The 70,521-nt window shown below is 53.4% G+C and overlaps 7 protein-coding genes across 7 annotated transcripts; 4 read left to right on the forward strand and 3 right to left on the reverse strand.

The window, feature by feature from the left end:
* Positions 1-10,722: 10,722 nt before the first annotated feature.
* MIND_00408600 (Aldo-ket-red domain-containing protein) lies at positions 10,723-11,672 on the forward strand (the record flags this gene model as incomplete). Its single annotated transcript, XM_037360910.1, has 7 exons — positions 10,723-10,819; positions 10,866-10,992; positions 11,047-11,163; positions 11,223-11,308; positions 11,358-11,410; positions 11,465-11,519; positions 11,569-11,672. The coding sequence occupies 7 exons, from the start codon at positions 10,723-10,725 to the stop codon at positions 11,670-11,672; spliced, it is 639 nt and encodes a 212-aa protein (XP_037221202.1).
* Positions 11,673-12,049: 377 nt separating this feature from the next.
* On the forward strand, positions 12,050-12,689 carry MIND_00408700 (Aldo-ket-red domain-containing protein; the record flags this gene model as incomplete). Its single annotated transcript, XM_037360911.1, has 4 exons — positions 12,050-12,172; positions 12,217-12,340; positions 12,399-12,592; positions 12,648-12,689. 4 exons carry the CDS (start codon positions 12,050-12,052, stop codon positions 12,687-12,689), a joined length of 483 nt encoding a protein of 160 aa, XP_037221203.1.
* Positions 12,690-14,940: 2,251 nt separating this feature from the next.
* On the reverse strand, positions 14,941-16,643 carry MIND_00408800 (MYND-type domain-containing protein; the record flags this gene model as incomplete). The annotated part of the gene is made up of 3 exons (XM_037360912.1): positions 14,941-15,270; positions 15,327-16,538; positions 16,590-16,643. 3 exons carry the CDS (start codon positions 16,641-16,643, stop codon positions 14,941-14,943), a joined length of 1,596 nt encoding a protein of 531 aa, XP_037221204.1.
* A 1,522-nt stretch (positions 16,644-18,165) lies between these two features.
* On the reverse strand, positions 18,166-19,004 carry MIND_00408900 (uncharacterized protein; the record flags this gene model as incomplete). Its single annotated transcript, XM_037360913.1, has 2 exons — positions 18,970-19,004; positions 18,166-18,910 (listed from the first exon to the last, which is right to left on the reverse strand). Exons 1-2 carry the CDS (start codon positions 18,990-18,992, stop codon positions 18,166-18,168), a joined length of 768 nt encoding a protein of 255 aa, XP_037221205.1. The 5' UTR covers positions 18,993-19,004.
* Positions 19,005-19,526: 522 nt separating this feature from the next.
* MIND_00409000 (uncharacterized protein) lies at positions 19,527-21,740 on the forward strand (the record flags this gene model as incomplete). The annotated part of the gene is made up of 10 exons (XM_037360914.1): positions 19,527-19,541; positions 19,594-19,665; positions 19,718-19,801; positions 19,854-19,985; positions 20,036-20,161; positions 20,209-20,370; positions 20,415-20,606; positions 20,657-21,004; positions 21,064-21,603; positions 21,657-21,740. The coding sequence occupies 10 exons, from the start codon at positions 19,527-19,529 to the stop codon at positions 21,738-21,740; spliced, it is 1,755 nt and encodes a 584-aa protein (XP_037221206.1).
* Positions 21,741-32,583: 10,843 nt separating this feature from the next.
* Positions 32,584-33,744, reverse strand: MIND_00409100 (Reverse transcriptase domain-containing protein; the record flags this gene model as incomplete). The annotated part of the gene is made up of 1 exon (XM_037360915.1): positions 32,584-33,744. The coding sequence occupies one exon, from the start codon at positions 33,742-33,744 to the stop codon at positions 32,584-32,586; it is 1,161 nt and encodes a 386-aa protein (XP_037221207.1).
* Positions 33,745-59,247: 25,503 nt separating this feature from the next.
* Positions 59,248-59,775, forward strand: MIND_00409200 (uncharacterized protein; the record flags this gene model as incomplete). The annotated part of the gene is made up of 2 exons (XM_037360916.1): positions 59,248-59,385; positions 59,437-59,775. The coding sequence occupies 2 exons, from the start codon at positions 59,248-59,250 to the stop codon at positions 59,773-59,775; spliced, it is 477 nt and encodes a 158-aa protein (XP_037221208.1).
* Positions 59,776-70,521: the final 10,746 nt, after the last annotated feature.

A 70,521-nucleotide genomic window follows, 5' to 3' on the forward strand; every position in this document is an offset into this window, starting at 1 on the left:
CCTCTGCTCAGGTGCACTACTATATACTAGTGACCGGAGTAATGATAGAGTGACTGCATAGCGACGAACGACGCATGGGAGAAGTCAGGTGTCGCTAATGGACCCTAGGTGAGTGTCGAGTAGCCCTCGAAGCTCCGGAGAGGCAGGTTTGGGACCGTGATGCCAAGGGAGGAGCCCAGGCATCCTTAGAAGGCCTAAGAAGGGCTTCGGGAGGTCCAGGCTGCCTCTGAGCGTCTCCGCTTGTGACCGTGACCGTGACAACCGGAATCGGAACCGGAATCGGAATCGACTCCGGGTGTGTGACCGTGACGTGACGGCCGGAAACGGAGAGGGAAGACGTGGAGCGGAAAGGGAAGGAGTCTGGTCTAGCCCAAGGGCCGGGAGTGTCGAAGAGGACCAATGGGAATGGCGGCCAGCCATGACCACTGGAGGGCAGCGACAGGGGTCACTCGGAGACGTCCCCGGACGTCTCCAGAGAGGTGGAGGTGTGAGGGCGTGCAGCCTGGGGGCGCTGCAGTAGGCACGAGCCTTAACGGCAGTAGGCCTCACCCAGGGGAAGGCCCGATGACGGGGGCCGTGGTGGCGGAGTGGAGAGCGGAGCCATGGCAAGGCTCAGCCATCCGAACATAAGCCCGAACGCTGACATGGGTTGGGGACACCCAAGAGGTCCAGCAGGTAGAGATCGTAGGGAGACCTTGATAAGTGACAGCCCAGAGAGGCTAGAAGGCCATAGGCTCAAGGTCTCGGAGGGAAGTGGTGCGTCCACATCCGGAGAGGTCTCCGATGGCATTAGTGATCCCTGATGGTGACTCCGCCGGCGGAGAGACTCCCGGAAAGGGGTGGCCAGGGAAGTCGAAGACTGGGGATCACTGGGTGTGGGATGTGGTGCGGGCAGTGGAGGGAGAGCGTCAGGGTGTGGAGACGCGGAGACACGAGCGGAGACGCGGAGACGCGAGCGGAGACGCGGCGCTTGATGGGATCAAGTGACGGCATCAGGGTTTCCCCTGACATCATCCCCCTTCAGGCTGCGTCGCCCGACGCAGAAAAAAATCGGGGGTCACTAAGCTCGTCCTCCGGAGTCCCTTGTCCTCCGGTGGCCAAGCTCCTGTCTCTGTCGATGTCCAGAGACTGTCCGTCTCCAAGAGCCAGTGTGACGGTACCTTGGCGTTGCTCCAGTGATTGCTGTTGCCAAGGTCAACCCATGGAGTACTTGCGTTCTCCACTGGTTGCGCCCATATTCGGAGACGCCCGGAGACCTGCGGTCCCGGTGCCTCTCCGAGAGATGGTGCAACTACACCTTTGCGTAGCTTCGGTGTGCGCCCGCTTGCGCTCTGGTCGCATGTTGCTCCAGGAGGGTCCTCTGCGAGTCCCCTCCTATACCTCCTCCATCCCCCCTTCAAGAGTGCGGCGCCCCCGACGCACCACAGAAAAAAAAAAAGGGGGGGTCTGCGCTTAGCCAAAGCACCAAGTACACCTCCGGAAACGTCTCCGTTTGTGCCCGGAAACGTCTCCGAGCGTGACCGGAAACGCCTGTGACGTCACAGGGCGATTCCGACCATCTCTACTGGTTGTTGGAGATCGTTGGGCGGCAAATGACTTGCCATGGGGTGATAGCATAGCGAGTGGCGAGCTCACTTTTACTGCACCCAGATGTCAGGTTGGGGGGGGGAAAGGAATTGCAGTGTGACTCCGGACACTGCGCTGTCAGCCGGGGCACTAAGCCTAGTGTTGCGGACTGGGTGGCAACAGCTCGACCCATCCTAGTTGTGCGGCAGAGGCGGGTTGACGTAGGCATTCCAGAAGCGATTCCATTGTTCGGGGTCCGGCTGTACAATGGGACCCTTTGAGCATCTCCGCTTGTGACGTGACCGTGACGTGACTACCGGAAACGGAAACACGATTCCGAGCGCGTGACCGTGACGTGACGGGCGGAAAGCGGAGAGGGGTCCCATGAACGGAAGGGGCACCTGCAGAGCCCTGAACTGCAGTGACTGCCTAGGTGATGAGGGGTTATTGATGACATCAAAACAGTCGAAAAAACTTGTAGGATTTCGGTATCGAGGACACAAGCTACACAGGACGAATATTCTCTTTCTCTAGACCCCCTACCCGAGCACCCGGCGCACGAAGCACCTTCCGAAGATGCTTGTACTTGGCATAAAGGCGGTCACGTCTTTTCCGAAGGATATCCAGCTGTTTCTTCAGTGCACGCTTCTCTGCTGAAGCGCGAATACGGAGATGGTGAGGCATCTATGTGAGAGTTAATGGAGCATCAAGGTTGAGCAATATATGTACCTCGGAAACACGGTAGATGAGGTACCGATGACGCCGACGGTGTGTCTGAGTGCGTGATTCACTTGAGGTTTGTGTTCTTTGCTCAGGTGGGACTCGGCAACGCCAGCTGACGACCACCGCGAGTCGAAAGGTACCCGCGAATTGAAAATGGTGGCTGTGAGATGCCCAAACGCTAGCAAATGGCTAGTGAGCAAGGCTTAAATTGGCGGCTTTATACACTGACATGGAGTTCTTCTTCGTCTGGTTGCGAGCTGGCAACCACATCCCAGCCCCAGATCTCGGCGAGGTCAGCAGTGGTGTCGAATGTTGGCATAGATGTGTCTTTGTCACCAGAGGTGGCCATTGGCAGTAATCGCAAGGAAGAAAGCTGATACTAGACTGGCTGTTAGTATTCGAACACGGAAGTTATAGGTAGCAGACGTACCTTGACGTGAATAAGGTTGACAAAGTGCTGAATCGCAAGTCCGAGGGGCAATATATTGTCTTGCTGAGTGATTTGCGTTGCAGAACAAGACAGCCTGGCGAGTAATTGCCAGGGTCTTGTAATACCACTTGATGTGCCGGATACGATCGTTGCATAACAAGAGAGCGATCTCGTGAGGCCTGTTGACACGGTCAACACAGGCAGAAGTATAAAAAGGGAACATACTTTGAGCCAGGCTCGCAACTCCACTGTCATTATCCCCTCGTCTAACCATGGCCACCCCGCTTTCCAACGCCACCAACCGCGCCGTCAACCCGGATGCTCTTGCCCAGCGTCTCGAATTCGAGGTTTCACGCTCCAACGATGGGAAGTCCGTGGTTTCGTGTTGAGCTTGAAGTCGCGCTGAATAAAGTGAAGGCTGAGTGACAGTGACGATGTTACTCGTACTGCCACTCTTCGCGAAAACGGTCGCCGTCTCATATTCTTTCTCAACCCATTCGTGGATCTCGCGCCACTCGTCGAAGCATACGTCGCAGCTGACCTTCTCGGGGCAGAGGGAGACCAAAGTCCACCAGCTATCGAGAGGTAAGTAGTTGCTTTCAGATTTTGACCCACGTAACATATTTTTGGCAGTCGTAAACTCGCTCAAGACACCGTGAAGGCTGTCGGAACATATGTGCACAACTTCGCGCTCGACATGGTCAACCTAGGAGGAAAGGTCCCACTCCGCAAGAAGGTCTGCAGACAGGTGCGTCGCCTTCAATTTTTCTTTTCAAGTCTCTCTCAAAATCACTCTAGATTATGAAGGGCTTTCGCGCTGCCCGTTCGGACGATTCGGAAACAATCAACAAGGCATTCGTCAAGCTCGTGAACTTTTTTTGTGGCGAACAGCCTCTTCCCGGCACTACCCATTCCACGTCGACCATTGCAAGCAACATCCTTGCCCTCTCCGTCAAATCCAATCGCGGCTTCGGAAATCCAGTCACCGCCCGTCTTCTGATGCCTATGGCCTACCCCAAGGACGATCAGTAAGTCACTGACATCAACATTACCGATACTGAACGAGTATCAGCACGATCCAAGCCATTCGAGATGGCGTGCTCCCTGTGGACGCCGAGCAGCTTCCAGCATTCTTGTACCGCCCTGGCACTCCATACGACGAGGCAAACTTGGAGGAAGGACTATTGGACAACCCGTTCTTGTTTGCTGTAAGCATTTTTTTCAGCTGCGCTCAACCTAATCTCTTCCAGGTCACGAAACACCTCATACAAGGCCCTTCTACTGCCACCAAGGACGCTGGTGCTACTTATAACCGCACAGGCAAGGGTGGGCTAGCCGGTATCACAATGCTAGGCCCAGCGCAAATCGCCTACGTGGCTGTCCAGGTAAGTGACCCTGTTACTCAATACCTTTGCTCATTAATTGTGTCCTAGGTTCGCTACGCACTTGCTGACCACAAGTGGACCCAAACCGACCGCAAGTTCGACTATTCGGTGTTCTATCTGAACATCAAGGCCCTCGTCGCGGATTCTGCCAGCGCGCCTATTCTCGCGGCGTTCAATCAGTATGTGGTCATTTTGTTTTAGTTCTGGCTAACATTTATTCCAGCCACGTCTTTGGCTCTGGTCCCGGCTGCAACATCCGCAAACGCACCGCCTCTGCGATGGAATCTCCTACCGGCCCCTCCGACTTCGAACGCCTTCGCGATTCACGCGCTGCCAAGCGCGCTGCCACCGAGTCGATGGAGCGTGGCCACGAAAGTACCGGCGGTGTCCTTCCAACTGGTGCAGGGAATGGTGGCGGCGATGTCGTAGGTCATGACGGAGGGCTTGGTGTCTGTGGCGGCGATGTCGTGGGTCAGGACGGAGGATTCGGTGTCCCTTTTGGCTTTCAGTCGTACAATATTAACCACTATGGGTGATTGCAGCACGTTTATTCTTCCAAAACCAACCAAATAAACTATATTTTTGATCAATTATTACATTTTGTGAACTGCCCGGTCCCTCTTGACCACAGCCTGAAATCCTTGGGAACTCCAACAAGTCTTGTCGGTCATCGCAATTTGATGGTCGTTTGGAAGGCCCCGCGAGCGATTGCAAGGCCAGATCGGGCCGGCCAGTCCTCGCCACGCTGGCCATCGCGTTGCCGTTTTCCCGCGCCTACAATTTGAAGGTCGTTTTTAAGGCCCGTTGGACGCTCCGACAGCCCGGCGGGATCTTGCGGTCGATTTTGTCGATTTTGCCGTTTTCAAGACCAGGTAAGCCCTTGACTGGTTCTCCGTTTTTTGCTGATGTGGACGGGGGGTCGACTTTGTACAGTGCGTCTCCCGTTCAACTTCGTTGCGACCTCGTTCTTCGTCTACTCAGTCGTGCTGACGAACGTCAGCGTGCTGCCAGCGTGCCATCCAAAACAGGCCCGCTGCGCCATGCCGCCCGCGTCTTATAATGCGGGGGGGCACGTTATAAGACGCGTGGCCACCTGACCAACGGTGGCCGCCCCTTCTCTCGCCTGGCACCCGCATCAATTGCGCCAGCCAGTAGCATACTTCTTTTGGAGAAATCAATCGGGTCGTCGCACGGGCAGAGTATCGACAAGCAGGTGCGAGAAAGTTTATCGCTCACTGCAAGCTTGACTTAGCTGAAAGACTGTTGCAGGCTTGCCCATAACATCCGCCATCCGCACACGCAAACAAACCAAGCGGCTGAAATGTTACCTTCCAACTCTACGTAGGACGATCCTCGACGAAGTGCTCGCCCTCAGCAACCCTCCCTCCTCCGCCTCCCGTCCTCAACCAAACTATGCCTTGGTCGCCACCAAGCCAGGGGGCGGCACATAGGGAAACTGCGCGGGCCGGGGGCGCCAGTGCTTACGCTCGAAGACACCGCACTCGATGCAGACGATCTTGCCGACGGAGAGCCTGCTGCGTCGCCACATGTTGCTCTCCGTCGTCCAGCAGTTGAAGCAGCACGGGCGGAGCGTGACCCAGACGGAGGGCAGCGGTGGCGAGTCGTTGGTCAGTGTCCGTTCGGGCGCCGGGTGGACCCGGGCCGATGCCGGGTGGACGCGGGCTGGCGCCGGTGGAGATGCTTTGTGGTGAGTGTTGCTCCAGGAGCGGCGCCAAATGCGCGGCATCGGGCGATGTCTCGGGTGCGCTGGGGTGCTGTGTAACACGTTAACGGGTCTTGAGTCATCCAGGCGAGGGATACCGTGACATACATGCTCCCGGGTCTGTGGTGCAGAACATGGCCCGGATGGCGAGTAGCGGAGGTTAGGGCCCGGGGACGAAGAGCAGAGGTAAGAAGCAAGTGTTCGCAGGTATATGTGCTCAATAGTCGCGACCGCGGCCCGCGGGTAATTTGATCGGAAGCTGGGAGGTGGGTGAGCCGTGATAGCATTGCTATGAACTCCGCCTATAATCACGCAGCTCTGCCTTCCCGTGTCCATTAACAGCCGTGTACTAGTCGCTAGCCTCAAGGTCGTCTCCACCCTGTTGTTTTTCTCACAGTGAGCCGTCTCCGGCATCGTGAAGTAGCCATCTGACACTTATGTACATTGTATGGCTCTGCATTCTGAATACATGCTTGCTGGCACTGCCCTCATTTCATTTCCTGAACCTGAGACACACATGATTTACTTTTCAACTCCTTCTCACATCTCATCGCTCGTCCTTCCTTTTCCCACTCGTCCTTCCTTTTCCCCTCGCCAGTAAATTCGCCCGCAACGGTGCCCTCCAACGCTGGAGCCCGATCCAAGACCAGCAGCGAGCGACGCGATTTCGTCGCAGTCGTCCTCCCGCCCATACTCGCTCTGCTTTGAGGTATCGCTTGCGCGGCTCCCCCAACCATCATATCCAAGCGCGCCATCTGCACCGTCCCCGCTCGCGCCTCATCCTCTCTCGGCGCCAACATTGACAGAACATCCTCAGCGGCACTCGGCAGGGGCCAATCCAACTCCTTGCGCCGATACCCACCAACTTTCCCTGGCCCATATCCAGATTCAGCGTTGCGACGACGAGCCAGTGAGCGCTGTGTATGCGCACCGTTGGGCGGCCCTGACGCGCGCGGGCTCATCTCATCACTGGTGCGTTGTCCCCCGCACATATCCGCGTCAAGGATCCTGACTCGTGCCAATGAGTGCGACGCCAGCTTCCACTCGGTAGCCTCACCAGGAGCCAGTGCCGCAACCGCAGCGCCTCGAACTTGGAGGAGTGTCGAGATTGTGCCTCTTTTCGTCTTCCTACCACTCGCGCTGAAGGTCGACGGTTGTGCTGGGCGGCTGCGTGCGTGCGGGGAGCGACTGAGCGGTCGTTGCATGTTGGGCTTATGACAGAAGCAGTTTGAGAGGCGTCTTTGGGGCTGGCCCGGCTGGGACATGGTGCGCTCCAGAGATCTCGTTCAAGCAGATGCCCCTGCTGACGTGTTTCTCTTTGACAGACATCGCCAGCTCATGCAAAACTTCCGCCCGCCTCACATACATCTGCTCTGGCACACTCATGCTACCCCGTCCTCGTCAACAGGCCCTGTACCGGTGCCGCTGGACATCTGCAACTGGCGCCGCCGCAAGCTTAAGCAGAACGCCACAGGTCGTGCAGTGCAGTACGACCACACCTCCAGCATGGACCTCACCACCGTTGAACGCGAAAGCTTGGGCTTGTGTGATTATGGGGATGGCGCGTTCGCCGCGCGCCCGGGCCGTGGTCATCGAAAAATACATGGACTCGGTTCTTTTTCGTCCGCTGGGGTCCTGGGAATGGAGGTGCGTGACTTGCGGAGCGGACCCGGTTAGTAGTGTGTTGGCCTGGGCCGGGAAGAGGACGGGCCTGCAATGCCATGATGATGGCGACGGTATTCGGCAATAGGCGGAGGACGAGGAGTTGTCGTCGCGAGGTGCATGCGGCCGCAGATCAGGGTGATTAGCTGGCCGATGCGTCCCGACCTCCCCCAACTTTTGCGGCCTCATTTGGACCCGATGCAGTCAGTGATCATGTCGGTCCGGTTCTCATTTTCCGCTATCAACACTCATGAGGGATGGGGTAAAACCCCGCTACACCCGCTACACCACCGCTACACTGCCGCTGCAGCGTGATGACACCCCCGCTGCATGTCACGCCGCCACCGCTGCGTCTGTCAAGGACTCCGCTACAAGATTTACAAGTTAAAATCCACAGGTACTCGACATTTATTTCCCCGCTGTCCGCTTCCGGCCACTGCGCTGTCTGCTTCCCTCAAGCTTTTGCTTCTTGAATAAGCGTTGAACGAGCTCCTCTGGCGTTTCGAGATCTTCGGAGATAGAACTGCGTGTCAACTCGCTGTGCTGCCGCTTTCGAGCCATTCCCTCCACTAGACTTGAAGTGTAGCAGGGTAGACGGCCGAGCTGGTGGTAGTATTCCAGGGGGGAGTGTTTACTGAGGCAGTTGCACACTCTGATGGGTGGTGCCAAGTGTCCCTGTTGATAAGCAGACAAGCACCGCGACAGATGTGTGACACACCGCTGCAAGATTTTGTGACACCGCATCAGGTTTGTACAAGTCCCAGAGGACTGCTACAGGGAAGTCCCCAATGCACATGAACTTGTCTCAACAGTGCTTGACCCCCGCTACACCGCCGCAACATTTAGGGTGGAGCACGGGTCCGGGTCCGGGTCTCAGAAGGCTGACCCTGACCCTGACCCTGACTAACCCTGACCCTTCCGGGTACGGGTCCAACCGGGTCCGGGTTGACCCACGGGTTGCAGATAAGGAAGCAGAAGATGTATTTGGGACAATAATTTTGACATAATATACATTTTGCTACATGATATTGGCTCAGATATAGTATATGTAACCTTTTCCTCAAGATTTTGAGCATATTTAATCTCATTTACTTCTATGTCACATGTCACATGAGTGACCTGAGTGACATATGATTTTTTTTGTCTCACAAAAACTCACAAAAATCATGTTTAGATAGGGAATTGTCCCATCACAACAGCTTATTGGACCCTCCGGGTTGACCCTGAAAGGGTCCGGGTTTGGCCGGGTTCAGAAATTGGTGTACCCTGACCCTGACCCTGACAGACCCTACCCTGAAACCCTGCGGGTTGACCCTGACCCGTGCTCTACCCTAGCAACATTTATTTTTATAAGACATCAATAAATGCATACATGTTGAAAACTCAGAGCTGTTATGCCACTGACTTCAGAAAGCCAGTATGATTTGCATTCAGCAGCTTATCCACCGAGTGGTGCAACAATCAGTGGGCTTGTTGTAGACATTTGCGTTGATTGAAATTTGTGGCAGTGTAGCGGCGCTGCTACACCACCGCTACACCACCGCTACAAGCGTGTAGCGGCGTTTTACCCCAGCTGCACTCATGACAGTTTTCAGCAAGGACTTTATGATCGCTGCTCTGAAATGCAGGCCACATCTAAGAACGACATGTCCCGTCGTCGCCCATCTGTGACTCCTGCCACCCACAAGGTGTGTTCGAGCCCGCGCATCGATGCGCGATGGGTTGTGTCCATGCACGAAGCCTTTTTCCAACTTCGAGTCCGCTGCATGAACAGCCCTTGGTTCAGTTCAGACGCCCACTGACCGCACGCGTCCAAGACGCCGGGCGTCACCGGAGCGCGTGTGATCCGGTGTGCGCCGGAACGAGGCAAGCAATCAGTCGACAGCCAATACGAGTACACGCGGAGATGTCGACTTGGAAGTGCGGCAGAGCGAGATGGGTTCCGGGGGTACGTTTGGAGTGCTTAACGCCCTGTCGTTACCGGTAGATTGTCTATCGGTAGCTTGGGACGTGCGCTTCAAGGAACGTCTGCAAATGACCATTGAAACGAATCAGCAGGTGCTCGCTGGAGCGAGGCCGCGAGAGCGCACCGTGTCCCAACCTCTCGCCTCTTCCCACTGCCCATGTGCCCCCTCCGCCTCCCCTCCTCTCACACTCCTTACGTCCTTGACCATGGCCTTGATAACTTTGAGGCTCCACAGACCCGCCAGCGCACACCCCCAGCAAAGCACAGACGTTGACGAAGTGGTGGGAAGACGAAAGAAGTGACATAATAGAGATGGATGTCACGGCGCCACATGCCCGAAACACGTAAGCAGCGGCGGCTTGTCCTTAACCTCCATGTCGCGAACGCGCGGGCCATCCTGGTCCAACTAGGGCCGTTCCCGATGCTCCACTCGTGATGAGCCCGATATTGCCGGACCGGGCCGCTGGCTGGGCGTCAGCTAATATGGAGTGGGGCACTGAGGTGCGTTACGACTGCCTTCGAGCGCTAGAAAGCAACTCACTAGTAGCTTAGAACTTGATTGACGAGCTACACCATGACGTCGCAATGTCGCCGTCGCCTCATCGAATCTCCCGCCTCAGTGCCGTGTGGCCTTCGGCCCTCCGTTTGACAAGCAATCAGCGCTGTCGCATACGCGCGCAGAGCTTGAATTCTGCTTGCGCTGGAGGGTTTCCATAGTGTCGAAGTGGTGCCTCAGGCAATGCACGAGCCCAGGTATGCCGCCTACTTCCCCTGTTTCCCGAGCCCACCCAATGCTCAAGCCACGGCGCGAGGAATGACAGGGGCTGGTAATGACTGGGATTAAGCCTGCCTTGAGGTGCGCCTTCCTGCATTCGGTTCATATTTCGCTCATCTGCTTCCTAGTAATCCGAGTTATTACAAGTGATGGACTCACGGCGGGGGTCAGACTCCCAACTGGGCGTAAACAGGCAGCGCGACGTTAGCGGCAGATAGCGAGGATGGCAAGCAGCAGAGGACAATCGAATGCGAGGGGACAAGGTGTGTGCCCTATATTGTCCGCGCAACTGGGTTCTGATAGGTATTTAAGCGTGCTCAAGCTTTATACGGTGCATCACCCGTGTCCTAATCATAACGCGTAGCGAACTGCTCATTTCATTAATAGGTCTACTGCCCCCGACGACGGCGCTCCGCCTTCCGCAGACACCACCGGCCCGTTCGCCGACGCTGCCATCGATCTTCTCATCCAGCCACCTCTTCACCTCTCTCCATGTCCTCTCCAGTCCCCGTATTCGATGCAAAAGCGATGCCCTTCCGCCGACTAGGCCCCAGCGGGCTCCGCGTGCCGCTCTTCTCTCTCGGCGGCTGTCCGTCCGTCCGCGTTCTCCCTTGATATAGCTGATCTGCCAGCAGGGCTCACCCTTGGCGGCTCTGTCGTCGGCGAGAGCGTGAAGGACATCATGCAGGCTGCCTTCGAACATGGGATCAACATGTTCGACACCGCGGAGGACTACCAGAAGGGCGCGGCTGAGCGCGAAATGTGCGTATGTGTAGTTGGTGCTTTCTGCCTATGCTGAAGCGCTCTGTTGTGCAGGGGTCGTGCTATCAAAGAACTTGGCTGGCGCCGCACCGACCTCATCATCTCGACCAAGATATTCTGGAGTCACGAGCCAGGCACAGGTCCGAACGACACGGGGCTGTCGCGTAAACAGTGCGCATCTTCCTTCCTTCCTTTCTTTCTTTCCTTCCTTCAGCCCTGACTCGCAACAGCGTTATCGAGGGCACGAAGGCGTGTCTGCGGCGGCTGCAGATGGACTATGTCGACATCATCTTCGCGCATCGGTGCGATACGACCGGTGGGTTCTTTATATTCGGCGCAAGGAGGCGAACTCTGACGCAAGCTAGTTCCGATGGAGGAGATCGTACGCGCGTTTAACTACGTTATCGACCAGGGCTGGGTGCGTCATAGCTTTTGTCTACCCATTGGCATACACACTGAGATTCAGTTTTAGGCCCTCTACTGGGGAACCTCCGAATGGAGCGCGCACCAAATCGAGGAGGCGCATCGTGAGCATGGTCCCCGCCCTAGACCTCCCATTGCTGACCCTGGGAACAGATGTTGCCACGCGGTTGAACCTCATCGCGCCGATCGCGGAGCAGTGCAAGCACAAGTCCGCGCCATCTTATTTTCCCCTCCAACTAATGCTGAGGAAACAATAGCATGTTCCACCGCGAGCGTCCGGAGAAGGAATATGCGTGCGTGGGCAACCGTGCTTTCCCATCAGGAGCTAATAGTGCCTCATCAGTTGACAAGCTTTCTCACTGGTGTGAGAAAGAACAAGAAAAGCAAGAGCCCTTCAAACTGCTCTAACTGAAAGGCTACAGCACAACCAGAGAGGGAGAAGAAGAGGAAAGACTTTGAACTGGGGGGGAAACTCTGCTGGGAAACTATATGATATGATATGGGAACTAACTAGAGACAGGCTTATATACACTACTAACCAGGAGCTAGGAGAAGGAACAGGAACAGGAACTAGAAGAAAACATATAGGAACTAAGGAACACATAAAGGGAGAGATCAGGAACAACTACCAAATATGGACAAACAAGACCAAACAAGCAACAACAAGCCAAAGGCTTGTCACAGTCCTTTGTACACCAAGTACGGCCTCGGCACAACCGCGTTCTCCGCGCTGCAGGGTGGACTGCTGACCGGGAAGGTATATACTCCCCAACCCTCTCAAAATCTCACTAACTTTGCTAGTACAACGACGGCATCCCAGACGGCACGCGCTTTGCTACCGTGCCCATGTTCCGTGGGGCGACGGAGGGTGCCCAGGGCGAAGAGCTGCTTCGGAAAGTGCGCCTCCTCGGCGAAATTGCCGCCGGTGCGTCATTTACCCCCAACTTGCTCCACTCGAGGCCTTGACTGATGTGCACGAACAGAACTCAATTCCACGCCAACCGCGCTGGCGCTAGCGTGGGTTGCCGCGCACCGCCACACCTCCACGGTTATCCTTGGCGTGTCCTCCGTCGCGCAGCTCGAGGCAAACCTCGCCGCGCTTGAGGTGCTCCCCAAGCTGGATGCTGCGGTGTTGGCGCGTATCGAGAGCGTGTTGGGCAACCGCCCGCAGGAGCCGGTATGTATTTTTCCGCTCGATGTTAGCGTGAATGATGTGCTAATGATGTTGGTAGGAGACTTATGGTCGCCCGCCGCTTAACCAAGGTATCCTTTGACACGGAGCGATATGGAATGGACCAACATACACCTGACTTTCCTATGACTGCAGCAAACACGGTGGAATGAAAAAGGAGTTCATTCAAGTTCTCTAACGTTTCCCAACATTGAACATGTACCAATTCTGAATTCCCGTGTTCTCAAATCGCACATTATCTGTCCCTTGTCCACTGGAGATTTACATGGAAGGGCGGCGCAAGTATTGAAATCCACCTGAGATTGGGGCAACGGCGAAGTAGCTGGGTCCGCAGCACTTGCTCTGTGTGTATCAGCACGGTGTCGGACGAGGAACTGCTGTGGGGCCGACGGTGAAAGAACCAATTCGTATCCGAGTACTTGACTTTGAGCCGCTGCAAACCCAAGGGGAGACTAGCCGGGAAGCCCGTGAGGAAGGCGGCAGGCTGTGATAGTATTGAGTAAGGTATGGCTACAGTTCATCGGGGAGTCAGGAGCACATTCACTTACAGTAAGCGATCGTCCGGACAGCATCGTCACAGTGAAGTTGAGGGTGTGTAGGTGCGGAAAGTGAGCGAAGACCGCGCCCCACACGGCGGGATCGCCCTCATGGCATTCGAGGGTGACTGTCGTGATTGTCGCGGGGATACAGTGCATATTACGCTGTAGTACAAACGCTAAGCTGGCAGCATCGAAGTTTCCCACATGCAATGTGTGGATAGACGGTGCGATCGGTAAGAGGAGGGGTATGATAGTAGCTTCACACAAAGCCTCGATGCTAAGTTCCTCAACTGCAGGAAAGGCAGCATGAAGCTGCGCACAGCCAGAGGATGTGAACGCGAAGCCCTCAGTCAGTCTAAGCGCCAGGTGTTTCACAAGAGGTAGTACACTCGTAAGCCCTTCCACTGGCTGATCCATGTCCAAGCTGACCGCGGAGAGTGTAGTGGGCTCCAAGAGCGCAAACCATTCTGAGAGCATGCACGTGCCATGGTATGGTGCCGAAGTGGCGACTTTGAAGCTTGAGACCCGGATATGGATGTCGAGTGCGTTAATAGCGGCACGAAGGAAGGCCTGGATCTCGGAGTCCACAGAACAGGCAAAGAGATCCAACTCAATAGGGCCGCGGACCTGCGCAAGGTTGGCGAGCGCAGAGAGAGTGAATATGAGACTGTGGCCATAGAATTTGCGCAGGTTGATGAACTTGGAGATGCCAGCGAATAGTACATCGCAGATGGTGTGCGTCCCGGCTACGTCATGAAATACTGCGTCTCTGCTTCTTTCAACGAAGCCGTTCACCTCCTCCCAGTCGACATCGATGCGTTGCACATACGGCGCAATGGCGGGGGACATGAAGAAGGCCAGTTTTGCGATGGCGTCCGCCACCTTGTGAGCAGGTGGGAGCTCAAGGACAGGGCTGTCTGACGAGGCAGTGCGATACTCCGTGGGCACATATGGCGTCAATGAAAGCTTGCTGTAGAGGAATGGGCAAGCAAGGAGGCGCAGGCGACGGGAGACAAGAGCGACGAGCTTGAGCTGGGCGGGCGATACATCTTTGAGCACCTTGTGAAAGAGTTCATTCGGAAACATGGAGCGAAGACGGAGAGCCAGTTGCAGCGAAGCTGGAAGTGAAGAGAGAAAAGCGCTGCCACGTATTGACAGCGCACACGTGTGCCCAGCCAATGGGCGTGCCCGGCGCGGAGCTAATCATGATGTGATCGCCCAGTCACATCTTACGCAATCGCCTCCCTTCTTGTTCCTGACGCCCATCTCGACCGACTCGACGCACAATGCCAGCCTTTGCAGCACACCTGCGGCGCCAGCTGGCGCAGTGCCATGGCGACACTGACCGATACGCCTAACCACTCCTTCTCCAGTCGCCAACTTTATGGAGAGTCTAAAATCTGTGGCGAAACTGCTGCCCGCGTCTTACAATGCGGGGGGGTATGTTATAAGACGCGTGGCCAACGGTGGCCTCCACTTCTATTGCCTGGCACCCCGCACCGATTGCGCGAGCCAGCAGCATACTTCTTTTGGAGAAGTCAATCGGGTCGCGCGATCGTTGTGCGTGCAGAGTATCGACGAGCAGGTGCGAGAAAGCTTATCGCTCACCGCCAGCTTGACTTAGCTGAAAGACTCTGTTGCAGGCTTGCCCACGACATCCGCCATCCGCACACGCAAATGCAAACCAAGCGGCTAAAATGTTACCTTGCAACTCTAGAGTCTACATAGGACGGTCCTGAACGAAGTGCTCGCCCTCAGCAACCCCTCCTCCTCTGCCTCGCGCCCTCACCAAAACTACGTCTTGGTCGCCACCAAGCCAATGGGCGGCACACAGGGAAACTGCACGGGCCGGGGGCGGGAGTGCTTACGCTCGAAAACACCGCACTCGATGCAGACGATCTTGCCGACGGAGAGTCTACTGCGGCGCCACGTGTTGCTTTCCGTCGTCCAGCAGTTGAAGCAGCACGGGCGGAGCGTGACCCGGACGGAGGGCAGCGGCGGCGGGTCGTCGGTCATTGTCGGTTCGGCGCCGAGCGGACCTGGGCCGGCGCCGGTGGAGATGCTTTGTGGTGAGTGTTGCTCCGGGAGCAGCGCAAAGTGCGCGTCGACGTGGTTGGCGTCGGGCTGTGTGACATGTCAACGGGTGCCAGTGTTGAGTCATCAAGGCGAGGGATACAAACATGCTCCGAGTCTGCGGTACAGGACATGCTAGGTCTCGGGTTGGGCCCGGACTCGGATGGCGAATAGCGGAGGTTAGGGGACGAAGAGCGTTCAGGTGACTGGATGCACATGGCAGAGTCCATGTCGCGCACCTCTAGGAGTGCTTCCTGGAGTACTGCTGCGACGGGGCGGAGTGGCAGCAATGGAGGTAGTGTATCGCGGAAAAGTTTGATGAGCAAGGTTGTGTTGGCGGGCGATGACCAGCGGGTCATTGTATGGAGGACAGCAAAGAGCCCTGTCTCGATGGCTTCCGCAACGCGCACCTGCGGCCACGGCCCATCGAGCACCTGGACAAGAAGTGACAGCGCATCGTTCATGAGCTCGGTCCGCATGCCATCCGCACGTGTCGCTACACTCAAAGAGGCGCATGCAATGGTCAGCCCAGCGACGATCTCCTCTCCCTGGAGTTCCTCCGTCAAGCCGTTGTCGAGTGCGAGTCGCAGGAAGGCAAAGAGGCTGGTGGCACGGCGGAGACTTGCAGAGGAGGCAGGCTCTGTGCCATCTGGCCATGAATTCCACAGGTCACCCACAATGACCGTAGCCAGCGCCTGCTTCCCTCCGGCGCCCTCTGCGATGTCCCCGATGATGTCTGTGTCTGCAGAGCGCATGATGAGCGTCAGCGACACAGCAACATCCTGCAAGCATGCCGCATCTTCGGGTTCCACGTGCACCACATGTGCCCATGCCTCCCCAAGCAGGACGCGGAATCCCCGTGTCTGCCCGATGACAGCACTATCCAGCGTGACACAGAGGGCCAGGAGGCGCGTCAAAAGTCGCAGCCACAGCGCTGGCAGCTCCCCCGGCGGGGTCGCAGTGTCGGTGCGCAAGGATGACGACGGAAGCGCAAGCACCATTGAATATTCGGTTAGGAATTCAACCCACGGCCAGCAGCGGCGCCATATGTCAGAGAACGCAGCGACGGTAATCACGTGCGTCACGCGCTGTACGCCGTCAATGCCCCAAACCGCACACGTCGCATGCCTCCGGGCGGTGTCGATGTTCTCGTCGACAAAGCCCGGCGCGCGAAGCTCGGGGATGACAGCGGTATCGAGCATGGCGTAGAACACCGGGAGGAGTAGTGCGCTGTGCTCCGTGGTCCTGCCTGCCACAGCAAGTACTTCCACCGCCTCCTTCATGCCCGCCCCGCGACTGAGGACTTTTTCCGCCGCAATCTAGGGCCAGAGGTAACAGTCAGTGGAGTCAAGACTTTAGGAAATGCGAACCTTCAGCCGCACGGGCAACCTGTGCATCTTTGAGAGCCGGAGCGAGTCATGCATGGTGGCGCGAGACAAGGTGCGATCGATCGTTATCGCGATCAATCAGTCAACAACAACACGTGCAACCACGTGCAACGGTAAAGCACTGGAGATTGCGTAGATACGGTGGCGGGATGATGATGGGGAAAAGAGCGCCCGTTTCCATGCAGCCCACACTTCAAGTTGGTCTAGCTACCCGTAGTGCAGCCCGCAATGGTCTACAGGTTGGTGTTCAGAATGCAAGCAGAAACAGGCACCGAGCACGTACCTTTTTTCGCGACACCACCCTACGGAGCTCTTTGGCAGCCCGGATCGTACGGTGCTTCCGTCCACGGCGCCAACGCGTCAATACTCCAGGCCCTGCGGTTGGAGCACTGGCTCTTGGTGGGCTAGCGAGGGGAAGCTCCGAAGCTGGCGTTGTGCAGTCTGGCACCCCGGTCAGGGCAACGACACGAGCGGGGACTTGGACAGCGCACCAGACGCGGAAGAAAGCCTGACCCCCCATCGAGGCAGCACAATCGATTATCGGCCTGCCGGCCTTGAGTTCCGCGTAACAGAGGTCGACGAGCGCAGGACTAGCCGCTGGCCCTTTCTCTCCGGAGTTGGAGAACATGGAGCGCCATATCAATGCTGAAGGAGAGCAGGCTGGAAGTCGGTGCACGTGCGCACAAGGTCGTGGTCTACAGGCTGGTGTGGCCACCGTTAATTCCTGGAACAGGAAGAGGGGCCGAGCACGCACCTTTCTCCGCTACACCACTGTTACCCCACCCACCGACTCGGAGTACTTACTCTTCTATCCCCAGGAACACACTCCTCCAAGTCAAAGGCGCTGCAGTTGCAACACTGGCGCTCGGCGCCCAACGGCGCGCATACCCAGCGCCCTCAGTCATCATGGAGCGGAAGAAGGAGTGATATGCATCCGTCACGGCGTTACGCCGAGCCGAGAGCCGATCAGCGCTCACACGCTCTCTCCGCGCCTCCACGACGACGCCCAATGCAGCGCGCGCATCCAGCGCGATACTGGAAGGACCCTCAAGCGCGTTCTCATGGGTCTTTGGTAAGCTCATGGCCTTGTTTTAATCCAGAAGCCAGGCTGATTGGCTGGAAGATTGCGAATTGTGCCTTGGCTGGGGCCAGCTGTTAACGACGGAACACAAGAGCTGGTCGCGGTGCCCACGGAGACAAGCCGATACGTGAGCTCAGGTGCGTGGTCACTTTCCTTACCTCTTTCTACGCATTTACCCGTTGATTCAGCGACACGGAAGACGACTGTGGCGTTGTCAGGCTGTAGCAAGTCGCGCCGTTGATGACGAAAACGCCAAACCACAGCGACGACTGGCCGGGATGATCCTCTCCTTGTCTCACCCCCTGGCGGCCCCGATACCCAGTCCTCGAAGGGCTGTCTTGCGCTTGCAGGGATTACACAAAGGACACGCAAAGGTTCATATTGTCAACCAAGTAATTACATTTCAATACAACATCTCAACGGATTCAGACCACGCCTGCAGGACACAACACACAGTTTTGCTTGGAGCGGCTCATTTCACAAGTTTTCCTCTGATTGCGACAGCTGCTTGGCGTGCTCGACAAACCACACCCGCTGCGAGATGCCGAATTCAGCGATGTTGGCCTGGGCCGTCAGCTGCCCGACATACGCATAGCGCATCGCATCCGTGATGTCCGGGCTCGCAAGGCGGAGAAGGTCCGCACGCCCTACGTTTGCGGCTGTGAGTGGTGCGTATAGCCCGGGAAGGGAGATGCGGGTGAGAAAGCTGAGGAGGAAATCGGGGTTGGCGTCCGCAGGGACGACCTCGCTAGCGATGGACTTGGTGGACTCGGAGTCAGAGGTCTCTGAATTTGATTCGGAGGACGAATCCCCAGTGTCATCGGTGAACACAGCAGACTCGGATTCACATTCACTGCCAGTGGAGCTGGGTGCATATTTGTATTCGTCGTCTGTCTCAGTCTTCGTTACCCTGGCTGCTTGGGCCCGTGGTGCACGGGCTGATGCTGGGCCGGAGCTCGCGGCACGCGTAGGTCGGCGTGCTGCCAGCTGCTTGGGATGAATCTTCGCAGCAACTGTCTCCAGCTCTCTGAACTTGAGCAGTTTTGCCTTGCGAGCGATGGAGCGGTCCTCAGAAGTGTCGTCCACGACACTGGACTGTTCGTTGTAGATTACGCGGCCGACCGTTGAGACCGAGCCGCCAAAGGCCTGTGCGAGTGCTCTCTGGGTGATGCCGGCAGCATAGAGTACACGGATGCTTGCCCGCTCCGCACGGGTGTGTCGTCTGTTGAACACATGGCGTCGGGACTCGGGAGGACTTGGTGGATATTGATTATTGCTTACGGCGTGCCAGTGCTAGGGGGCATCACAAAATGGGATCTGTCCGAGCATGAGCTTGGGCTGGAGAACAGGGGGAGTAGACCTTGCGGTGGGTGATGATGGGGGAAAAGAAGAAAGAAAAACATACCAAGCTCAGCGGGCTCAGTCTTCAAGCACGTGCCGTTGAAGGTGGTCCGTGCGCCGAGCGGCGATCCGTGTCACTACCATGGGCACCGGGCCCGGGTGACTTTCCTTTTCCCTTCCGACCACGACAAGCATAGGCAGTAGTGCGCCCTTGCTCGAGTGCGTTGTCAGCACTGCTCATGCTCTGGTACAGCGTCCACCTGCTCTACTTACTGCAGAGGCTGGTTCAATGACGCGGCGACTTCTGTGACGCAAAGCCGAAGGGGAACCCGCCTAGGCAACGGCGCACGGACCACGGCCCGCAGCACACGTGCTTGAACACTTTCAGGGCTAGCGTGACGGATGTCAGGGCTAGCGTGACAGTCCCTCCTTCTCTGGTCCCTCTTCGTACGTCCGGCAACGGGGTCCACAGACGGGGGAATCAATCACCAACGACGATGGGCGATGCGGAGGTGAGTTCTAAGCGGATTCCTCCAGCGAGGAAGGCTGAGGGCGGACGGCAAGGTTATTGCTGAGCTGGAGCGACTGCATATCGAGATTGACGCGGCAAAGGCGGATGCGCGCGCCATTGGATATGTACGTCTTTCATCTAGCTCTGGCAGTGTGCTTATGATACTTCAACTTGAAGACGCTGGACTCGTTCAGCCCGCACCCACTGAAGGCAATCGAGGGAATACAGGCCCAGGTGGAGGAGCAGGCTAAGCTGCAGACCGTGCGTTGTGGCGCTCCTCCGACAGTAAAGCCGTCTAACGCTTTTGGACTAGGAGCACTATGAGCTGCAGCGTCGCTTGGAGCAGCCGTGCTCTGCTGGCGACGTGGATGCGCGTCTGGAGGAGCTGAGGGAGTGGGAGAAGCGGCTGGCAATTGAGCAGGAGGTTTGGAACGAGGTGCTGCCGGTGTGTACTAATCCTATCGTTCGCTCGCTCCGTATGCTCATCGCTCACAGCTTGTCGTGGCCTCGCGGGAGGCCGCACCAAGCCGGACAACAAAAGCCACGAAGGCGAAAGGGACGCCGACGAGAGGAAAGGCTGGCGCTTCCTCTCTACGGACTCCGACAAGACGTGATTCTCCAGTGTGTCTTCAATCTCGTCGAATCAACTCGCATATTAACGTTTCCAGGCTCGACGACCAAACTCCTCTCGCCACCACGATCCGCCCTCGGAGTCTGCAGCTGAGGAAACACCTGCCGCCAGCGCATTGACTGAGCGTCCGCGAAGTCCTCAAACACCGCAGAAGGCAAGGAAGATGACCCCGCCGACTCAGAGCATGGAGTTCCCTGAGGTACGTCGGGGCTCTTGAAATTCATCACTTTCTCATTTCTGTAGTTGCTCCACTGCTCTCCTTTGAGTCGGAATATTGCGCCGGCGCCGGAGCATATTGCCCCCGCTGAAGCGCCTCCGCATATCGAGGTGGTCATCCCCGCAGAGCATTTTGCTATGCTGGATGAACCCTGCGAGGACACGGAGCAGGCGACGCTTGAAATGCGTGATGCGCCACCAGCAAGCATCAAAATGAAGGTTAGTCCTACTGACTCGTCGATATCCGAGTCTCTGGCTGAATCTTCCAGACTACTCCCCGACCCAGCGACGTGCCTCCCCAGACTCCATCTGTGAATGCCAGTGCGGTACTAGCTCCGACAACACCCATGGAGCCCCCAGGGGCCCTCGTATCGCCCCTGCGCAACCTCCGGTTTCGGAAAATCTTTCCTGGCACTGGCGAATCCGCAGCGCTCAACCTGGCCCCAACCGATGCAAAGACCCCTTCGGAAGAGCGGCTGCCATACAAATGGGTTGACGGCAAGAAAGTGTTTCTGCGTGACATATGGGCGCCGTGCGCGTCGAGGGGGCCATATTGGTCATGGCGTCCATCGCAGCCATACTTCTGGTTCAAGAACGAAAAGATATACTATCCCGGGGTGCGTGTACATCCCCGATTTGGATGGGATCGCTGATCGGCGGCGCCCACTGGCAATAGCAGGAGAGCTCGCCGCCGCGGCCGCGCTCTATGCGTCCCCGTCAGACGACTTACCAACCGTACGTCAGCTACGAGGACCCCAAGCATCATCCATATGGTGATGCCAATCTCGGTCTGAGCGTCCCCGTGTCGGCGCCGGCCCGTCGCCCGTGGGAGCTCCGGCGGCAACTCGGCGTCGATGCAAATGCAAATCCGAGTGCAAAAGTTCGGACAATACAAACCGCGGAGGCCCGGGTGGCCTCAATATCACCTTTGGGCCAGAAAATCCTTCCTGTGACTGCCAAACCCGTGTCGTCCAATTCAAACCCAGCCCCGGCGGTCCTAGTATCGGCCTTGCACAACCTCCAAGTTCGCAGAATCGGTCCCGCCACTGCTGAATCCGGGACTCCGAATTCTGCCGCAGTCAACTTGAATCCAAAACCAAATGCCCGTTGGGAGGAGGGGCAGCTGTATCAATGGGTTGACGGCAAGCTTAAGAAGGTATTTCTACCTGGCGTGGGTGAACCGAGAGGCGCCGATGACAAAACTTCCTACACAGAGGTGTGTAGATACAGAGGACTTGAATGCCGTTACTGACTGGCGGTGGCCAATAGCGGAAGAGCGCCAGTATGCTGTCGCGGCCTGAAGTATCGGGGGAAGGATCCAACGGGCGCCTGATACGACAGCGTCCGGGGTAGTGATTGTCACGGGCCACCCGCGGGTAAACCGGAGGTGGCCCGCACCCTTACCCGCCTGAGGCCCGCACCCGGCTACGCGGGCCACGGGAACCCGCCGCTTGGACTGCGGGTGGCGGGTGGCCCGTAGCCCGCGCGGCCCGCTCACCGAAACTCACGGGCCAAGTAATAAAAACGTCACATAGTAGGCCATGTATTTGTTGCATAGTACAAAAAAAACCAATGTCTTCTACTCCTCGATGTCAGGCAGCCGAGTTACCTCCGTCATATCATCGCTATCAACATAGCCAAGGAGGCTCCAGCATCCCAAGCACATCAACTGCCGCGCAGTCTCCCCCGACAATCGGTTGCGGATGGTGGAAATGAGCAGGCGGCCACGGCTGAATTGGCGTTCGACATAAACCGATGTTGCTAGAAAGAATAAGTTTATAATTGTGGTGAGAGAGTATATTGAGACACACGAGAGATGGACAGGTAGTCGCGAGCAAGACGTGAGAGGATGGGGAACTCGGCAGAGTGGTCGAGCCACCAATGCAAAACATCGGTGATGCCGGAGACACGGGCCTGAGCCAGATAGACGGTGAGTTCGTCCTTTGCGAGGGCGGCGGCGGCGGCGGCGCGATTGAGGTTCCTGTCTTCTTCGAGGTCCATCTCGTCAAACATGTTGAGGTATCCCGATTTCGACTTCTTCTGGCCATAAATATGAGCAAAAATAAGGGTGCAATGAATTTCACGTACCGACGACTTGGCCATTTCAACGTCAGAGTTACTGGAGTCCGAGTCCTCGAGATACTTGAGGGCGTAAATCTGACGGTAGACTTCATACAAATCAGCGAGATGCTTCTTTGCACGCTTGACGTCGACAGATTCCCAATCGTTGTCCGCAAAGTAGCCGAGTTTGTAGCGAGGGTGAAGGACTGGTGGTTTATGATGAGCACAGGCACACAGAATCACTTCAGGATCACATACTCATCGCAACGCCGTATACCCGAGACTCAAAGGTACGTGAGTAGTACCGATTCAGCGTCGCCTTGGCCTGAAGCAGTGCAATCTTGATTGGAGTGCAGAGCTTGCGTTCGACCTTCTCCTCGCCGCCTGTTGGGGCTTGAACGGTCGTCTTGAGTACCGCGGTCGCGAGCAGAGAGTCGATCTTGTCCATCGTTGGAACGACACTGGCGAGCGTTGCTGATGTGCGGGAGAAGTAGAGCGTAGCATGTTTGAGGGACTGTGCGGGCATAAGTTCCAACACATGAAGAATAAGAAAGGTACCTGTAGAACGTCGCGTAAATCTCTGAGCGCATCCCATTCGTTCGAGTTGAGCTCGTAGTCGCGTAAGCCATTGTCGGCACTAGCAGTGAAGCGCTGGACGGGTGTCTTGTACTGGAGGAGCGTGTTGATCATGTCGAAGGTCGAGTTCCAGCGGGTCTTGACGTCGCGAGGCAGGATGCGAACAGACATGCTGAGCTCCTCGAGGAGTCGCTTCCACTCAGGTAAGAGAATCGTAGTCGAGGGGCAAAAATATTTCGCCGCTTCTGGGGTGGGCGGCTCGGAAGCGGCTGGTGGGCGGCTCCACGAAAATTCTGTAGACAATATCTTTGTAAGTCCTTAACATAATAGCGACATTCTTGGGGCGTTCGATAGCCCCCGACGAGCCCTTTCGAACGCGCCACTGAGCGGCTCGAACGGTGGCTTTGTCGTCGAGCATCGCCCTTGGACTTTTTGGGTGGGCGGCTCGGACCGGCGGTGGGCGGCTTTTTGCCTCATTTTCGCCGCCCTCTTTTCGCGGTGGGCGGCTGGTGGCAGTGTTGCCGCGGCGGTGGGCGGCTCTCGCACAAGTGAGCGCGGCTCTGGTGTGACAGAGGGCGGCTCCCAGCCAAACCTGGAGGGCGGCGATGGAGCACTGCCGCCACCCCAGTAAGCGGCCGCTGCGGCGCCGGTCTCTTCCAGCGACTAACTCCTCGTCATCACAAGGCCCTTGCCTTCCTCGCTGGCCACCTCTCCGGGTCTTGAACGCATGTTGCGTTGCCCTCGCCGTCGTCGTCGTCGCCATCAACGTTCGCCGGCGGCGTCGACGCTGACAGATGATCAGTGATTAGAATCTCTACATCTTGTCTCTGCTCCACGACCACGGTCAAGTGCCCCGCCGCCACCTGGGCTTGCATGCGCGTTGCAAGACTCCACCAACATCTTCAACGACGACCCCACTGCCAGTGGCAGTACTGGCAGTACTTGTGCCCTCAAGCTGCACAGCCCGGCACCGGCCATGGACTGTCGCTGGTGCCGTCCTCAAATGCATCCTCTCTTGCTTGGGCTTCTTCTGCTGCGCCCTAGTCATCGCGCAACGTGGTGTCCAGCGCTCCACGCTCCACTACCATCCTCAGTCGTCGCCCGCCCTGACTTGGAGAATGCCGCTTTTGCCGACGTTGCCTTGGCCGCCTGTCGCCGCAGCTTGGTACGCGGCTTGATCAGCGGCCCCGGATCTTGTTGAGAGCTCGACCTTCTCCTGGGAGGCATCCCGGGCTGCGAACATCCACGTCGCGCTCACGCACCGTGCCACCGTCTCTGTAGCCGCGCCCCGTGCATCGTGCGCACGACCCGCCCGGCCATGGAAAGCCCATCGTCTTCTGAGGGTGAGCGGCGGTGAGCGGTGATGGACATGCTGGCTACATGGCTGCCGTTGCGTGTACCGCCAATACAGCCCTGCTCTGCTTCTCCCGCCCCTACGCCTGCGTCACGGTTCTCTCTGCACTATGCTCAGCATACGAGTGGCTCCCGCCGTGATCGGCGTCGGCGGATGGTGCGCGGCCCAGTGAGCGGCTCGGCGAGCATACTTTTTAGGTGAGCGGCGGTGCGCCGCGCCGACCGAGCGCACCGCTACTTCAATGCCAGCAACATCGCCCTCCGGCTTGTCCCGGTCCACTGCTCGCTGGTGTGCTGACGTTCTTCCGACGGTGCTGCGCGCAACGACAGCAGCTCCGCGATTATGTCCTTGGTCTCGGAACCACCTGTGTGGTGGGCGGCTCTTAGAACTTGCTTCCAAGTTGGCTAGTTCCGAGCTATCTGGTTACTGGTACTCGTTGCACCTTGCGGGGCATCGCGATGAGCACTGGCACTTCGACAACATGCCATTGCTATCGTCTTCGTGATCGCGCCATCAAGCGCGCTCACCCCGGCCGTTGTCGCGCAGCTGGCGACCGAGCTGCGAGGAGCTGCGCGGTTGCTTGCGGGACGCAGTTCTGCTGCCATCAATATTGCTAAGTACTTGTAAGTACTTGTTGCTTGTATCCAACAAAGCGCTCTAATTCGCGCTCCGAACCGCTGCTGTGCGCGGCCCTGTTACGCGCGGCTGAGTGCATGTCCTCAATCTTTCAAAAGTAGTCAATCACTGTAGTAAGTTAATTAATGAAGATTTGTTGGCGTTAAGAGTGCCTCATGAATGCTGTCATCCTGCAGGTTTGTTGTGAACCACTAGATCTGCCCCTGACTGGGCATCCCATGCCCTCAGAAGGCATAGCTAGCTGCCAAATACTCCAGGCATACAAGATATGGGCTATACATATGATGTAACATGTTAATTCAACAATCCCTAAAAATTTATAGTTACTTAGAATGTAAATAGCAGCACAATGACTACAAATTATGCATTGGGGTCTTCAATACCATGTACAGAACACCCAATAGTATGCAATACAATGAAAATCCCAAAACGCTAAAATTGAGCACTTCGCCGCCCACCCCTGGGCGGCGCGCGGACAGGCCGCGGCCGCGGCCCTAAAGCCAACGGAGACGACACTCGCTGTCAGCGTGAGTGTCTGCCACGCAGATCCACCATCTAGTGCTGCAAGACCGCAAGGGATGGCGTTGGCGCCAAGTCCTAGTGGCATTGATCATGATCGACGTCGACGAGCGGCGAAAGTGCATGATCTGACGTAATCATGCACTTCGCCGCCCACCCCGCCGCCCACCCACTGGTGTGACTGCCGCGGCAGCGTGACAGAGGTGGGCGGCGATGGGGCTAGGTGACGCGGCGGTGGGCGGCTGGTGGGCGGCGGAGGGCGGCGAAATATATCTGCCCGTAGTCGAGTGGATTATTTTGTTGGCAAGAGCTCGCGTCTAAGGAACGTTAGAAAATGAAAGGAAAAGTCAAAGAACACACACCTTCTTCAGCGCAGACCGAATGACTGCCGTCTGCCTTAGGAACTCTTCTCTATCCTCAACAAGCATCTGCGCCACCTCGTCGAACTCGTCCTCTGGTGCGTCACGCTCCACTTCAGTGTGTTCGAGATCGTTGAGCTCGGCCAGCAAGTTGTCGATATCAAGCATGGCATCGGCGAGATCTTCACCCGGGGAGCCAAATTCGTCCTCGTTGTCCGTCGACCCATTGGTCTTGCGCGATTCAAAGAGCTTGAGCAGACTTTTGGCGACGAGATTGATAACGTGGGCCATGCAGCGAGTGCGGTCTTTCGCGCCTTGAAAGTTGGGAAGGGTGCGATGAAGCTCGTCAATCATGGTGTCATTGTTGGTAGCGTTGTCGCAAGTGACGCTGATAATCCGGTCGCTGACCTCGAAATCTTTTGCCACCTTTTCGAGGACAGCAGCAAGATTCTTTCCGTCGTGAGACTACAAAGCTTTCAGACGCCGAAAAAGCAAAGGAAATGCAAAAACACACCTTGGGAACTTCGACAAAATCCATCAAACACTCGACCTTCTTTCCATCTTCCTCCCATGCACCTGCGACGGCCACAAAGGCGCGATGATTAGGCGCAGTCCAGGCGTCGGTGATGAGGGTGACTCCCGACACATTCTACGTTGATCTCAGACAATCATATAAAGTAGAAGGCAAAGCTGACCGAAAGTCGCTGTTTAACACGTTCCCGCGTCTTCTTGAAAACCTTCTTAACGTCGCGAGCAACAGTTTCGGCGGAAGGAATATGAATGCCTGGGCGACCCGACTTCATCAGGAAGCGGTATGCTCTGTCTTTGACGATCCGGAAGGGACGAAGGCTCTCAGCCATCCAGCGAACGTGCCAGGCTCTGCAAGACTGTCAATACGAGGAAATGCACAAATAATCAGTTGCGCACCGATTCTCCGCAGCTGTCAGCGGACGGGCAGAATAGACCTCCTTCCCCGTAGACGTGTGGTGCTTGAAGATGTCTGTGAGTCGACGTTGGGGATCGGGGTTGCGTCGAAGAATCTCCCTCGTCTTCTCGATATCCTTTGTCTCAAGCGCCGCCTTAACGGTATCGGCGCCCCAACACCGTCGAGCATGCTGGAGGAGGTTCTTCGTCGATTTTGCGTCCTTGGAGTCAAGGTTTCGAGCGATGGTGTGGCGACAGCCTTTCAAGGCACAAGTGAAAATGTGATGTCGTCCGTTTTTACGCTCTTCAATCCTGACATCCTGAGAGAAGAAGGCGTAGACAGGGCTAGCCCAATTTCTCTTGAGCCTCTCTACAAACAGGTTCGAGTCAGTACAATGCAAGCTTCGTAGATGAGAACACGCACCCAATAGAGCTTCAGGAGTGAGCGGCGCAGTTTCTTCATCTGAGTCCGAGTCAACGATTTCGATGACGGAGGCGGCTGGGGATGAGGCTGGGGACGAGCGGGTGGAGGTAGACCGTGATGTGGGGGCCAAAGAATCATTGTCGGCCGCAAACTGGAATGAGCCTGTCGGTGAAGATGAGGGTGAGAGACAAGAAGAGATCGTGAGAACGCACTCTGATCTGTTGCCGTTATGACAGACGCCGTGTCTATATTGGTCGCATCCGTGTTAGCCGAAGAAACTGAAGACTGAGAAGGAGCCGCAAGTCGAGCACGCTTCTTTTGAGGAGTGTCAGACTTTTTGCCTTTGGCCGACGTTTTCTTCGGGGAGACAAACGACACAGCCTTAGCCGCACCACGCGAAATGGCAGACTTTGCCTTCGACATGGCCGCGCTGACCTGGGAAACGACAGATTTGGCGGATTGAGAGAGACCGGAGGACGAGGAGGAAGAAGATTCAAGGAATCTCTTGGACATGTTGGGTGGTCGGCGCGAGCGCGGAGGAAGAGGCCCATCCGAATTGGACATGCCGTGAATTGTGGTGGTATTCAATGTGTCGATGCGTGGGTGTGTGAAGTGCTAACGAAAGTGGGTGACACGAGTGAGAACTTGTCTGTTTTAAACTGGAAGTCTCTTCGCACCGAGACGATAATCGTACTCTAATCGCGATAATCTCAGCACATTCAAGGTATCGATAATGCTTCTAGCCTACTTTCTCTGCCAAGATACTGCTGCGGTCAGTGCCAAGAGAGAACGGAACTTGGAGAGAAGCTTATGCATGTGCAATAAGCAACCTCGGGACTCGGTTTTTGAGCTTGGAATGGGCAATAAAGTGCGATAACACTATCTGGCACATCTTTACTGCTATCAGAGGGCAGATCAGCCGTCAACTGACCGCGGGCCTGGTCACGGGCCTGCGGGATCTGGGGGGGCGGCCCGCACCCGTACCCGCGGAGGCCCGTACCCGCGGCCCGTCACGGGCTGTGCAGCCCGTGACAATCACTAGTCCGGGGACACCGGTGATCGAAACTGCGACCAGGCCGGTCCGGCGGTGCCGGCCAGCTGATGACGACCCCGCCCTGCGTACTCCCGAGTCGCTGCGGCCTAGGGTGCTGTGAGTAACTGTGGTTTCGAAACGGTTTTGAAACCGGTTTCGAAACACGTGTTAGTTTTGAATGCCGTGGCCGGCCGACCCGGTTTCGAAACCGACACGTGATTGTCCGGCAAGCCCGGGCCCGGCTGTCAGGGCTTGATGCCCTCCCAATATCACCTGCACTTACTGGCGGAAGGCCGGGCAGATGGGTGTTCACGGCAGTGGGGCTCCACTGCTGCTCCAGTTGGGCTTGGCGCATAGTGTGCCTCGGGATTGTGATACCCGGCGCTGTCCCGAGCCGCCGACTGTCAGCGGACCCCCCCGGCCGGCCGGTTTCGAAACTGTTTCGAAACGGGGGGTGTTTCGAAACCGGTTTCGAAACCGGTGTGAGTAATGTTTTTTGCATTACTCACAGCACCCTACTGCGGCCTCAGCGTGGGCGGGACCACAACCCGGCGGTGCAGGGGCACATCAGGAAAATAGAATCCTCCTGGGGCAGCTGGGCCCAGCTCTTCCAGCTCTCCCAGCTCCCCAGAACCAAACTGGCCCCAATGTTCACGCCCCGCTCCAGTTTTGATTCTGGGCCCAGAATCAAAACTGGTGTCATTCACTGTTCTGGTATGATCCCGCTCTTTCTGGTGCAATAGAATTAAAATCCTGTATATTCATGTAGTAGTACAGTACAGTAGCGATGTCCGGGCCTTTCTCTGTCCGAGTCGCATCCCCTGCTCAGTGTTGCTCTATCGTGGCCGGGCCCGTACACAGTCAGCGCTACCAGCAACGCCATCGCCGTTGCTAACCCTCCTCTTCTCCCTCTCTGAGCTCCTGCAAGTTGTGTCGTCATCGTAGTACTTGAGGACGATGAGTTATGGCTGGAGAGAGCAAAGCGGAAAGCGTACCGTTCGACAACTCTAAGCGCTCCTTCCAGCCCTCCGGAGCCGCGGTCATAGATGGTATGCTTGTGAGGGGTAGCACACGCACGGGGATGATGCCGCTCATGGCGGGGAGGTGGATCTCCGTGAAGGCGTCCCCGGCTTTGGCATTCGCGGTGGCTGGGGCGGTTTTGCCGGCGGCGGGCGGGGGCCGGGGTGGGTGCCGGCGGGGATTTCGGGCCGACGTCGGCGGGCTGGGGCGTGCGTATTAGGTGCGCGACGAGGGGGGAGGAGTGGGGGCGACACATGCACACCTTCTGCTGTTGCTCCGGGACGGGCATGGGGACAGGGACGGCGAGGGGCGGCGGAGACGACCGCGAGGACGATGAGCACGCCGAGCTGCATCTTGAGGTGAGCCCGACCATTGTGTTGCTTGAGTTTCCTTGACGGTATTGACGATGTATGCGACTTGCGGGCTTGAGGAGCAGGGAGGGCTTGATGTCAGGGCTTGCGAAGGAAGGAGCTCGCTGCGCGGGCCATCTTGCGCAGGTGGAGTTGTTGGGAGGGCAGTAGGAGTGGGAGTGTAGTCGATGAGCGGCGTAACAGCGCCGAAGGTCTTAGGGGACGAGACTCGAGGGCGGGCGAGGGGAGGAAAGTGGGGGGAGGAAGCAACCCCGATAAAGCGTAACAACCATCAAGCACGCAATATCACATCATGCGGTGATCACATGTGCTGATGCCACTGGACTTAGCGATTTTCATTGCGAGCCATCGATTCTGGTACCAGGACAGTGATTCTGGGGGAGAATTGGATTCTGGAAGCTCTGGCCCCAGTGCCCCAGCTCTCCAGCTTGCCCAGCAGCCCCAGTGGATTTTTATTTTCCTGATGCAGCTGGACGTTCTTCACGCCAAGACAATGCCTGGCCCGGCAAGGGCCGCGAGGCGTCGGCAGTACGATTGGTACCGCGAGGAGCCTAAGACTCCGCCCATCCGCAGATCGCTCCTCGACCGGATCGGTGCGCGTATTGCGGCTCGGCCTGCGCCGGAAGGCGAGCGGGCAGCTAAGAGGGCACGGCGCGGCTCGAGTCTTGAACCGGGGGAAATCGAAGAGAATTAATGGTGTTGGGAACGTCGATACTAGTAGTGCACGGCGCGGGAGCGTAATGCCGATTACGCGTAGCAAGGCAAGGCTCGGGACGTGGCGCGAAACTTGAAGCTGGCAAAGGACCACGTGTTTGGCGAGATACGGAATAAATGCAGACAATTAGAGGTATTATTAGTATTAAGAATCAAAATTAAATGTGTGGTGTTCAAACTTTGCACAGCAGGATGGTCGAGGCGACGCTGGCTGAGTCCCCTGAATGCACATGTCCTGTTTGCGAGACGCCAGCGCATTGAAAAGAACAGTAAGACGAGCTTGATTTGCCGCACCTGACACGTCAGAGCGCGTGTCGCGGCTGCTGGATCTCTCGTCCCTCGGCGTCGCGGCACAGCGTGTTGGTCGAACGCCTTCTGACCTGCGGCATATGGTGGTCACTTTGGGGAAGTATTCGCGCGACACTTATTTACGCAATTTTGACATTTTGCGACATATTTCCACACAACGACACAGTTTTCTTGTTTACTCACTTCGCTTTTGGGAGTCACTAATCAAACAAGGCAATTGTATTGAAGCTACGGGGGAGAGGAGGACTCAAGAGGAGCCAACTCTGGGTGCCAGCCGATGACGCGAGGATGCCCCCCATCGGCTGGCTACAACTGCCTTGCTAGAGATGTTGAGTACCCTGTGAAATCAGTCAATACAAGAGGGATGGGTGGGCGGGGCAAAGAAAAATCGCTTGTCAAAAGCGAGGTGAAGGCAGGTGTCAAGAAGAGTCTGATGACTAAGACACCTGCCTTCTCCCGTTCGTCACAAGAACGTGCACTGTCAATCACAAGTGATAGACAGTGCCTCACTCTTGTTTACTCACTTCGCTTTTGGGAGTCACTAATCAAACAAGGCAATTGTATTGAAGCTACGGGGGAGAGGAGGACTCAAGAGGAGCCAACTCTGGGTGCCAGCCGATGACGCGAGGATGCCCCGAAAGAAAGCTGCCCAGCCGAGAGCAAGGCGCTGGCTAACCCAACAGAGTGGCAGCCCTCCGTTGATGTAGGTTAGTGGTATGGAGGGGTACAAGAATGTCTAAGGAGCGCCAGTACTTCAGAAAGGCATCTGAAGACCATCTCCCCATTGCCTTGACTACATCTGGCGGGACATTGAGAAGGAGAAGTTCGGTGGTGCCGCCCGATACGAAAGCTGTGTCCGGTGGATCTCGGATATCCTGCCGCGACCCAAATAGTATTACAACGCTCCAGAAATTTTGACCGCGTGAGAAGTTGTGACTGTCCGTTTTGATCCCGGAAGGCAAACAACGAGGAATGGCGAGGTAGATTGCTGGATGAAAGATGGATTTTGAGCGCCACTCGCGGGTTGAAAGGACTGCTCTGATCAGTCAGTGTCACCCGGTCTCCTTCCTTCTTAGTTTTCGTTCGGGGGAGACGAATGGAGGTGGCGTGTGAAGAATAATTCTCCTGTACATCTGCTCGGGTAGGCTTGTCCGATAGAGAAGGGTCTTTCTGACTTGTCGGGAGAATCTCGCCCAGGCGGCACTGCCCCCAGAATGCAGTGCAGGCCGCCGCGTACACGGCTATGTCAAGCCGGGAGTCATGATCGAGACCTTGGTGAAGTACTCGTAGCATGTCTGAAGTGATTGGTGGTCGAGGAGTTCGTTTTGAGGAGTCGGGAGTCAGATTGTCTACGCCAGCTAAGACGTAGTGCAGTCTAGCGCCTCCTTGCCAAGGCTTATTTTGTTGGATGTGCCAAGCCTTTAGTGCAGCGATATTATTCCGGGCGGTGGAGCCCGCCTGGCGACCAGCGCTTGAAGCCGCAAATGCACAGAGGACAAATTCGTTGGTAGGGAGCTGAAAATGCTTGGGTATTCGCTCCCGACGGCAGAAATCGAGGAACCGGGACACGGCAGAGTTGTAATTGCCAAGAGTCGATGATCTCCAGCTGTTCCTGAGAGCATGCTGCACTTGAATTTCCAAGTGCTGTGCTCCTCGAAACGGTGCCGATAGGGTTGTCGCTCCAAAATGGCTGGGGATGTGATGCATCTTATGCGCTGGCCGTTGAGAACGGAGGGGAGGAGTAGGACCTGCATTTGAGGACGGCATGCTGTCTGCTGAAGCTGTGATTTTGAACGAACAGAGACGAGGGTCGTTTGTACGCATGATGATGGTAGAGGTTAGAAGGCCGTGTGAATGTGCCAAAAATTTTGACATATGAGATGGATGAAATTGAAATCAATACAAGAATTCACGTATACAAAAGGGTAAAGTGAACGAAGGTGCCTTAGGGATTGGCGGCTCTGGCTCTAAACCCCGAGAAGGTCTGTCTGCTACGTTGAGTGCTGACGGAATGTAAGTCGTAGTGACCCATAACGAATGTGATCGGAGTAGTGAAACGATTCGGCGTAGAATCCGATTTTGTTCCGGATTTCGTGATTTTCCGCCGTCGAGTGCACCGATGACACCCTCGTTATCGGAGTTGACTTTGAAATGAGTGTCAGAGAACCCTCGGTGAATGGCCAAGCGAAGGCCGAGCTCGATTGCCAGCATTTCCGCCCAGCCAATATCACGGCCCTCAGCTTTCCACCCCGGGCGCAACTGCCAGGACTGCCAAACGCCATCGAAAATCACGCCAATGCCAAAGGACGTGGACGCGTCTACATAGAACTCAACAGGGTGGATTGCAGGTGGGCGAATCAATGCGGAACCGCAAAAAGTATTTGCAAGTTCTGCGCGCCACCAAGCGAGGTCTTCTAGAACAGTCGCGTTTGGCGTTCTCTTCGAGAATGAAGACTTTGAGTGCGCAAACGACGCGGCGAAACTGGAGATGGCCGGTAGGCGGGAGCGCCCCTCAGGGAGGGCAAGCGAACAGTGAACCAAGGTGCCGAGGACGGACTCCGCCTCTTTGCGAGAAAAGCGTGCGCCTCGTGTCCAGGCTTCCAGCTTCGTGATGTAGCGTGCTTTTTTCTCCGCGGGGATCTCGACGGTTTTTGCTGTCAGATCCCAGATAAAACCGATATATCTAAACGTTGCTGCAAATGGTCGCGTTTTCGAAGGCTTCCACGGCCACCCAAGGGTGTCCGCCAACGCGTAAATTTCGTCGAGTCCGTATCGAAAGCCAGGGGGTTCGGCTGCAGATGGAGGGAAGCGAAAGAAAAGGAAATCATCGACCCACTTCTTCAACGGCCCCATGTTATTCGCGATATATAGCGCTTTGATTGCATCGGCAATACGTCCAAAGACACCTGGGGAGCTGGACGGCCCGAACGGGCGCGACGTGATCCATATAGCACCTCCCCTTCCACTCAATGACGAAGTGTCTTTGTTGGGAAGGGTGAATGGGGACACGACGGAACGCGGCGTCAACGTCCAGCGTAGCGGCCTCGCCTGCGACATGGCGCAGGCATACTGCACGGAGCAACGATCAACCTTGGCGCGTCAAGAGCGCAGTATATAGTTCCGCTACCTAGCAGGCGGACCCTTAGAGTTTCTTCTCTTTGGATCCTCCCCTGCTAGGTCAGCCCCACTTGTATTTGCTTACTTCTATTCACTCTTTGGATCCTCCCCTGCTAGGACCTTGATCTCAGGCCTCCGGGGTTGCCCTTACAGCAGAAGAAACTCTCTACGGGATCAACCGGACAAGATTGCTAGGTTCGGCGCTGACTCAGGCTCGGAATACGAGTCCATTCCGCCCTCGTCACCGCCCCTACCACTTGTCCCCTCCTCCTCTGTCACTCCTGTCGTCCCCGCACCTGTCATGCCTTCCGGAGCTACTCCTGACGCTGACACTCGGCTGGATGCACTCGAGGCGAAAATCGACCGCCTAACTGAGGCCCTTACTCTTCTCACCACCCAGGCTTCCGCTGCCGCTGCCGCCGCTAATACTGCTGGCGGACCCCAAACAACACCACCCCGGAGACGTCGATTCCGACTCCGACCCGGTTCAGGGCGATTCGAAGCCCTCTTTGGCGACATCAACCTCGCCTCAAAATTGGTCTTGCGACCAAACCCTCCGTTCACCTTCAACGGCGATCGGAAACGCGGCCGCCGCGTTCCTTTACGCGGTCCGCACCTACGCCCGCCTTGCCCCTGAGGCCTTTGTGGTCAACGGAGAGGCGAGTGAGGAAAAGGCCGTCCGCTATGCCATGTCGTTTATGGCAGAAGGACCCGCTCAGCAATGGGCGGAGCGCCACGGAAGCAAAGCCCCGTTTCCGTTTCCGTCCTGGGGCTCGTTCGTTTCCGAGTTTCGACTCCGGTTCGTCGAGGAGAACGAGCAAGATCATGCTCTCTCCAAACTGGAGACTTCCGCCTATCACATGGGCACAAAGGATGTCTACCAGTACACCGACGACTTCGAGGACCTGATGGACCTCGCCGGATTCGAAGACCGCGTTGGTCAAGGTGACCAAGTTCCGCCACGGACTTGACCCCTTGATCAACAACGGAATCACGTCCTCGAACGACCCCCCGGACCTCCGGGACTACCTTAGCTGGCGCACCCGGGCCTTCCGTCAATACGAGGCCCTGGTCCGGGCCAAGCTGATCAAGTCAGCCGCCCCCAAGACGCCTGGCGGTTTGATTCGGACTCCGTTTCCGGTCAACCGCATCCCGGCTCCGGCCCCTTTCCGCCCGGTGGCTCTCGGTCGTGCCACCCGCGGCCCGCGCCCCCGCTCCGGCGCCTCCAGCTCCCGTCCCCATGGAGTTGGATCGCACTAGGGCTCGGGGTGCCCCTCGTCGCGCCTGCTTCAGGTGCGGCGACCCAAACCATCTCGCCGGGATTGCCCCCTCCCCGCGGACGTCCGCTCAATGGACATCCTCGACGAGGTAATCCAACAACTCGGTGACGAGATGTTAGCGGAGTTGATCGCCCGCTACTCGGACACAGCTGCGCTGCCGGAGACGGCTGCGGAGTCGATGGCCGGAGAGGATTTTGTCCCCCGCGACGAGTGACTGGTGTGCCCTCGTTCGCGTCCATAAATCGTTTCGCTTGTTTGTATGACGAATCAATTCCTTTGCCCTACAACGAGCCTGAAACGAAAGACATACCCTCCCCTGCCCCCATTTCGACTCCGTCTCCGACTCCGCCCGCGACTCCGGTTGTCGTCCTTCGCCGCCTCACTGCCTGGGAAAAGAAATTGCCCAAGCAGTACACTGTCGCTGCCTCCCCTGGAGTAAACTCCCTCCACCTCCCGTTGGAGCTAGAGTCCACCACCAGTGCGTTGAAGCTCTCCCTTTCTGGGCTTGTTGACTGTGGTGCCACCTCCGACTTCATCGACACGAACTACGTCGCTCGGAATGGCATTCCGGTCCGCACCCTGGCGCAGCCGATTCCGGTCTTCAACGTCGATGGCACTCCGAATGATGCTGGCTCCATCAACCAGATCGCGGACTTGGTCCTACGCTACAAAGGCCATTCCGAGCGCGTTCAACTTCGCCGTCACCCATCTCGGTAAACAAGACCTCATCCTGGGGTACTCTTGGCTGCGGAAGCATAACCCAGAGATCGATTGGGAAACCAAGGAGGTCAAGATGACGCGGTGCCCCCGCGGCTGCTCCACTTGCCGCGAGGAAGAACGCGTTGAACGGACTGAGCTACGGCGACTCCGGCTGCTCCAGAAGCGACTCCGCTCCCGGCCCGTTCCCCTCGGTCTGCACCATGGACCTCTCTGGGCCTGACGACGGAGACGATTCCGTCTCCGGTGACGACTCCGCCCTGCCTGATCTGATGCCGGACTCCGACGATGATGAAGACGATGGTCAGCTTGAAGATGGTGACCGCATCTTCTACACCTCGTTCCGCCCCTCGGAGGAGATACGCGCTGGCAGTACTGTCTCGCAGCGCCTGGCTGAAGCCTTCGCCAGGAACTCCGCTCCCCGCCCTCCGAGATCCCGGACTGGGCTAAAGAGTTCCAGGACGTCTTCAACAAGGAGTCTTTCGACACGCTCCCGGAACGGAGAACCTGGGACCACGCCATCGAACTCGTCCCCGACGCTAAGCCGGCCAACTGCAAGGTGTACCCCATCTCGCCCCTTGAGCAACGCGAGCTCGACGCGTTCATCGAGGAAGGGCTGTCGACGGGCCGGATTCGCCCCTCCAAGTCTCCGATGGCGTCTCCGGTCTTCTTCGTCAAGAAGAAGGACGGCGGACTCCGCTTTGTCCAGGACTATCGGGCCCTCAACGCGATGACCGTCAAAAACCGGTACCCCCTTCCGCTGATCAACGACCTCATCAACCGGCTCAAAGGCGCTCGTTACTTCACCAAACTCGACGTTCGTTGGGGCTTCAACAACGTCCGGATCAAAGAAGGTGATGAGTGGAAGGCAGCTTTCCGGACTAACCGAGGCCTGTTCGAGCCCTTGGTGATGTACTCCGGCCTGACAAACTCTCCCGCGACGTTCCAAACGATGATGAATGACATTTTCCAGGACCTCATCCTTTCCGGAGACGTCATGATCTACCTGGACGACATCCTGATCGCCCATTCCGACCTCCGGAAACACCGACAGATCGTCCAGGAGGTCTTGCGCCGACTCCGAGAGCATAAGTTGTACCTCCGAGCGGAGAAGTGCGACTTCGAAAAATCGTCAATCGAATACCTCGGAGTCATCATCTCCCACAACCACGTCGAAATGGACCCCGTCAAGGTCGCAGGCGTCTCCGCCTGGCCGACTCCGGAAAACAAGAAGGATGTTCAGCAGTTCCTTGGGTTCGCTAATTTCTACCGCAGGTTCATTCGCGACTTCTCGGCCCTCCCGCGTCCTCTCTTTGCGCTCACCAAGAAGGACCAGCAATGGACTTGGGGGGCGACGGAGGCCTCCGCGTTCCAAGCGATCAAGGACGCGGTCACCTCGGAACCGGTCCTGGCGATTCCGGACGACGCACGGCCTTTCCGACTCGAGGCGGACAGCTCTGATTATGCGACGGGGGCGGTTCTTTCACAATCCGCCCCGGACGGGAAGTGGCACCCTGTAGCATTCTATTCCAAAAGCTTAAATGATGTCCAGCGCAACTACGAAATCCACGACAAGGAGATGCTCGCGATCATCCGCGCACTCGAGGAGTATAGACACTTCCTCGAGGGTGCCGCGCATCCCGTCGAGATTTGGACTGACCATAAGAATTTGGAGTACTTCAGGAAGACGCAGCACCTCAACCGGAGACAGGCCCGCTGGTCCCTCTACCTCTCCCGGTTCGACTTCACGCTGCACCACAAGCCCGGTCGCGACATGGGCCGACCTGACGCCCTCTCTCGGAGACCCGACCACGGAATCGATTCCGACAACTCCGACGTCGTCCTTCTGCGGCCCGAACTCTTCCACGTCCGCGCACTCGAGGGTGTTTCCGTTTCCGGTCCCGGTTCCGAACTTCTTCGCGACATTCGCGATGCCCTCTCCGGTGAGCCTGACCTGGAGGAGCCCGTCGCACTAGCGGCCCGGCAACTCCTAAAGGTCCAAGGTCAAGCTCGAGGCCCCCGCTCCTCACGCTCCGACGAGTGGGCCGTCTCCGGTGGTCTTCTCCACTTTCGTGGGAAGATTGTCGTGCCCAAGGACAAGGACCTCCGGAGGCGCATCATCGAGCTCTGCCACGACACTCGAGTCGCCGGACATGCCGGTCGCTTCAAGACCTTGGAGTTGGTCTCCCGGAACTACTGGTGGCCTCAGATGTCTCGCCATATTGGCCGGTACGTCGCGACCTGCGACTTGTGCTGTCGCACCAAGGCGCTCCGGAGACTGCCCCACGGAGAGCTACACCCGACGGAAACACCCCCGGAGCGCTGGCATACCGTCTCCGTCGACTTCATTGTCGAGCTCCCGAGGCCCATGGGTACGACGCGATCATGGTCGTCGTGGACACCCTTGGGAAGCGAGCCCACTTCTCCGAGTGCCATACCACGGTCGACGCAGTAGGAGCAGCCCGCCTCTACTACCGGAATGTCTGGCGCCATCACGGGACTCCGGAGAAGTACGTCTCCGACCGTGGCTCACAGTTCATCGCGGACTTCACCCGAGAACTCTGGCGTCTAATCGGCATCAAGCCAGCCACGTCCACCGCGTATCATCCGCAAACGGACGGTCAGACAGAGCGCGTCAACCAGGAGTTGGAGCAGTACCTGCGGATCTTCACCAACTATCAGCAGGACGACTGGGATGAGCTGATTCCGGCCGCGGAGTTCGCTTACAACAACCACGTCCACTCATCCACGCAGCAAGTCCCCTTCATGACGGACACGGGGACGGCTTCCGCGCATGGGCTTTGAACCCGGAGCCCGTTCCGCTATGGAGTCTGTGAACGAGTTCCGCGACCGAATTGCCACTGGGGTTGCCGAAGCCAAGGCCGCGCTCACTAAGGCCAAGGAAGAGTATAAGCGCTACTACGACCGGAGACGCACTCCGTCTCCGGAGTTCAAGGTTGGCGACCGTGTTTGGCTGGATGCCTCTGACATCAGGACGACTCGCCCCTCGGAGAAGTTCTCCCACCGCCGCCTCGGTCCGTTCAAGATAGTCGCCGAGATCAGCAAAGGTGCCTACAAGCTCGACCTCCCTCCGCGCTACTCGAAGCTCCACCCGGTCTTCCCCGTCGTCAAGCTTGAGCTCGCCCAAGACGACCCCCTTCGACGGACGCCCCGGCTACGACCAGCCCCCTCCGGACCTCGAGGACGGAGTCCCGGAGTGGGAAGTAGAGGAGATCTTGGACGCAAGGGTGAGGTATAAACGGCTGAATTACCGTCAGATGGAAAGGCTACGACGCGTCGCACGACCAGTGGGTCCGCTTCGACCGTGTCTTCGCCCCGGACAAAATCGCGGAGTTCTACCGTAAGTACCCTGGCAAACCACGGCACATCGCCTCCGCAACCTTCGACTCGATTCCGTTCCGGTCTATGCGTCGGGACGCCGCATTCAAAGGGGGGTGATGTCAGGGGAACCTCCCCTTCGGCCCCTCGGAGACGATCCCGATTCCGGTCCGACTCCGGTTCCGACTCCGGTGATCGCATCACCGCCTCCGTCAGGCGCATCGCCGCCCCCGCCTGGCGATCCCCTGGGACCTGGCCTGCGACATGGCGCAGGCATACTGCACGGAGCAACGATCAACCTTGGCGCGTCAAGAGCGCAGTATATAGTTCCGCTACCTAGCAGGCGGACCCTTAGAGTTTCTTCTCTTTGGATCCTCCCCTGCTAGGTCAGCCCCACTTGTATTTGCTTACTTCTATTCACTCTTTGGATCCTCCCCTGCTAGGACCTTGATCTCAGGCCTCCGGGGTTGCCCTTACATTTTTGGCCAGACAAACGGAGCAGTCCAAGGGGCTGTCAAGATTTGAAAAATGGATATAGGGTTGATGAAATAAAAAATCCGGCCCTCCAGGGACACCCCCCCCCCCTTCCTCTTACCATATTGGGTAATGATTTCCCACGATTAGATAAGATTGCTAAGGCATGTGACCAATTGATAGGATCAAAACCGCCGTTAAAGGTAATATTTTTGTGTTACCTTCACTATATATATATATTGTAAAGAGGTATTATATCATGTTCTCAGCCTATATGAGCCATAGGCGTTATATTTTTACAAATGCAACTAGCTGCAGCTAGCATAACAGTTGTCAAATACACTGAGCAGGGCTTTTTGTCACATATGTCACATTCCTATAAAGGCTTCTTTTATTTGTTTAAGACTATTATTATAGTAGTTGATGATGGAACTGATGGTATCTATTTAATGTCATCAATGTGGAAACATTTTTGATTGCCATCAAAAGTTTTGATGATTGTAACCAGCTACATCATTTCTGTCCAAATTGGGATTATTAATTGTTTTCTGTATATATAGTCTTCCAAATTATGTAACGGGTCTTCGGCCTGAAGAAAAGGAACTTAACATTCATTTATTAAGTATAATAATTATCAACACTGATGTTATATCAAAGTTTGATCAGTCTTATAGGGGAACAGAAGACAAATGCACTAGCTGCACTCAGGCCTCAGTGGAGCTAGTGGATTTGACACCAGGTTGACTCAGTGCACTCAGTGCAGTTGTCAAATGTGCACAACTACAGGTGCCTATATGGCACCATATCAGGTCATATTTGTGATAATCACTGGTCATGTATCACCAGTAATGTGACAGCCTGTTATTATTGCACCACATTGGGCTTATTAAACCTTGCTTATAGGAATATATAGAATATAGTAGCATCACTGCTCCTCAACAACGACGGCGCCATTGCTTGCGTCGAAGTCATCTCGCGCATAACGGGAGCGGTTCATCGTTGCTGTCCAAGTCTCTCGTTGCCGCTGCTTTCGGGGCATGCGAGTAAATGGCATGTTGGAAGTTGCGGTATGTCCAGCTTTGGAGGATCTGGTTGATGGCTGATGCTAGAATCACCTCCAATTCTCCATCTTCAACTCCAATCTTGTCAAGCGCCTCGCCAACGAGCTGTGAGCCATAGGGCGAGGTGCATACTTAGCAGGCCGAGGTAGCGCCAGAGCAGGACAGCTCTGGTCCTGTCGGAGGGTCAGCGGCACGTCGGCACAAAAGAACAGCAAGAAACCTGGAAAGTGTGACTAGCGCTTCGACATCCTGCGGCCCGAAGTCAGCCCACCCTGGGCAGAAAGGCAAGACTAGTAAGCACTCAAGGGCCTCCGTGTCGAGCGACACAAGCCACCCCACGACGAGTGTGATGTCTCTCGGCCGGAATATGTGTTGCCTGACGGACCCAGTAAGCTGCTTATTCTGTACATCTCCTTCAAAATGTCTTGTTTCGTCAATGGAGCGATGTGGGGCGGTTGGTAGCCAATTTTAAGGTGGGTAACCGTTCCAGTCAGCGGGTCACTCACGAAAAGCAGCGCATCGCACGGTATTTATATACTGATGATGTTGTATTATCAAGGATATCAATCTTACCATTCAGGTATACTTCATAGTACTTCAATCAGCTGTGTAACCTGTCTAGTTATTGAGGTATTATTTTATTAGTTGTCGATCAGCTAGTGATTGGCTAGTGTGTTTCAGCTGTTACTATAGGTTACTTAATGAAAGTTGTTCGTATAGACAAAATATACAACTTTGGTTTTGTGATGATCTGTGACATTCTCTGATGATTGTACTATCAAATGCCGAAAATTTCCTTTTTTGGAAATTTGTCACACTATGTGACAGGTGTAACAGCGTGACTGAGGCGCTAAAATAAGCACAAGTCTCCAGAGTGTACAATTATTAATCGTTGATAATATATAAAGTGTTTTATCAATGCTTTATTGGTCTGAAGAGTGGAATTGCCTTCTTTGAAAGGTCCTCATGATCTTAAACATCAGCCATAAGTGGACTTGTTGCTCCAAGGTCTTAGGTCTGAACTTTATAGCAACTTTATTGCAGTATTTATCACAGCATAGGGAGTTTGAGCAGTTTCTTTCTAATTAGGATGGGAGGTGCACTGTACCTCCCTTCCTAACTAGAAGGGTTATGTGGGACTCACAGGTGCCGACCAGCGGGAGGACATGGTGGTTCAGAACAAGCAGTGTTTGATAGATGTCGGACATGACACTGGCAACTTGGCAGATCATGATGCTGATTCGAGGGACTGCTAAGTAGACACTTGCGAGTTGTGACTCCCATGTGCCAATAGCATGTTCCTGTCATCAGGAAAACCCAGATTTTCTAAATGTGGATAATATCTGATAATCTTGCTGCAATAGTTATTTATGCCAAATTAGAGGTTTTAGAACCAGTTAGGATTTTAGTAACCTACCCCCTCTGGAGCATCAATTAGCACCACTTATAATCCTTTAGCATGTATTATAACAGTTTATTTGAACTTTACACTAGGGGCATAGGCTGTGGCATGCCGGAACACGCGGTCTGGCCGCGTGGCCGGCCACGTGGTTGGCTCGTACCTACCGCGGGCTTGCCGCGGGCTCACCTCGTAGCACCCTCATCACTGTAGAGCACAAAGAAATCCAATTTCTATTGGCTATGAAAAACTGACATGCTGGGCACGTTGTTGGATGGCATTGACTCTAGTGTCGGTGCCAATACTCTTTGTTCCAACATCTACATTAGTCGGGCTTCTTTGCTACCCTTCTGTACCATTTTCCTCTGACCCTCTCATGCTGCTTAAACGCAAATCACCAGCCGACCAAATTGACGCTCCGTCATCTGACAGCGCACGGTCTAAGAAGCCCCGCAGCGCCCGGCAATCCAGGTGCTCGGGCCGATGCCACTCCGTCCGGCTCTCCTGCTCCCGACACATCTGACACTGCTTCGGCCACGGCAAATCACCAGCAACCTCCCACCAGTGCTAACGCCAAATCAAAGAAGAAGAACAAGAGAAAATCTAAACCTGCCAAAGAGCCTGTTCCCATTGCCAATATAGACAATCTAAATATGTCAGGCGTTGCAATACTAAACTGCATCAGCAACGCCAAACTGCAACTGGCACTAAGGATGTTCCCCAGTGTACATTCAATACCCAAGATTTAGATGACTGGGTTTAATTCTTTATTTCACAGAGGGCTATAGAACAAAGTCTTGGTACTGCAATTGATAGAGATATTCTTGCATCAAGTGCACCTATCAGTGATCTCAAAAATAGTGCAGCTTGGCTTGGGCTGACAGACTACCTCAGCACCAAACATAATCTGGTTTTTGCTCTGTACATTGATTGGTTTAATCCATACTTCAACAAAACTGCAGGTAATTTATTTCAATATTTTTTGAAAATTGAATTTTTATTAGGGAAACAAGTATCATGTGGTGCAATTGCTCTTTGCTGTTTGAATTTGCCTCCAGAAGTCCGCTATCGCAGGGAAAACCTATATATTCTTGCCCTTGTCCCAAGTCCTGATAAGCCAGATGCTATCACACTACGTCATATTCTTGACTCTGTTGTGAAATCAATCCTAGCATATGAGCCACCAGGCAAAATGCACAAGACCTATGAACATCCTGAAGGGGTTTCAGTTCAAATTCGCATTCTTCCACTAGTTGCAGATCTGCTGGCAGCCCGGGAGGCATCTGGATTTTTATCTCATATTGCCCGACAGTACTGCTGGGCATGTCTTCTCACCTCTGATAAAAACCACCGTCTTGATCATGGAAACTGGGTCTTGCATACAGGACAGGGAGTCCGAGAACATGCACAGGAATGGCTCAAAGAGGAAACAATAGATCGGCGAAATGCAGTTGCAACAAAAAATGGAGTCCGATCCTCATCACTTCATCTGCTTCCTTACTGGAATCCTGTTAAGGATACAATTCTAGGGTTCATGCACAATACTTGTGAAGGTCTTCTGAAATTCCAGCTCCGTGTTATCTATGGTATTGGCCGGACTCAGGAGAAGGAAACTGAGTTGAAGAATGTCAAGGATCTTGAAAACTATTCAGAGGCTGATAGAACAGAGGCAGGGAGTGAAGCAGATGAACTGCCTCCTGCTACTGACTTTGAAATGCTAGGAAGAACTAGATCTCAATCAAGCTCTGCTCAGTCTAGAAGTCTCACTCCTCAACCCAGTATATTGCTATCTCAACAAGAGGATATTGAAATGGAATTGGCAGATGACAAATCTGATTCAGACTCTGCCGAAAGTACTCCTCATGCTACTCCAGCTCCTTCAGAACCAGACTCTGACTCTGAGAGTGATCCTGATCCTGATCCTGATGATGGTGATGATGATGATGATGATGATGATGATGATGATGAGTTCCAAGATGTAGCTGTATTTGGCAACTACAAGCTTTCCAAGTCAGTGGTTGCAAAATTCCAGACATGTATCAAGGAAGTCTTACTTCCAACTCATGTCACACGCCTTCCCAATAATCTAGGAGACAAAAAACATGGCAAACTCAAAGCAGATCAGTATCTAATACTGTTCACAGTAATTCTTCCTTTAGTTGTTCCTGAAGTCCAGTTGCATGAAGATGAAAATATTAGCAGCCACATGTTGGAGCACTTCTATCATCTTGTTGCTGCAACAAATATTATTGCATCTTTCCAAACCTCTAAGGATGATGCCAAGGAATATACTGAACATATTCTCCAATGGAGAATGAAGACTCAGAGCATATTCCCAGATATTGTTGAGCCTCCAAATACCCACTATGCTTTGCATAATGAGGCTCAGATGAATCATTGGGGACCTGCACCTGCTCTGAGTGAGTACTGGGGTGAACGTATAAATGGTGATCTTCAGAAAACAAAGACAAATAACAAACTTGGTATAGACTTTGCGGTCTGCTTTTTGTATTGCTTATCAATTGTTTAGTGGATATGGATCTAACCATGCTAACACAAATTGCCCGTGGATGTCGTTTATTGGCATATCTGCACCATCAAGACTTTGAAAATGCATCATTACAGAAATTAGCAGAGATCTTAGAGCCATCTATTATCAAACCTTCAGGCACAGTTGAACTCAGTGAAGATGATTTGGCCCAATTTCTTTTCAAGAATCCAGCCATGTCAGATAAAGAATATAGGTTACTTCTAGGCTATCTGAATCAAGATCATCAGCTTTATATTGACTATCGGAGTCTGCCAGATGGTGCACACAGGAATATGACACTTCCTCCAAATGCCAAACGTCTCCGACAATATCATGAAAATGGACGCACCTATAGCTGCTTTGATTCACACAAGAGCAATTGTCTTATACAATTCCGGTCTCCAGATGATCCTGAAGTATACAAGACTGGTTGCATTGAAAGAATCCTGGAAATTCCTCTCCATGGATTTCTCCGAAAGTTTATTCTTATCAAACAGCACCGTACTTTGGACATGAGTCAAACACTCTTCCAAGAGTTTCCCAAGCTTATGGCAACTCTAGTAGCAGTTGAGCCCTACAAAACTCTGACTGTTATTGAGCCCCAGCATGTCATCATCCATTTATCAGCATGGGTTAGGCCATCCAAGACATATAAGGGGATCAATAGAAAGTCAATGGTAGTCTGCTGGGCATTGAACCGTGGCTGTAAATAGGGAAATACAAATGTTGTGTTTATATTTTTGTTTTTAATATGAGTTGACAAATTTAAATCCACTTAAAAAAAATACGCTAAGCTTGAGTCAGTGTACTTGAGGTGATATATGTGATGATTCATATGGCTCTTACATCCACTAACATAGCTGATTTTTTCATACTCTTTGCCTTCACATTAATGCTGAGGCGGCTATGATCATAACTCCACTGGGTAGCTTTTAATAGGTTTTTCTGAAGTGGAGCAATACCAAAGTTTAGTTAACAAATTTGAGATGGTGTAGAGATAGAGATAGACAGGTTACCTTGCTCACTAGTGCTGCAAAGGTTTTGCTAGGATGATCACATGATCACATGACCAAATGACCAAATGATTGCAAATAGCACAGCCACTATTTGCAATCAGCTCACCAATAACGTCCTGATTTCCAGTTTTTCTGGATCTAAAACTCTTGGACAATACCCCTGTACCTAACTTTCTGGATAAAAAGTATCAAGAAGTCCCTAGCTACTAGTGGCAGCTGGCTGTGGAGCACCCCAACCTTGCGTTGGCCGGGCAGCTGAGCAGTTGTTGAGTTAACTAAAAGTATTCATAACATCACAACAAATATAGCTACTGCAATTCTACAGACACTGCGAGGCATTATAGAACATTCCACAACTTTTATATATTTGAGGCAGGAGGCGTCGGGCATCACGTCGGGGACGGCGGCGCCGCATCGGGCATGGGGTGGGATTGGCGCGTTTGACAGTTGATGTTGCTGATGATGCGCGATCGGTCATCAAGATGATGTCATTTGTCTTTCTCATTTCGCAGGTACATGGTAGGTCAGGTGTAGGTCTGAGTCGGCCACACGGCCGGCCATGCAGCCAGTGCGCGTGTTTCGGCATGACACAACTCATGCCCCTAGTGTTATAGGCTACTATCACCTTGAATAATATAAAACTGTCGGTGTTATAGCCATGATGCAGCGTCAATCGATCACTGGATGGCTGATGCTATCATTCGAGGATGATGCAGTGTCCAGTGGCGGGCGCATCAGGAACGGCGCCGGGGAGCGCCCAAAAGGCGCTAAGGAAGGGCGGGACGCTAGCCTACTGAAACTGGCAGTGGGCCACTGTCGGATGATGAAGCTTCACGGGGCTTCGGCGCGCTGCCAACCACGAAGCTTCGGACAGATTCGACAACCATCGGACATCTGTTGTTTCATTTCCCCAGCGAGGCCTGGGATCCTAGCCAGTGAATGGTCAAATCTTAGCCATTTCGGCCAGGACCGGCCCCGGCGTGCGTGGGCTACGTCCAGCTAACTGCAAGGAAGATGACCACGCCTCTTTCGGCGCGTCTTGGCGAGCTTCTGCACGCTTCATGGGCCTCGTGCATCATGAGTTCCTGAAACTTTCAAGAGCAACGGGACAGCGGCTGTGTCTGCGCACAGCGGACGCGTGGTGGCTAGGGCCGCCAGGCCCGGGGACGCCGGTGGCGGGCCGAGCTTTTATGTGTTGCGCTCGAGACTTTCAGGGGCAGCGACCTCCTCCTCCATGTCACGGGTTTGGCCGGGCCTTGGGTGCTTGGACAATGCGGTTCCAGAAATCACGCCAGAACTGAAACGGCCTACAGGGCTGGAGCCGAACCTCCGAGTCGCCTTTCCTACACCTTGCCCACACCGGGCACACCCGCTGGCAGACGGCCCGAGACGCAGACGCAGATTCGCCAGCTGTTGTGCAGGAACTTGAGCTGTAGGGAATCAGGATTGCTAGCGTGCCGCATGCTTGAGTGAATTTCCTTTCATGACTAATTAGACACACGTAATTCTTTGTGAAACAGCGCAAAGACACCAGTTGTTAGAGGTGAGCCAGAGGCGAGCCCGCGGTAGGTCCGCGGTGAGCCTAGGGACAGCCACGCGGCCGGAACGCGTGTTCCGGCACGCCGTAGGCTGTGCCCCCAGTGTTATTTTTATTTAGCAAGTCAATTCATTCAGATATATGCACCACAAAATTAGATTGTATTAAAGACAGTGTAAATAGTAAAGCATATACTAAATGAAGAAATAGCTAGTCAAAGTCCACATATTGCAAAGCCTCATCCTCAAGGGAGGAGGGTCCAGCAGTTGAATGGCCACCACTACCCATGTACCAGGAATGACATGAGAGAGCACACATACACAATACTTTCAAAAATTGCCTCCATAGTCTTATGGAATCGGGCAGACTGCTTAGAGCGGAAGGTTTCGAGAATTGTGACATAGACTCGGTAAACCTCTTCACAGCGAGCACTGTCGAAGTCGAGCCGCTTGTATGGAGCAATGGTGAAATCTTCGAGAGAGCTATGAATCTGGAAATTATGAGCAGCAATCACTGGTGTTCAGGAAAACTACCTACCGCTGCCGCCGCAAGCGCGATGAGTGGAATCATTGCCTCCCGGTTACCATCAGCATTGACAGGGAAGAGATTGAAAAGGCGGGTGCCGATTGACTCTCTCCCTCGGCCCTTTTTGAAAAGCCAGCTGGCTGTCTTGGGCATGCCGCTATGTGAGAAGGGCTTCTTTCGGTCAGGTAGCCCGGGCTGTAATGCGGTCAACAACGGTAAGGGCATGCAATATGCCTACCATTTTTCAACTAGTCATTTCATCTGTCGTCTGCGAAAGGTGAGTGAGCAATAACCCAATGAGGTAGCACCCACATCTGGCTTCAACTGGTATATGTAGGCCATAGACTTCTTCAAAAGCGAGAGCGCGCTCGGGCGTGGCTTGTGTAACGTCATATTCTGAATGCATAATTACATCAGATTGGACTTTGGTCCTGGAGCAAACATTTGGGATACGTTGGAGAATCTGTTGTTAATGTGAGTCATAGTAGCGCACAGAAGTAAAAAAACACACCCCGAGTAAGCAAGGCCGACGAGACCGTAGATTTGCAAATAGTTCGTCCAAGAGAGGGTCTTCAAGGTCGCGAGCTGCTCGAGTGAGCGCGAGGTCGGCAAAGATGGTTCAGTTATCATTGTCAGGGTAGAACGTGTTGACAAGAAGCTTGCCAGTAAGGTAGTCGGAGGCCAGATGAAGGGCATCGACGACAATGCCAATTGGTTGCTTGATGTTTGCAGCACCACGCCCATTAATAGAAAGCTCGTATGATGACGGATTTTGAGGGAGGGTAACGGGGGATGAGCTTCGCGTTGCGATGTGTTCCGGTGAATTGACATCGGTGCGCTGCGGGACGACGTCTTGTTCCAAGTAGCAACCTGTATTGACTATGTCAGATTTAAGCAACGAATAGCTGTAACACAATGCACCTCCGTTGCAGCTCGTTTCACAACACGACGGCCCACAGCTGTTGCTCGGGCAATCTTCTTTGGCAGCATCTAGAGCGATGAGCAATACACGACAGAAGCAATAGACACACTTGGCTCAGGTCTAGCATACTTCCCGAAGCGCTATCCTCTCGGCGTGGTCGATGCTTGGGCGGGACCTGAATATTTCCATGTTTCTGGACCAGTCTTTCGGTTCCCTACAGAATATTAGTATGGGGAACAAGCAGACCCAGAGCAACAGACCGGACGGACCTTTCGAGCAGTTTGAAGCGCTGCTAGTCCTGCCTTGAGTGCTGGGTCCTCGTCCGACTCCTGGGAGCTGTCGGAGTCGACCAGCGGAAGTTTGCGGGGCTTCGCAAGCCCAGCATTGTATTCAGAGTGGGTTCCGTCGTTCCCAAAGCTTGACGACCGATTTCCCCACTGTGGACGCTGGATCGAAGGTAAGGGACTGTGACGTGGCACATGATGTCACCCTTACCTCTTTGGCCAAGACAGTCTTCAGCGCTTCGCCAGCCAGCCCCTTCAAGTCTACATCGCCCGGGTCGAACTCATCGTCTGCTGGGCCTTCGTCTTCCGAATTCGAAGACTGCTCAGAGTCAAAAGCGGTTGGCTCAATGATATCGTTGTTGTCAAACAAGGCACTTGCTGGTGGTGCCTGTGCTGGAGAATCTTGGGCGACAATCAGCGTGCTAGAGCTTCGCTCTGCGGTCCTTATCAGCATGGTATATCTTTCAAGAGGTGACTGACCGGTAGTCCCCTTCTTGTAGAGACGTGAAGCCTTGCCAACGGATGAGTCATTTGCCATCTTCTTCTTCTTTTTCGAAGGCTTGGGTGCCTCAGTATCGCTGGCATCCGCGCGCTTTCTTTGCTGACCAGCTCGAGCAGCGCCAATCCAGACTGTATCAAGACTTGAGAACAAGTGAAGAAGCGAGCGGAGATACATACCTTGCCTATTGTACGCGTCGGTTTTGGCGGCTCGCGTCGCTACATGATAAAAAAAGCTTCTCACTTGGTTCACAGGATCTTGTGCAAAACTCACGACGGTCACTGCTGGACTTGTCAAGCTCGCTTTTCTCTGGTACTTGGTAAGTGCGGTGATGAGTGCGGAGTGGGGATAGCAAATGAGCTCTCTAACTAACCAAACCAACAAAAACAACCAAAACTCCACTTGAAGTAGAGAGAAAGATGTATAATGTTGAGTAGGAAAAGTCACAAAACCCAAAATATCGTCGACTCCTTGTGCGTGAACAGACCCCTGTGAACAGAGCCTTGGCACAAATGTGTAAGGTTGTAGGGTTGATACGAGTTTCTTGCGAAAAACATTGATTTGTTGTGCCCCAAAGCGTACTATCGACGAAACTCCGCAATAGAGAAGCGCCAATACGATGCCCGGAGAGTTTATACTTGTTGGATCAGGACTAACTGCCTTAAACCCTCTGAGTTGTCTCGAGTCAGGACTAACTGCCTTAAACTCTTGACCAGCAACCGAAACCCTCAACCAATAATCCTCCTGACGCGATGATACTATTTCGAAAGAGCTAGCAAGATAGGTTGACGAGCTAGATCCCCAGATGCACCTAGTAGAGTGGGGCAATCCGTGAATCCCCCAAATACAAGACAGTGATATAAATACTAAAACGAAATTGATAGAATCAGGGAAAATCTCGAGTAAGAAAAGTCGTCCATGTGCATAATTGTATAGGTATCGTTTCGCCATACGGCCCAGAGTTGAAATACTAGGTCCAGATGACTGGTATCACATGTATTGGAGTCAATGACCTGTGTAAATCTTCCGTGTTCGCGACCATCTAGTTTGGCCTGTGAAGAATCCCTCGATCTTGAGTAGGATAAGTGGATAGCTCTGCTTCCCAGCTTTCGATTAACACCCATAACTTGTATCTTGTGCGTATGGCCTCAGTGGTAGTTGTCCCAACTCTCCTGGCGCATTTCCAATGTTCAGATAATCAGTTCCTCGACAGTGTTTTAGAGTCGCCGTTGATCACAGGTCCAGGCCCCAATCAATTGAGTAGGTTTTCGCCGTTTAACCGTCCCTTGGCACTCTCGATCCTTCAGCATGATCCGAAACCACATTCCAATGATGTCAGTCGTCGATACCAACAGAGATAGGGGTGTCCCTTGTCTAGGAGTTGTCGATTTCGGAGTCTCCACTGAGCGCCAAACCGAATATGCCTTTTAGAATACACTCCCTTTGGGTATTTTGCATAGAATTGGATAGATTCTAGCGAGGAACGGGCTCTGCGAACTTTTCCTAGTCAAGATTTTGGAATCACTGAGAGCGATTTGATAGATTTTGACTGGAATTTGACTGGTTCTTGTGCAGGTAATTCCCTAGTTGACCATTCGGGACTCATGTCAACTCTGAGACGTGCGCTGACACCGCCGGCATTCCATGGCCTCCCGGAATTCCGGGAGGCTACGGGCACCATGCGGCGGCCTGTAGGGTAGTTACATACGGTGTGATTTGAATAATAAGACACAAAGAAATTCTTGGCAGTGGTTAATTAAACCCCGGATCTCCGATGACATGGGATTCATCTTTGATAGAAGATTAGATTTGTCCATATATATCCTCCAAGGCTTCGGAGCCTCTACAGCTTTCCTCTGCCCACCATGAGCACCCAGCTTTGCCTCTGTGATAGCTGCCAGCCTGATGGGCAACTCTTGACCAGGCAAACCTATGCAAAACATGCCAAAGCTCAGCAATTGAAAGATTCTCTAGGTGAGGCCCAACTAAGGTCCAGAAAGCAGAGCAGGCATGGCAGGGCTAAGACAGGCAACATGGAGTCTCCATCAAGTCTCAAGCCAGCTGTGCCCCCTTTGGCTCAAGTGCTTGAGACAGTGGAAATCCCACCTGAGGTTTTTGAGAATGGTAAGCAAATAATGAACTAAGTTTTATAGTAAATATTCTGATCAAATGATACTAGCACTCCAACCTATAGGCCAATTATCTATTCTACTAGTTTTATGGCTCAATCTATCAATGGGACTTAGCCGTGATGCAGCAAACAAAGTTCTGAACAGCTTAGGACTTATTTTACTGTCAACTCTAGAGATAATATGGAATGTTCTCAAGGCCTCTGGGATAAATTTACAGATTCCTCAGATTCATATTCCCAGGGATATACGAACGGCATACAAATTATCTTCAGAACCTGAAATTGAAAGAACAATCTGTTGTCCTGAATGTTTTTCCATGTATCCACAGGGAAAGGGACAAATACCTAGGAAATGCTCATATAGGCCATCATCTCAATCAGCCACCTGTGGAACTCCTTTATTCAAGTCTATCAAGACTCTTTCTGGTGCCAGAGATATTCCTGCTAGGCAATTTACCTCTCAGTCATTTGATTCCTTTCTTTCCTTCTTTTTATCTCGCCCTATTATAGTTGCAGCATTAGAGAAATCTGCAGCAGACAGTACTCATAGGGTGCTAAATGGATATCCTGCTATAATGAAGGATGTCAAAGATAGTCCACTTTGGAAAAGCCTAGGAAATTATGTTCTTGGACCATATAATCTTGTATGGTCAATGTATATTGATTGGTTCAATCCTTATACTAATAAGATATCAGGTAAGAGTCATAGATGATAACCTTAGAATTTTATACTTATAGTGAATCAGGCAAAGTTAACTCAGTTGGTGCAGTTGTATTGTTCTGCCTTAATCTACCAGCACATCTGCGGTTTGAAACTAAGAATTGCTTTTTTTGGAGCTTGATTCCAGGAAAAAAGCACCTGATGTCCATCAAATCTGGCATGTTATTCAAGCACTGGTTAATATCATGAAGGAGTTTTGGAATCCTGGCAAAAAAATCAAAACTACCTTGAATGCTGCAGGAGTCTTAGTTCAGTCCTTAATTATCCCTCTTCTTGCAGATCTTGGTGCAATTCGCAAAGTTGCAGGCTATCTTGGGCACAGTGCTGATATGTTCTGTACATATTGCATGATCACTCTGAAAGAAATTGCCCGTCTGGATTATGACAACTGGGAATTCCGCAGTAATGAGACTGTTCGAGCAGCAGCAGCAGCTTTCCTAGCAATTAATGCTTTTACTGCCAGAGAAGCTCAAGCCTCAGAGACTGGTGTCAGATGGTCACCCATGTTTGATCTTGCACTTTGGGATCCTGTAAAACATCTTATTCTTGGGTTTATGCATAATTTTCTAGAGGGAGTTGGTGGAACTCATATTCGCTCACTTTGGGGGATAGGCCGCCAAGCAGCTAAAGTAACAGAAGTTTCTGAAACCAAGAAAGCTGAGAAGGTTATGGACTCAGATATTGCTGAAGCTTCTGATGAGCTGATGTCACTACATGAGGAAAGCTCTGAGCATGAATCTCAAAATGAACTCAGTCAATCACAAGTTGTCATATCAAGTCTATCACAAATCCCAGGAGCCTGGACCTCTATGGATAGTTCTGCTTCAGAAGATGAATCTCTACAAGCAACTCCTAAGCTCCGAAGGTCATCTCGAAAGGGCAAAAACAAGGCTGAACAATCTAGCTCAGACAGATCTGTAACTCCCACACCAGCCAACCTAGTGTTTGCAACTTTTATGGCAGCTGAATTCCCAGATGAAGATTTAGAGGATGCAGACTATCAGGCTGTAGATTTTGAGGGTTCATATGAATTCTCTAAGGAAGATTTAGCATTTGTCAGAAAATGTATCCAGGATATAGAGCTCCCTTCTCATGTAGGACGTCCTCCTATAAATCTTGGAGAGGCTAGCCATGGTACTTTGAAGGCACAGGAAATCTTGATCCTTTTCACAGCAATATTTCCTGTGATAATGCCTGAGCTTTGGTATGCAGGTACAGATACTCAGAGCCAGCTCCTGAAGAATTTTTATCATCTAGTGGCTGCTATGAATATTGTTGCATCTTTTAGCACCTCAGATACAGAAGCAGAAAGATATAAATTTCATATTCTAGAGTACAGAAAAACCAAAGCAGCCTTATTCACAGATGCAACTATTCCTCCCAATGAACATCTTGCTATGCATAATATTGAACAGCTTAAATTTGTGGGACCATCTCCTGGTCTTAGTGAATTTGCAGGAGAACGTTTTAATGGAATCATGGGTCAAATCAAGACAAACAAACAAAGCTGTAAATTATTTTCACTTAGAGTATTTCTATAAATCTGATTAAGAATTTTAGCAAAAATGGAGTTGACAATTTTACGACAATTATGCCGGCGTGGCCGACTAGAAGCTATTATGAAAGACACACAGGCTGCTACTTCTACATCTGCTACTGCAAAGTTAGCAAAGATATTACAGCCCACTCAGGACATAAATGAACTACCTAATCCTGCCACCCATCTTTCAGGATGGGAAGAAGCACAAATTCTAGCAAAGGGAGAGGAAATTGATCACAGGGGCTATAATCTGATTCTGGACTATCTTCACTCTATAGGACAGACACGTTGGCTCACAACTATTGAACCCATTGGATCTCCAAATCAGCCAGGAGATTTATTTTTACCCCCAGCAGCTCTACACCCTTTAAGATTTAAGATGCACAATTATGTGTTCAGTTGCAGACATTCTCATGAAGGCAACAGCAATATCCAGTTCAAAAGCCCAATCAGACCTGGTGAGAAACTCACAGGCTACATTCAGCATATCTGGCAAATGCCTTTGCAGGGCTATATGCAAACTTTCATTCTTGTGCATAAGCATAAACAGATCCCATCTTGGCTTACTGCAAATACAGCATTTACCAGCTGCCCTGAGCTTCTGGCAAAGATTGTAGATGCCTCTCCTTCTGAGGAATACTGTATTATTGAGCCACAACATATTTTGACTCATCTTATAGTATTGAAACGGCCTAAAGGGACTTATGGTATTGAACACAGAGATTTATTGGTTCTATGCTGGGGACTCAACAGAGGAAGATGGGACTAGTCTTATAGGCCATCTCTATCATTTTATTATATGTTCTATATGAACTAAACATTTCCTTTACCAAAAGTTTCTTTTTTTCTAAAATTTCCTTTTTGGGAAGTGGAAGTCATATGTCTTACATTATAATGGTAGGTGGTGGATCCAGTTTTGACATCATTGTAGCTTATAGAAGTTATGATTTAATTATATGAATATCTTTCCATCTTATTGAAAATTTCCTTTTTTGGAAGCTGGCGTTATATGCAATATATCAATAACAATAGGTGGTAGATCCAGTTTCAACAGCATTTTACCTTCTAATACTTATAATCTAACTATGTAATATCATTTGGGCCCTTAAGTATATGTCCACAGGTATTAATTTGATCTTGCTATCATAACATTTTAGGATTTGAAGTTATATGCAATGCATTGTAATAATACATGGTAGATCCAGTTTGACAGGCAATTTAGCTCCTACTAGGCATAATCTAACTATGTGATATCATTTGAGCCCTTAACTATATGTCCATATATGCAAATTTATTGTTCAGAAAAGAATATCTCAGTTGGCATGAACTTCTAAGCTTAACCATATACCAACAACACATATCCATATCAACCTTGAATCTCTAGTATATGAAAATTATACCCCCAATGTCCCACCAGGTTTCAGGCTCTGTCTGATTTAAATTTCCTTTTTTGGATTCCGAATAAGACAATGATTCCTTGTTCTGCATGGCAATCTAAGGTTAGTCAACTGTTCAAAATAACTTTATATAATCATCTCATCATATATACCATGTTTGCTGCTTACTTAAGTACTACCTTTATGGCTCTAAACACAAGATTATAATTTGTCATATACGAAAAGTCATCTATCATCAATACCAAGAATTACAGAAGTATATAGTAATGAACAGAAAAAAAAACATTGCATATTCTATCAGACTTTACCAGATCTAGTCATCTTCCTCACCATCTTCCTCACTGTCACTATCCCCCTCCTCCTTGGCGTTGAACTGTGGATCATCAAAAAGATCGTCCAAGTTCATCTCCAAATTGGTTGGCACATTATAGTCCCCCAGAACCTCATCCTCAAACTCCTCCCACTCCTCGTCGTCTAATTCCTTGAATGATGCTGGGACACGACCATTGGTCCAATGGCGGCGATGAGGAAGAGCGACACCATTCTGGTAGTAGTGCGCACGAAGTCGAGCAGGGAGTGTGTTGTAGAACTCGGGCTTGAAGTAGTCAATCGGAACGTTGCGCGGAAGCCGTTCATGCCTGAGCAGGCCTTTGTAGTTGGGGTCAGCCATTTCCGGAAGCTTTCGGGTACGGAGGCTATAGCCGTTGTTGGTTGCCGACATAAGCTTCATATGGTCCTGGTCGTGGTAGCGGAAAAGTCGGTAGCGTTGTCACTCCGTTCTTCGCGTGGATTTATAATGTATTCGCCATCGATAAGCTCGTCGTCGCTATGCGCACAGGGCTCAAGGGCCATATTGGCTACTGTCTCGCCCCACCCATCATCAAGTATTGCTTGGGTGCGGCGTTGCGCATTCTGAGAAGCAAGAATGAGAAAGGCCAACTAAGGGAAATGAATGTGCTCACATCTTTACGCCGATTCTTTGCATTCCGGATATCTCGATCTCGTTCTAGCCCTCCCTTCTCCTTGGCCCCAGCGTTGCGCTTGATCACATGCCAGAAGTAGTGGCGATAGAGGCGCCCAAGGAACTCAGAATCCGACAAGGAAGTGAGGTCAATACTGCCTCGCCAAAATGCGGCGCGAACAGCAACGCGTTGGAAGATCTCGATGGCAAGGTCTTGGTGGAAGGTGTTGTATATACTGTTGGAGTCGTCGTCGTAGTCGGGGGCAAAGCGCTTGAGACCCGAGTTATAATACATGCCCAGGATCACTTGTAGTTGGGCACGAGGGACCTTGACGATAGCCTGACTGATTCCCATCTTGCGATTTTCCCCAGTTCGGCATGCTTTGAGAAGCTCGCGTGAGTCGTCATCAGCGCGCTTGTTCGTCCCACTAATTGTCTTCAACTGATCCTCCCAGTCCTCGGGAGAACTGAAGCGGCGTCGGAAGTCGGCACGCTCAGCAGAGGATGGACCGTCAGGCACGTCCATCGCGGATTTCATGCCGAGGAGGATATGTAGAAGGGTATTCAGTCCACGCTATTGGCAATTAAGCATAGGAAAACAGACATATATTGGGGACGCACTTGGATTGACCGCTGCGACAGGTTCAAGTCTTCATCTGCAATACGCTCAGGATGCGAACGTTTCTTTCGCCCGTTTCCGGGCTGCCTCTTTCTCCTCCTCCTCAATCTCCTCAGCCGTCTTTTGCCGCTTGCGCCGTCGCGCTTGTGGCGTCGGCGACCCTTCCCCTTCCCGCCCCTCGGGCCCACCCTCCGGCTCCATGTCATCGCGTGTGCGTTTGCGGCTCGAAGGTGCCGAGGAGCCTGAACTTGGCCCTGGCCCTGGGACTGGGTCTTGCTCCATCGCTGTGCTGGTTGAGGTTTGACCAGCATCTTTGTGTGCAGATGACCCAGAAGACCCAGCTTGAGAACGCGAAGACTCTGTGTGTCGATGAGAGTGTGGCGCCCTGCTAGCCTTAAACGAAGCTGTCTTCTTCCCAGAACTCTTCGCAGCTGAGCGGGCCATGAAAGTTGAGTGTAAGACAAAGAAAGGGCTGAAAGAGACAATCTGAATGATATCAGATTGTCTCTTTCAGCCCTTTTCGTCTTTGTGGTTGAACAAAGAATGAGCAAACCGCAAGCCGACACGTGTGGTCAGCACGGTAACTTGCGGCTGTCACACGGTAACTTAACTCTCAAAGAGTTGTTCCGAGGTGCGCAAGGCTGCCAGCCTCTGCCCCATTCCACTCGTGGTGCCCGTAGCCTCCCGGAATTCCGGGAGGCTATGAAATGCCGGCGGTGTGAGCAACAAAATCGACAAAAATAGTCGTTTCCTGGTCTGTCCCAGACTGCGGCTTATCAGCGGCCCTGAACGACAAGTTCTGTGACGGCTTACTTTGTGGCGAAGGCTTTGGCTTGAGCACCTTACTTTGGCCACCGGAGTGTGCCATAATGGCCAAAGAGGCGGTGAACTCAGAGGAGGGAGAACAAGCAACGAATGTGAGATGAAGAAACGAGTGGCGAGGGAGGAAAGATTAGAGAGGAGAGAAGAGAAGGTGCGGATCCACGCAAGATCCACGTTACTTTTTTTTTTTTACTTCAGTCGTCTGACGATCGACAAAGGCCCGAAACTGCTCGGCACAATTATGATTGGGAGATTGCTCGGTGGGCAAAACTACGCAGCTCAACCTCCACGGTGCTCACTGACTTGCTCAAGATTGATGGTGTATGTGCCCCTCCTTGCATTTATAGACTTCCAATTGATGTTTGCATAGGTCGTCGATGTGTTAGGGTTATCATATCATACCTCTCGTGAATTGAATCAGGTTATCGACCAAAGCTTGCCCAGCGGCCGTCCGATCTTTGAGCGAGCGCCATGAAATTGTCAGTGGGGGTGAAGCCTTCGATGTGTTCTTCCGTCCTATTGTTCCCTGTATCCACTCCCTCTTTGGTGATCCAGACTTTGCAAACCATCTTCTTGTCAGGAAGGGGGCCGGCCCGGGCCCACGTGACGGTCTCCTGCCAGTCTGACAAGTGTGGGGAAGATGGTTCAACCCCCCATACCCAGGTAGTTGGCAACCAGACAGAGGAGGTGGTACCTCTGCAATAGGAAGCAGGGTAGGGACGACTCAGGGCGGCTCGGGACGCCCCCGCTGTCACATCGGGTGACGGCGGTGTCACGGGATACGCGTAGTCGCCTAGAGTGTCCTACCCCTGCTGAAGGCAACAAGTCCGTAGTCGGTGGTGAAGATGATCGTGTACTTAGCTCGGTGGAATAAAAGTTGACTCGAACTCGGAGTGGCGCTTTCGCTCACGCTGGCTCAGGACTCGCAGATGAGGGGAGGAAGCAAGCAAGATAAGATTCTCTCCTATCCGCGCTGAAACGTTGCCCGCGATCGGAAGGGGTAATACAAAAAAAAATGAAATAAGTACTGAGTCCATATGTAGGTGATCGTCCACTCCGTCCACACTGCAACCTGACAACCGGGCTTAGGACAAGTCGAATAGGGTGTACTCGCTGCCGCCAACAGCGTTAGCATCAGGTTGACCAAGCCTGAGCTTGTTCCACCCCAGTCCCGCCGAGTCGTCAAGCGCAGGCACAGAAGAAGCTTCTGATATGATGAGATAAGAGGGGGAGTTGAGAGAAAAATGGAAAAAGGTTGAGATGAGGAGGTTGGTGGAGAAAATGATGGCTGTTAACGCCCGAGATGCACGACGCGTGATATGCGCGTGACCGCGGATGCGACGTGGAAGCCAAACAGCACTTCCACACCGCTAGGAGCCCAGGGACCATTCCTCTGGAAAGGAGCCATGCCAATGTCGACACTAAGGAGTGTTTGACAATGCAACAGTAAGGAGCTCTCTTCTGGACCCTGTGGTTGTCTAGGGCCAATTGGGCCCGCTGTCAAGGGCGTCCGGCGGCGCATCATGATCCCTGATAGCGGGTCATGATGGCTTGATGGCTGAATAAAGCGCGATCCGTGATTATGTCCCTTCTCTAGGATATTAGTGTTGTTGCTTGTGAATTATGAGGGCTTGTCAAGCCCTAGGGCTCTAAGGGTGGTGAGGGCCCGATGGGCCGTATAGGGCCCGTCGGCCCGACCCGAACCGTGACACTTCTCCTGTCTCCCGAAAAACACTATTCGGACAACAAGATGATAGACCATATCTACTATGATATGCATACGGGCAAATGGTGGTGGAGCACTCAGGTATGTGTTGTCAAGTTCTTGTCATGGTAGTTATCTAACAGTGACGCTCAGCGGGCGCTCGAGAAACTCAAGCCAGGGGCGACCATAATACCGATCATTATCTCAACAGATAAGACGCAGAAAACGATGTTCCGCAACAAGGCTGCCTATCCAATATATCCCACGATTGTGTCAGGGGAAACCCCGATGCCGTCACTTGATCCCATCAAGCGCCGCGTCTCCGCTCGCGTCTCCGCGCCTCCGCTCGTGTCTCCGCGTCTCCGCACCCTGACGCTCTCCCTCCACTGCCCGCACCACATCCCACATCCAGTGATCCCCAGTCTTCGACTTCCCTGGCCACCCCTTTCCGGGTGTCTCTCCGCCGGCGGAGTCACTATCAGGGATCACTAATGCCATCGGAGACCTCTCCGGATGTGGACGCACCACTTCCCTCCGAGACCTTGAGCCTATGGCCTTCTAGCCTCTCTGGGCTGTCACTTATCAAGGTCTCCCTACGATCTCTACCTGCTGGACCTCTTGGGTGTCCCCAACCCATGTCAGCGTTCGGGCTTATGTTCGGATGGCTGAGCCTTGCCATGGCTCCGCTCTCCACTCCGCCACCACGGCCCCCGTCATCGGGCCTTCCCCTGGGTGAGGCCTACTGCCGTTAAGGCTCGTGCCTACTGCAGCGCCCCAGGCTGCACGCCCTCACATCTCCACCTCTCTGGAGACGTCCGGGGACGTCTCCGAGTGACCCCCTGTCGCTACCCTCCAGTGGTCATGGCTGGCCGCCATTCCCATTGGTCCTCTTCGACACTCCCCGGCCCTTGGGCTGGACCAGACTCCTTCCCTTTCCGCTCCACGCCTTCCCTCTCCGTTTACGGCCGTCACGTCACGGTCACACACCGGAGTCGATTCCGATTCCGATTCCGATTCCGGTTGTCACGGTCACGGTCACAAGCGGAGACGCCCAGAGGCAGCCTGGACCTCCCGAAGCCCTTCTTAGGCCTTCTAGGGATGCCTGGGCCCCTCCCTTGGCATCACGGTCCCAAACCTGCCTCTCCGGAGCTTCAAGGGCTACTCGACACTCACCTAGGGTCCATTAGCGATGCCTGACTTCTCCCATCCGTCATCCGTCGCTATGCAGTCACTCTATCATTACTCCGGTCACTGGTATATAGTAGTGCACCTGGGCAGAGGGCTCCTTGGCTTGTTCTCTAAGGATTCCCCCTCTGCTCAGGTGAGTCTGTAGCGTCCCTTCCTGTTGTAGTAGTTCACTAAGGATTCCCCCTCTGCTCAGGACTCTGATTTCGAGCCTCGCGAGGTTGCCCTTACAGATTGGCAATATTCCCAAGGACATTCGTCGAAAGCCCTCTCGACAAGCATATATTCTCCTTGGTTACCTTCCCACAACTCATCTCGAGCACATCAAGGTTGCTGCTGCCTGTCGTCGCGCGCTGGCAAACCTGTACCATGCGTATCTTCGCAAGATACTGGCACCGCTTGAGAATGCTGGTCTAGAGGGTATTGAGATGCGGACTGGACACGGTAAACTTCATCGTGGCCATCCCCTTTTTGCCATCTTTGCAGGCGATTATCCCGAACAATGCTTGGTGACCGGAGTCCAAAATGGCGAATGTTGTGTCTGTCCCTCTCCGACTGATGAGCTTGGGGACCTGACAGCACTTTATGAACCACGGGACCTTGAGGCCGTATTGGCTTCACTAGCGAAGGCAGAAGGCGATGTCACCGAGTTCTGAAGGCGTGTCGAGAAGGGGATTAAGCCGATTTTCCAGCCACTCTGGGAAAAACTGCCATTCTCCAATATATTCCTGTCTATCACCCCCGATGTCCTGCATCAGCTCCTTCAAGGTGTGCTCAAACACGTCTTCAACTGGGTCAAGACCGCTTATGGCCCTGCGGAGATCGATGCACAGTGTCGACGCCTGCCTCCAAACGATAATGTTTGGTTATTCCTTAAAGGTGTCTCAAACCTGTCACGTATCTCTGGGATGGAGCATGGACAGATCTCTCAGATTCTACTGGGTCTTATTATTGACTTGCCACTGCCTGGAGGTCAATCTCCAGTCCGTCTAATTCAGGACATGCACCCAATTTTGCGAGCAAAACCTGGGCCACTGCCCCACCGTGTGTTGCGCAAAAACTGGGAGAGACTATAGCAGGATTGTGACATGCTCTGTGACAATTGATATATCTTGTATATCTTTTTGAAGTTGAAAGATATGACTAATCTAACTACATAAATAAATCAAGGAATCACCATTTTTTCAGGCCGAAGACCCGGGTAAACATCAGGGTGGCTATGTGACCCATAAAAGGGATATTGATTGGAATAAACGTCAAATTGATGGTTCACCATATAATAGATATAATTATTGATCTTCATCAAAAATCGTTCCACATTGATCAATTTATCTTGATGCCATCAGCAGACATTAGATAACCTACTAAAACAAGGAAATACTAATAAAATAATCTTTTTGTTTAATGTAACATGAGTGACAAAATGACCTCCATGCTTTGTCATGAGCAACTGCCCAATTTTGCGCGCCACAGCGGTGGGCAACTGCCCAGGTTTTGCGAGCAAATCTGAGTGAATGGGCTGTCCAATTCGGGCTGTCCGCGCAATTCTGGATTTCCTTTATCTGTCCCAATATCCTATCCATTCCACTGAAACTCTCAATAAGCTTGATGATGCTCTCCGATGTTTTCATTCAAACAAATCTATCTTTATCGACCTTGGCATTCATGAGCACTTTAACTTTCCAAAGCTTCACAACATCTCCCACGAATCAATGCTCATTAATTAAGCTCTATGGCACCACAGATAACTACAACACCGAGTACACTGAACGGCTTCATTGATTTTGCCAAGGACGCATATCATGCATCGAATCGAAAGGACGAATATTTTCAAATGACTCTTTGGCTTGAGCGGAAGGAAAAGATACTCTGGCACGAAAAGTATATCTCTTGGCGATAGTCCGGCCCACCTTCCCCTCCCAATCGCCATTCATGTCTTCACATCACCAAAACTCCATCAGCAAATGGAGTTCATATCGATAGTGTCGTGCACATGTATGGTGCTACCCAGTTCCGACAGGCCTTCACAGCCTTTATAATCCAGTTCAATCATCCTGATTTCTCAAAACGACAAATTACGACTCAGATAGAGACCTTTATTTTCCCATTTCAAAAAATCAATGCCTTTCACAAGGGTCAAATTCTGGAACGATGATGTTTTTGGATGGGAAATGAGCCTCCAGGTTCTGGATGTTATTCATGCGAAGCCATCATATACCGATCAGCGTGGGTGTTTGGTTGGTGGTCGATTTGATACTGCATTGGTAAATCTTGGAAAGGGTGAACATCTTGGGGTTTCTGGTTTGTGATCATTGCCTGGATTATACAGTTACTAATTTACTCTATAGGATATCAAGTGGCACGTATTCATCTGATCTTTAGCTTATCAGATCGCACTATGGCTTCCGTTTTCCCCAATCAACAACCTCCCAAGCATCTTGCATATGTGGAGTTCTTTTCAAAGTTTATGAACAGGCCAGATGATGTTCATGGAATGTACAAGCTTACTCGACCCATAGATTGTGTGGCACAGATCATTTCTGTCAACGACCTACGACGAAGTGTCCATCTTTTCCCACAATTTGGTCCTGTGGCACCAAGAGAATGGACAAGCCAGACAGTGTTAAATGATTGCTCCAAGTTCTATGTCAGTTGTTGGTCAGATAGATACTGACCCATTTCAATCAATTCTGCAGGTCACGGTCACATCAGATTTTTTGGCCGAAATATTTCGGCCGGTCACGGGTCACAGCCAATTCTTTTGGTCCCAAACCGTCCCAATTCGGACAAATCTCAAAATTTTCGCGCCTCCAGCGCTGAATTTCCTATTTAGGTAAGAGGTCACACAAAATTCGGCCCGCGGCCGAATTGAACCTTTCGGCCAAACGGTCACGGGTCACAGGCCCGCTGAATTGAACGAAATGGGACAGTATGCTTATGTAACAACTGTGTAACTTTGTTTTTTCTACTTCTCTAAATAACTTCTAAAGTAACAGTTTTTATGATGGATTATGAGTAAATAGCAGCAAAAGCAATATTATCCAATTTAGCACTAAGTTATTCTAATTAGCTCCCAATTAGGAAATCTGGGTTTTCCTGATGGTACACCACCGCCTTCACATTCTAGCAATCTGGAAATCAAGGGCCTCGAAAATCTCCCGTAAATTTCTGGCAATTCAAACAAGGAATTCAAGCAACAAAACTACACAGAGGACTTAAGCAACGCATTCAGTCTCGCACGCATGCGCTCCACGTTTGCGATGCGCCGCTGCATGTCTGCCAACGCGGCCTCAAATGCGCCGGGCCCGCGTTTACGCAGCTGGGAGATCGCCGCAGCTTGCTGCTTGTCCACCAAGAGCAGATCGTTGACCTCTGCAACATTCATTCCTCCACAGCGGTGGTCGTATCCGAGCCCACTGGGGAGCCCCCCACATCCCGCGGTCGGGAAGCACCCGCACCCAGTCCCAGCCGCTGCGCAAACGAACGTGATCGAGCAACGGACACAGTTGGCCCCAACGACGGACGACAGCTAGTTCGCCGAGGATGCGCAGCTTGAGCGATGCAAGCGGGGTGTCCTTGGTAGGGTAAGAAGTGAGAAACATGCAGATGTCGAGCGACGTCAAGCGGTGCAGGGCAGGGAGAGAGTCGGGCACAGAAGACAGGAAGCGCTGTGGAGACGGTGAGTAGCCTGATAAACCAGAAAATACTACCCACATCATAGTCGGGCTCCGCAATCGGAGTCTTATCGAGTAAAAAGGTTACAAATTGGACCTTGGGCATGTGCGCCGCGAGCGCGGGCAAGAAGCTGGTGTTGAGGCTGCTGACGAAGACGCTGCATGACTCCAATCGGGCGGTCTCGAGTAAGCGCAGCGCTGGTTTTGTTGGCACGTGAGGACCAATTGAGCGGTCGCAGGAGAGGATGACATGGCAGAGCTGTGTATGGGATTGGCGCAGCCAGAGCTCTGCCAGTATTGGCGGGCCGACAAAAGTTTGAAGGCGTGGAAGAGAGAGCTCTTGAAGTATGGGCTGGCCAGTGTCACGCAAGGCGAGATGTGCTGCGCTTGTGTGGATCCTCAAATTGCGCAGAGAGTTGGAATGGCGGGCGACAAAAGTACCGCAGCTGGGACCGATATACGGAATGGCACAGGTATGGAGTCCAGGGAAATGGACGCCAGAGGTGATGACGAAGAGCATGAATTCCCAGGTGTCGGTACAATGTAGGACCTCGAGACGGACCATTTTTTCGATGGCACTAAGGACGAGGTCAATATTTGTGAAGACGAACTCGCTAGATGCCGCGAATTTGGCCCTATTGACTTTATAAGTACATTATCCGCGAGAGAGCAGTTGAACGACGCACGCATAAACCTTGCGGACAAATCCAGCATGCTTTGCGCTCCCAGCTAACGTTGCCAGCAAAGACATCGTCCGCGAGGTCCGTTTGGCGTCGCCCATATCAAACACAACGCTGCGATACAGATGCGGCTCAGTTGCGAGCTGAAGACGTCGATTGGCCAGACAGACAGCCGCGAGGCCGGCTGGAGAAAGGTTGGGCGATGTTTGCGAGAGGATGGCAGCGAGGAGCGCGTCCATGGTAGCTGAAGCGAAGAGCGAAGAAGAGTGCGTCATTCCTTGGGACTTTCCGCAGGACGCGCACAGACCATTTAGACTGCACGTGCATGCTTCAGCATCAGTTGCGCAAGGCTGTGCATCTAAATGACCATTGACAGAATCCAGCCTCGACCAGACTCATCGCAGTCGCCATTGCCAGTGGCCTTCTTGTCTTTCATGACTCCGACTGAGGACGGGATGTGGATCCGGACTGAACCCATGCAGCGCGGGTACTAGTAAGAACAAAAAAAGACAAGTCAGTGCCGAAACAGCAAATCGCACGTCGCTGCGCGGGGTCGAACGCGCCTCATGCGGACAGCAATGGCAGTAGAGCCGCATTGGGACACCCTAGTTGGGGATTCAACTTTGACGGCTGGAAGTGGCTGGGATGACGGTGCAAAGGCGGCAGGAAGCTACAGCGGCGCAGAGTTTGAAAGACCGAGTGTGCCGCCAGCGTATGTACGTGTTCAGGCGGAACACGTTGGAAACGCTGGAGCTAGTGCTGGAAATGAGGGCGGCGATGCCAGTGGGGAAACGGCGGGGAGGAGAAAGGGAGAGAACAAGCGACCCGTAGGTGATCTTGTGATCGGAAATTGGAAAAAGCAACATGTTTTCGAGTGGGAGCTGTCATGCGGTCGAGAAGGGAGCAGTCACCGTTGGCAACACGTCTTATAGCATGCCCACCGCATTATAAGACGCGGGCAGCATGGCGCATCGGGCCTGACTGGGATGGCACGGCACGCTGGCGTTTGTCAGCGACGAAGAACGGGGGACGGAAAGGACTTGGCTGGGAGACGCACTTTACTATCGCGAGATCGACCCCCGCTCGCTTGCTGCTAACGCTCTTCCGATGCCGATGACGCTGCAGTTGGTCAACGGTGGGCACACTGAGTCCTGTCACTGACGATCCTCCCCGGAGTCATGTGAGCTCTTCCATCCGCCAAGCTGGCCGTGTCGCACTATACAGAAGGTTTAATTGCCCACTGTAGCGCAAATCAGTAGACCTTATGAGTAGCCCTGTGGACGAGTCGAATCAGCGTGGCTCGGAGCTGAAAACAAGGCCATAGGCTTACCAAAGACCCACACCAGCCCGCCTGCGTATCCGTCCCGTACCGCGCTGGATGCGCGGGCTGCACTGGGTGTCGTCGTGGAGGCGCTGAGAGAGCGTGTGAGCGCTGATCGGCTCTCGGCTCGGCGTAACGCCGTGACGGATGCGTATCACTCTGTCTTCCTCTCCATGATGACCAGCGCTGGGTAGGCGCTCCGTTGGGCGGCCCCGACTCGATGCGCTGCCCTGCTTCCTTCAGCGCGGGCTCTTCTCGTCACCGGTGCGTAGTCCGCGTCATCGATTCTGGATCTGACTTGGACCAAGGTGCCTGGTCCTCCAACACCGACTTCCTGGTTTCCTGAGTAGGCTTTAGCGCCCTTACGATAACGCTGCAGCACGTGCGTCGTGCGCCGACTTCCCAAATCCCCTCTTTCTCTGGCTCTCGCGTGAGCCTCGAGTTGCTCCAGCGTATTCAACGCCCCCGCTCGTTGGCACGGCCGACGCAATCCCTCAAGGCTGGTTTTGACCGCTGCTGTGAACCCGGTCACGCTGAAGCCTTGCTTGCGACATCGACTTCTGAGGCAACAAGGCCAGCAGTCGGCGCGGTAGCTGTTCCTCCTCCTCCCTTCATCGCCGACTCCTCCTCCTCGTCTCACAGCACATCTCCAAGCGAAGGTTCTCCTTTCTGCATCACTCGATTCGCTTCCGCGCATATCTGCCGGTTCCTGGGCCCGTGGGAAAATGATCTGATCGACAAGGATTTCCACGGCACGCGTCGAACGCGCCATCCTCATGCTCTCGATCTCACTAACAACAAACAGTGAGGACCAGAGTGAACGAGGGAGGGATTACTGGAAAATGTACGCTTCCAGCGTGTCCCGACCCTGGGGGGGATTCGCCCAGAAGAACGACATTGCCTTCGGGAAGACTCGGAAGAGTGCCAGTGTGTGGTGTGTCGGGGTCCAACGACGTGTTTTGGCTAAAAACCAGATTAGCTAGGACAACGGGAGACAAAGGTCAGCAAGAGCGCACCAACAGCTCGTCGGATGCGATACTTAGCAGGACCGCGCGGCGCATGCGGGACGTCGGCGCAGCAGATGGTGGCTGAGAACAAGCTGCATTTGACGTGACAGTGCGATCACCGCTGGTCCGTGCGCCGCACATCAATCACAGCCCGACCTTGCTTCTTTTCCACCACCTTTCCCTCCTGCTTGCGCATCCCATGCTGGACTGTGACGTCGTCAACATTATCCTGTGGTTCTGTCGGAAGAGGAGGACGGAGGCGGAGAGCAGTGTGGGCGGGAGAGGTGGACCGTGGCGGCGCGTGGCCGTCTACCATGGCAAGCATAGCTAGGTACGCTATTGCTTTTTCACTTGAAGAGTCTCAAAATAGCCTGCGGTTTTGAGCCAAGCAACCCAATCGGAGTGGGTGTGGATGGCGAGGCGAAAAGCAGGTGCGTCGTTGTCCTCTTTGCCCAGAGATGAACTAACTCAAGTCGTCAGCCATGCTGAGCCTTCCGCGTATACTGCAGCACGGCGTAGCGCGCCGAGTACGATTGTGTCCTCGCAATGAATGACTATAGCCCAGTTCGAGTCCAGCAAGCCAGGGCGCAGGTGACCAAGGAGTGCTTGTTGTTGAAACTGCTCTCGGTGCGTGATCTGCTCGCCTACTCCAATTGTGTTGACGCCCTTCGCACAAGTTTTGGGACTCAAAATCGTGACTATACTCTGGTGTTTAATACTATTGCTCTATATCCTCCAGTTGGCACATCGACCCGACGCCACGCGTAACGCCGCGTTTCCGCCACAACTAATGCGTTGAGTTGCAGGAAGGTCTGCCCGCAAACGGTGAGTCAAGACAGGTGGGAACAACACACTGCTGCACACACACACGCAGTCATTAATTGTTCGTTCAAGCATCGCCCCACGACGGACCCACACACGGAGTCATTCGGCATCGCCTCGCGACGCGCGTCCCCTGACAACATGGAGTCACCAGAATGCCATCGAAGGTCGTCGAAGGCCGCGTGTACATTGTGGCGAAAGGTATAAAAGGCACAGGAACGTCGTTATGTCCCCCAGAAACCCAATCGCTACTCACCATGAATCCTCTCATTGACGACTACAGCGATGAAGATAGCTCTCGCAGATGCTTGAGGCTATTGCCGCTCTGCGCTGCTCCGCTCGTTGGAAAACTCGAAACCCAGCGTAGCTATGCGTAATCCAAAGGGCATGCAACAACTAGTGCCGCGACCGGCGACTGGTACGGCTCATTTCAGTGCTGCTATCTCACACCCTTGTTGACTGCGCTTACAGGTTTGCTGCGGACTCCGCCCCTTCCGAGGCCGAAGCTCTGGTAAAGGCCCAAAAACTAATTGCGCAGCAACAAGTTTGGGTTCACACCATTCGCCGACCGCCGGAAGACCCAGTCTGCACCGAGGAGGCTGCGTCCATCGCCGCCTTCACGCGAAACTCTGACCATGTGGCGACCATAACCAAAGTCTTCACTAACATTGGCGTTGCAGGGGGTGTGCAGAGCGTCTTGTTCGGCGGGTCACAAGGCATCTTCTGTCGACAAAAACGGCAGTTGCTCTTTATGTTGGCCACGACAACCCCACTCGGTTTGTCTACCATTGTTGCGCATCGCCCTGTTTTGCGCCGAAAATGGCAATGAGACACAACATCCAGCGCACGATTTGGCAAGCCTTTCAGGCATCCTGAACCTCGCAACTTCGCCCTTGCAGCATTGCTGTTCGCAGCCGTGCCCAATATCGACCAACCAGTGGCAACCACCATATTCCCTCCCGTTGCGGATTGTGTGCCGGAACGCAACGCGCGCTGTGGTCAGCGTAATGCTGACGTTTGAGGGTGTGCCAACCACTTTTAAGCTGCTCGTTCGAGTCGCCCTGCATGCGGCGCTTCACGCCACCGAAATTGGCGGAATTTCTGTGATACAAATTTAAAGGCTTCAAGGCCTCGACACAGCCTACTTTCACGCCCTCGAGGCCCCGAGGGAGGAAGAAACGGGCTGGACGCTCAGAGCTGGGCCTGCAACAGATGAGAACGCGAACACCAGCGACTTGAACGCATAGACACGCACCTGTACTGCCCGTGTCTCGCACACTCTTTAGACCTTAGATTATGTTTGTGTTGTGTACGCGTGTTGTAGTCGAGTTCTACTCCTTGTCGTTGAGGCTACGAACTTGAAATGCATCATGACTGCACTGGTTGATTGGCTTATTTTCTTGGCTGCCACAGGCCATCCAGTCGACAAGTCAACTGTCCGTTCAATCGTCAATAACATGGTTGGTCGGGTACCAAGCAAGACCTGGCTTCGGGATTTTTTGGACCGCAATCCCAACATCACATTAGGCAAAGTCGCTGCGCTGGACCCCAAACGAGCTCAAGCCTTTAATCGCCCTGTCGTTGGCCGTTACTTCGAGATGCTGAAGAAGAACATTGATGACAATGACATTCCTATTGAAAATGTGTACAACATGGATGAGAAGGGTGTGCAGCGTGGGGGCGGGAAGAAGGCTAGCAGCCGGAAGTACTTTCTAGCGAAGAATAAGGATGCTCGGACTTCATACCGCTTTCGCAGTGGTAATCTTGAGCTTGTAACTATCATCGAGTGTGTCTCGGCGGACGGAACTGCTCTCAAGCCAGGTTTTGTGTTCTCTGGGAAGGAATTCTGTCCTGAATGGTTTGAGGAGGAGGGTGTGATGTAGGTCTATTCTGCCTGGTATGAATTTGCAAACTGAAGAGTTGTACAGTGTATCAATGTCGGAGAATGGGTGGACAGATAATGTCCTGGGCAGTGAATGGCTTGAAAAGAATTTTGTTCCACAAGCTGCTGCTCGCAACACGTCCGGCAAACCCATTTTACTCACCTCAGTCTACCCTGAACCTAGACCTCTTAGGGTTATCAACCCCCCTCAAACCCTCCACCTAAGAGGCCCCAGAAAGTGGAGCTCTTCCACTGGCTGGGATTTTGCCACTGGGGGTGGAGGGTACCCCACCTGTCACGTCACAATACTGTGGAGGTTACCACCCTAGCCGCCCCTTTCAGGCCTTTGGTTCTGCCTGTTTCATAGCCACTATGGTATTGTTGAGCCAGTCTAGCTAAGTGATAGACCTTGTATGATCTAGTAGCTACCTAGGGCAATGAGCCTGACCATGTTCACTGCACTATAAGTGCCAGTCAGAGAGCCCAATAATAGCCCTAGTATTGGCTGATAGCTCTGGTATCAGCTTATTAAATGAATAGCTTCTTCAGAAAATTAAATGTAACTTGACTGGAGCCTTACTTATAAGTCAGCAGTCTCATCAGATAATCCTAGGGCAATGGACCTGACCCTATTCCCTCCACTAGCCAGCAACACAGCCTAATGATA

Source organism: Mycena indigotica (genome assembly GCF_014461135.1).
Source record: "Mycena indigotica strain 171206Taipei chromosome Unknown Mind.scaff0004, whole genome shotgun sequence".
In the NCBI taxonomy this organism is placed as follows: Eukaryota; Fungi; Basidiomycota; class Agaricomycetes; order Agaricales; family Mycenaceae; genus Mycena; species Mycena indigotica.